Here is a 72,089-nt window from a genome sequence, read left to right as displayed (position 1 = left end):
TTGCAACCTGGTGAGCGCACATACACATGGGTGTCTGACAATCTGTCAGATGCTATGACAGCTGAGGACACTGACAATCTGCAGAGTGTGAGAGGCCAGGCCCATGCTGAGCCCCAAACTGATGATGTGTCTTTGGAGTCATCCTTAAGGCAGCAAGTGCTAAAATGTTCAATATGAAGTGTGTGACGATCTGTCGGAGATCCCAGAAGGTATGCACACCCTGGCTTAGACAGCAGCAGAGTCCATCCGGGCCATGAGTACTTCACCCTCTGTCTTGTCTATATGGGTGGCCTCTGCCATTGAGAAATCGGTGACTCTCATGGAGAGCCAGGTCCAGCAGAACCAGACACTGAACGCCAGAAATATATTCAGACCTGCAAGCCCTCACCTTGTCCATGAGTTCTATCCAGCAGTGATCAAATGAGAGGGATGAGACACCAGAGTCACCACTAGCTTCTCCTCCATCCCAGGTCAGCAGTGAGGCACCAGAGTTTTTTTCAAGGGAGGAAAAGCTGTTGTCTTCTGCATCTGGGGGGGGGTGGTGTGGTTGCTCTCAGCGCATTCCTGCTGTGGACAGCGGCTCCTCAGTTCCTCTGCTAGTGGCCCGCAGCAGCTCGACTAGACATGATGACAGAGGAGGGACCTGCACCAATGCAGGAGCAGGAGACCCTCAGCACATGTGAGCCTGTCAGGCTTCAGCCAGAGGCTATACTAAATGGTTCCAGGGTGAGGAACTTCAGTTACATAGGTAGACTGGAGAGATTGGGACAGTTTGCCTAGGAGAAGAGAAGGTTGAGAGGAGATTTGATAGAAGCATACAAAATCATGAGGGGTCTGGAGAGAGTAGAGAGGGGGAAAATACTGCTTCCATTGGTAGAAAGATCAAGAAGCATTGGAAACATGACAAAAAACTTTTCTCACGCAGTGAGTGGTTGGGATCTGGAATGCACTGCCTGAGTGTATGGTGAAGACAGGATCAATCATGGAATTTAAGAGGGGATTGGATTACTATCGGGAATGGAAGAATGTGCAGGGCCAGGGAGAGAAGGCAGGAGAGTGGCACGAGGTAAGTTACTCCTTAGGAGAGCCAGTGCAGACACAACGGACCGAGTGGCTTCCTTCTGTGCTGTAACCATTCTGTGATTCTGAGTTTTTTTCTCTTGACATTTTCATTTATTGTTAGAGGCCCTCTTAGAATACAAGGGCAGAAATTTTTGCTAAGAGGGTGGGCGCGTGTAAAATGATGCGTGATGACATCGGGCAAGCATCCCAAAGTCATCGGGCACTCTCACAATATTTCAGTGGGTGGGCGCGCGCTGGAATTGGCAGCATGCCCGCCGACAATTAAAAGGCCTATTGAGGCCATTAACAACATAATTGATTTAAATTTTTCACTGCCTGTCTAACTTTATGGTTGGTGGGCAGGCAAAAAGGCCAAGCGGCCTTTGCAATTTGTGCGAAACCTCATCCACGGGCGGGATGAGGTTTCGTTCCATCATTAAGAAAAATTAAAAAATTTCATTCTAATTTCTAACATGCCCCTACCCCTGTGACAAGAGTCACATGAGGGGACATGTTTTTTAACATTTCAAAAAACTTTATTTTTAATTTTCAAAACCCTTCATCTCCCTGAGGCAGCTCCATGTTTCAGAGGGCTTTTCCAGTCCTACACCCTTGGCTCAGGGGGATTGGGAGAGTGAGGAGATTCTGGAGATAAATTGTTTCTTGGCCCTATTTAAGTCCATGTTTTTGGATTGGTTACATCAAAATGTGGCAAATTCTTTTAAAAGTTGGTATTTGTGTGTACTTGCACTTTCGCTTTAATTGGCCCACCGCCATGAACTTGCCATCCGGCCCCAATCGTAGGCAGCAGGCGGCTTCCTGACCACTCCCGCCCACCCCCGCCAGGCCCACCCGACGAGGGAAAAATCCTGGCCCAAATGTATCATGACTCACCCTAAAGGCTGGAAAACACAGGCCGGGATTTTTCAGCCCTGCCGTGGTGGGAGTTGCCGCAGGGGATGCGGAGGGCTAACCAAAACTCCATTGACTTTTGGCGAGACCAGAAAATTCTGGCAGCGGGCAGGGGGCCAGAAAATCTCGGCCACAGTCTTAGTTCTAATATAGAATCCAGTGAAAGGGACTATAAAAATAATGCCTCAAACTAACATTTTTTTTTACGATAGCCATCAAATATATAAAGCAAAGTATTACCTTCAATCGACTGTCTAAACATCAGGACACAAAAATTTTTTTAGTTAAAGTGTCTAACTCTTCGACAGCCTGAGAAGCATTGGTTTAAGGTTTCCTTCTTAAACCCTTCTTTAATACTTCTGCTTTCTTGGAGAAAAACCACACTGAACTGAATTACATCATGTCTTGCAGCTATGGGTGCTGCCTCCTTGTTTAAAGGACTCACTTTTGATTACCCCTTATAAGGCACTATTATTAAATTATTGAGAATGGTCTTATTATGTGAACACTGTGAAGCATGTATCTGGTCGATAAATTCTTGTGATATGTTCTAATATCAATCCTAATTAATTTCATTTCTTTTTCATAAATTGATTTTAAACTTTTAACACAGGAATAGTGATTCTGAGGGAAGAATTTTCCCCCCATTGCGGGGGAAGTGCAGGAGTGGGCATGTGCGGGCGTGCCTCCGATCAGTGCCCCTGATCGGGGGCATGCCACCATTTTAAATGGGTGGGCCAATTAAGTCCCGCCCAGCGTGACATCTGCCAGGAAGCACTATGCCCTCCTTGTGGGGGTGGATTTCCCTCAGCTGGGGGTGCGTTCTATCGTGCATGCGTGAAAGAGCGCACTGATCTCCCTGAGGCTAAATGCTGCCTCAGGGAAATTGGCTCAGAATTAAAACTTTGAAGATAAATGTTGAAAAAGTTTCCCTGACATGTCCCCTCATGTGACACTGTCACATGAGTTGGGACATGTCCATCACTTTAACTCAAACCTTTATTAAATATTTAAAACCGTCATGAAACCTCATCCCGCCCATGGATGAGGTTTCATGCTTTTTCTGAAGCCCACCAGGGTTCCCGGCCTGCCCACTAACCTTAACATCCATTAATTATGTTAATGACTTTTTAAATGGCCTCAATAGGCCATTGACAGATCGGCAGATGCACAGCTGAGTCGGCTGCGGCCCTGCTGATCGGAAAATGGAGATGAGGCAGGGTGACGTTGTGAGTTCCGCCTAACATCATCCCACATCAATTTACGCGTCAGCGAGCAGGCCCCACCCCCCCACTCGCTGGCCTAAAGATCCTGCCCTAAAAGTTGTTTTTTTCTCGCTCACTAAAGGCTACATTCTTACAGTATCTGTCTTTTCATACCAGGTGTCTAATGATGTTCAATTCTGACTTTTAGAAGCCCACTAATCTATACTGAGCTAAATTTTAAGAATGCCTTCTTAATAGGAAACGATGCCAATCCCAGGCTAAACTACATAATGTCCTAATTATATATGAATTCTACCTAATATCTATTTTTTGTCTAACTATACTTGTAGTCCGTGACATCTGGAGTGAACTGGGGGCATAGAAATTAAGGACCACGGAGACCTTCACCACCACTAGCATTGGATGAACTCCAATGCCAGTGGAGGCCAGATCACCCAGCATGATGGCACAAAGATTTGAGACAGCCTCTGGGGAGAAGCGCTGTCTTCAGTGACACTGTTGCCCTGACATCTGGAGGTAGCTCATCCTCTGTTGCACGTCCTTGCAACAAGGCCCCTTAATCTCCATGCTACCATCAGCTCACTGCCCCCTCAGTGGCCTTCCACCATTTTGCCTTCCCAAGATTGCCCCTGAGGTTGCTGCTGTCTGGATCCATGGGCCTGTAACTCCCTCCCTCTCAGGGTCTCCTCCTGTCTGGACGACGCACTTCCTGAGTGGGCGATGCCCATAGCACCCAGGCACTGCCAGAATGAAGGGTCTTTCTGCCAGTTGTTTTCTTAACACTGCCTGCCCCAACCCTCAGTTTTCTCCTCACAATAAACCCCCATGCCAAGAACTAGATTACACAATGGAGGCTCGATCCCAGATTCCAGGCATGCTAACTCCCTCTCCAAGATGCAAATCATTCAGGCCACTTCACACCAGTCTTCCTGAACTGTCTATCCTACACCTGCTGAATGCCACTTAGCTGCAGCCCTTAACTACCTGCTGTGGCTCCAATGCCCTGTGGCCCCCATGCATTCTTCACAAAATTCAAATGAGCCTGCAAATTATCATTCAATTGTGTTATTTATCACAACAAGTTCTCGAATGAGAGTTTTGAAGAAGTGAATGCCACACACACTTTATTTGCTGTCTGGTGAAGGTAAAACATGGACGCGGTGTGATGATGTGAGAGGCCCATTCCAGCATCATCTCATGCGAATCTACGCAGCCTGTCCTTCCCTTCCCACCTTCAAAGCTGTCCACTGCAGAGCCATTAATTCCTGGCCTATGTTTTGGAACTTTGATATATAGTGCCATTGTTTTATTATTGCTGGGTCAATACTCTGGAATTCTCTTCATTGTAGGAGCACCATCACCACATGGACTATAATGGTTCAAGGAAACAGCCCACCACCACCTTGTCAGGTTGACTAGGAATACAACAACAACAATAACATATATTTATACAGTGCCTTTAACATAACAAAACATCCCAAGGCGCTTCAAAGGAGCATTATATAAGAAAAGTGACACTGAGCCACCTAAGGAGATATTAGGTCAGATGACCAAAACTTGGTCAAAGAAGTAGGTTTTAAGGAGTGCCTCAAGGGAAGAAAGTGAGATAGAGAGATGGAGAGGAACGGGGAGGTAATTCCAGAGCTTAGGGCCTAGGCAGCTGAAGGCACAGCCACCAATTGGGGATGCTCAAGAAGCCAGAATTAGAGGAAAGCATATATCTCGGAGGGTTGTGGGACTGGAGGAGATTACAGAGATAGGGAGGGGCGAGGCCATCTGGGATTTGAAAACAAGGATGGGAATTTTAAAATCAAGACATTGCTTAACCGGGAGCCAATGTAGGTCAGGGAGCACAGGTGTGATAGGGGAACAGAACTTGATGCAAGTTAAGACACAGGCAGCAATTTTTTGGGTGACCCCAAGTTTATGGAGGCTAGAATTTAGGAGACCAGCCAGGATTGTGTAGGAATTATCTAGAGAGAGCAAAACATGAATGAGGGTTTTGACAGCAGATGAGCAAGGCAACACTGGGTGATGTTACAGAGGTGATAATAGGCAGTCTAAGTGGTGGTGCAGATATGAGGCTGGAAGTTCATCTTGGGGTCAAATGTGAGACAAAGATTTTAAATGGACTGCCTTCATCTCAGACTGTTATCAGGTAGAGGGGTGGAGTCAGTAACTAGGGAACAGGGTTCGGAGCGAGGAATATGCAATTAATGTGATTTTGTCAGCATCTGCAACTTTCTGAAAACAATGTCATAAAAAAGGCAGAAATACACTCCTTTAAGGCTCAGTAAGCCTCTCAATAATCACTCCAGTAGAGGTATTGCACTTGTTTCAGAACTCCTGTGTTGCTATTCGTGGGAGTCTTGGTTGGAGTAACTATATATGTGAGCACAAGTTATCCATCGATTTTCTTCTTTGAAGAGCTCTAGTGACATCCAAATTTCAAAGGATAAAGACATTGTGACAACATGCAGTTATTCTGGGACCGGTGTGCAAGATCATTTGCACAGTATATAAGAACAGAAGGACTAGGAGCAGGAGTAGGCAATTCAGCCCCTCGATCATGCCTGATCTCATTTCGGCCTAAACTCCAATTTCCCACCCTCTCCCCATAACCTTTCAACCCGTTACTAATTAAAAATCTGTCTATCTCCTCCTTAAATTTATTCAGCATCCTGGCATCCACTGCACTCTGAGGTAGTGATTTCCACAGGTTCATGACCCTTTGAGAAAGGTAATTCCTCCTCATCTCTGATTTAAATCTACCACCCCTCAGCCTTAAACTATGGCCTCTTGTTCTAAAATGCCCCACAAGAGGAAACATCCACTCCACGTCTACCCTGTCTATCCCCCTTAGCATCTTATATACCTCAATTAGTTCTCCTCTCATCCTTCTAAACTCTAGCGAGTATAGGCCTAAACTGCTCAATCTCTCCTCATAAGACAAGCCTTGTATCTCTGGAATCAATCTAGTGAACCTCCTCTGAACCAACTTTAATGCAACTATATCCTTTCTCAAGTAAGGGGACCAAAACTGTGCACAGCACTCTAGTACAAAAATAAAAATACTTGGAAAAACTCAGCAGGTCTGGCAGCATCTGCGGAGAAGAACACAGTTAACGTTTCGAGTCCGTATGACTCTTCAACAGAACTAAGGAAAAATAGAAAAGAGGTGAAATATAAGCTGGTATAAGGGGGGGATGGGACAGGTAGAGCTGGATAGAGGGCCAGTGATAGGTGGAGATAGCCAAAAGATGTCATAGACAAAAGGACAAAGAGGTGTTGAAGGTGGTGATATTATCTAAGGAATGTGCTAATATGTGACATTAAGGGTAGAAAGCAGAACGAGCAAGGTACAGATAGCCCTAGTGGGGGTGGGGTGGGGGGGAAGGGATCCAAATAGGCTAAAAGGTAGGAATACATTTAAAAATAATGGAAATAAGTGGGAAAAGAAAAAAAATATATAAATTATTTGAAAAAAGGGGGATCAGAAAGGGGAGGGGATGGAGGAGAGAGTTCATGATCAAAAATTTTTGAACTCAATATTCAGTCCGGAAGGCTGTAAAATGCCTAGTCGGAAGATGAGGTGCTGTTCCACCAGTTTGCATTGAGCTTCACTGGAACAATGCAGCAGGCCAAGGATGGACCGTGGTGTGAGGACCTGTAGTCGAGGTAGCTGTGGGAGTCAGTAGGCTTGTAATGAATATTGGTGAACAGTCTATCACCAGAAATTGAGACAGAGAGGTCAAGGAAGAGAAGGGAAGTTTCAGAGTTGGACCATGTGAAAATGATGGAGGGGTGGAAATTGGAAGCAAAATTAATACATTTTTCCAGGGCCTCACTTATCACCCCACCAGCCTCCACATTCAAAGGATCATCCTACGCCATTTCCGCCAACTCCAGCATGATGCCACCACCAAACACATCTTCCCTTCACTACTCCTGGCGGCATTCCATAGGGATCGTTCCCTCTGGGACACCCTGGTCCACTCCTCCATCACCCCCTACACCTCAACCCCCTTCTACGGCACCTTCCTATGCAACCGCAGAAGGTGCAACACCTGCCCTTTTACTTCCCCTCTCCTCACCGTCCAAGGGTCCAAACACTCCATTCAAGTGAAGCAGCATTTCACTTGCACTTCTCTCAATTTAGTCTACTGCATTTGCTGCTCCCAGTGCAGTTTCCTCTACATTGGAGCGATCAAACGCAGACTGGGTGATCGCTTTGTGGAACACCTTCGGTCTGTCCGCAAGCATGACCCTGACGTCCTTGTTGCTTGCCATTTCAACACACCACCCTGCTCTCATGCTCACATGTCCACACTTGGCCTGCTGCACTGTTCCAGTGAAGCTCAAAACAAACTGGAGGAATAGCACCTTATTTTCCATCTAGGCACTTTACAGCCTTCCAGACTGAATATTGAGTTCAACAATTTTTGATCATGAACTCTCTCCTCCATCCACATCCTCTTTCCGATCCCCCTTTTTTCCAATAATTTATACAGATTTTTCTTTTCTCACCTATTTCCATTATTTTTAAATGTATTTCCATCCATTTGTTTATCTCTACCTTTTAGCCTATTTGGATCCCTTCCCCCCACCCCACCCCCACTCGGGCTATCTGTACCTTGCTTGTCCTGCTTTCTACCCTTAATGTCACCTATTAGCACATTCCTTAGATAACATCACCACCTTCAACACCTTTTTGTCCATCTCCACCTATCACTGGTCCTCTATCCAGCTCTACCTGTCCCACCCACCAGCTTATATTTCACCTCTTTTCTATTTTTCCTTAGTTCTGTTGAAGAGTCATACGGACTCAAAACATTAACTGTGTTCCTCTCCGCAGATGCTGCCAGACCTGCTGAGTTTTTCCAGGTATTTTTATTTTTGTTTTGGATTTCCAGCATCCGCAGTTTTTTGCTTTTATCACAGTACTCCAGTTGCGGTCTCACCAATGCCTTGTACAGTTGCAACAACACTTCCCTATTTTTATACTCTAATCCTTTAGCAATAAATGCCAAATTCCATTTGTCTCCCATATTACCTGCACATTAGCTTTCAGCAATTCATGCACAAGGACACCCAAGTCCCTCTGCACTGAATCATTCTGAAGTTTCTCTCCATTTAAATAATAAGTCACCTTTTTATTCTTCTGGCCAAAATGGATAACCTCACACTTATCCATGTTAAACTCCATCTGCCAAATTTTGGCCCATTCACCTAACCTGTCCACATTTATTTGTAAATTTCTTATTTCTTCATTGCAACTTACTTTCCCATCTATTTTGGTGTCATCTGCAAATTTAGCTATAATACCTTCTATCCCTGAATCCAAGTCATTAATATAGATTTTAAATAGTTGGGGCCCAAGGACCGAACCCTGTGGCACACCACTAGTTATAGCTTGCCATCCAGAAAAAGACCCATTCAGGGAGTTGAAGCTCTTTCTATTGAGGAGATTGAACATGTTGATGATAGGAGCTTTCAAACAATGTGGGTGCCATCTATTGCATCCTGGACCCTGAAAAAACTCAAAACCCTGAAAAACTAGAAGGTTCTGCTGCCTTGCTATGATTCCAAGATGGATGAATACGGAATCATACAACACCCTGCCTGATATTACAGTGATCTCTCAGGTTATCCCAAATGACCCAGTGGCATAAAATTCAAGTGAGATCATCATCTTCATAGTGAAGGTAGGTGACTGTGACTACAATCCTTGTGCAGTGAGTGACTCAATTTCCCCATTGCTAATGCAGGAAAATAGCCTAGATAGAAGATCAACCATGATCTAGTTGAATGGTGGAGCAGGCTCAAGGGGCTGAATGGCTCCTCCTGCTCCTATTTTCTATGTTCTATCTTGAAATACACTATTCCAATGTGCACTTCCTGACAAAGGTCCTCATTGAACCTGTTGTCTCTATAATCTATCGAGATATTGGTAATATTTGATAGGATGCATCTTCTCAAATGCTGCCTCACAACCCTTTCAACCACATGATCATACTTTAACTCCTCCTTCTCCTAAAATAGGAAATAAATTTATTCCCACAGTGACTGTGAGAACTCTTTTGAGTAGCCCACTATGGATGGGTGGTGAGAATCTCCCAGTTCTCAACATCAATATTCACTTCTCTAATTCTCAGCAGGAGGTGGCGTGGCATTGTTTGTTAAGGATAAAATCAGTGCAATAGTGAGCGAGGATATTGGCTCAGAAAATCTAGATGTAGAATCAGTCTGGGTGGAGCTGAGAAGCAACATGGGACAGAAAACATTAGGGGGGATGGTCTATGAGCCTCTAAACAGTAGTGATAAAGTAGCAGACGGCATTTAACAGGAAATTAGAGATGCATGTAGCAAGGGTGCTACAGTAATCATGGGCGACTGTAATTTACGTATAGACAGGGCAAACCAAATTAGTGATAATATGGTCGCAGGTGAATTCCTGGAGTGTGTACGAAATGTTCTTTTAGACCAGTATGTCGAGGAACCGAGGGAACAAGCTATCCTAGAATTGGAATTGTGCAATGAGAAGGGGTTAATTAATAATCATGTTGTATGGGGTCCTTTAGGGAACAGTGACCATAACATGATAGAATTGCTCATTAGGATGGAAAGTGAAGTAGTCCAATCAGAAACTAGGGTCCTGAATCTAAACAAGGAAACTATAAAGGTATGAAGCATGTGTTGGCTAAGATAGATTGGGGAACTTCATTAAAAGGCATGACGGTGGATAGACAATGGCTAATATTTAAGGAACGAATGTATGCATTGCAATTTTCCTTTCTGGTGCAAAAACACAACAGGAAAAGCAGCCCAACCATAGCTAACAAAAGAAATTAAGAGTAGCATTAGATCCAAAGAGAAGTCATATAAAGTTACTAGAAAAAGTAGCAAGCCTAATAATTGGGCGCAGTTTAGAATTCAGCAAAGGAGGACCAAAAAGTTTATTAAGAGGGGAAAGTATGAGAGTAAAGTTGCAAGGAACATAAAAGCGGACTGCAAAAGCATCTATAAGTACCTAAAAATAAAAAGATTAGTGAAGGCAAATGTAGGTCCCTTACTGTCCAAAACGGGAGAATTTACAATAGAGAACAAGGAAATAGCAGAGCAATTAAACAACCAGTTTAGTTTTGTCTTCATGGAGGAAGACACAAATAACTTCCCAGAAATGCAAGGGAACCAAGGGTCTGGTGAGAAGGAGAAATTGAAGGAAATTTGTGGCCAGGATTTTACAGCCCCTCCTGCCAGCAGGATATTTTGGTCCCAGTGAACTGAATTGAGATTTAAATGGCTCACCGCATCCGCTGAGGGGGGACACTCCCCACTGGGGCCATAAAATCCCAGCCAGTATTACTAAAATAATAGTGCTGGAAAAATTAATGGAACTGAAAACCAATAAATCCCCAGTGCCCATTAACCATAAATTGGTGCTAAAGGAAATGACCATGGAAATAGTGGATGTGTTAGTTGTCATCTTCCAAAATTCTGTAGATTCTGGAACAGTCCCGGAAGATTAGAGGGTGGCAAATGTAACCCCGCTATTTAAAAAAGGGGAGGGAAAAAACAGGGAATTACAGACTGGTTAGTCTAACAACAGCGGGAGAGAAAATGTTAGATTCTATTATAAAGGGTGTGATAACAGGGCACTTAGAAAATATCAACAGGATTAGACAAAGTTAACATGGATTTATGAAAAATAAATCATGTTTGCCAAACTTACTAGAGTTTTTTGAGGATGTAACTAGCAGAATAGATAAGGGAGAACCAGTAGATGTTGTGTATTTGGATTTTCAGAAAGCTTTTGATAAGTCCCTACATAAGAGGATAGTGTGTAAAATTAAAGCACATGGGATTGGAGGTAGTATATTGGCATGGACTGAGAATTGATTAGCAGACAGGAACCAGAGTGGGAATAAATGGGTCTTTTTTGGAGCGGCAGGTGGTGACTGGTGGAGTAGCGCAGGGATCAGTGCTTGAGCCCCAGCTATTCACAATGTATATCAATGATTTGGATGAGGGAACTAAATGTAATATTTCCAAGTTTGCTGACAACATGAAACTTGATGTGAATTTGAGCAGTGAGGAGGGTGTTCAAAGGCTTCAAGATGATTTAGGCGGGCTGAGTGAGTGGACAAATACATAGCAGATGCAGTATAATGTGCATAAATGTGAAGTTATCCACGTTGGTTGGAAAAACAGAATGGCAGAGTATTATTCAAATAGTGATAGATTGGGAAATGTTGATGTACAAAGGGACTTGGGAATCTATGGCCATCAAACATTGAAAGCCAGCTTGCAGGTACAGCAAGCAGTTAAGAAGGCAAGTAGTGTGTTGGCCTTCATTGTGAGAGGACTTGATTACAGGAGCAAGGATGTCTTACTGCAGTTGTACAGGACCTTGGTGAGAAAACACATGGAGTATTGTGTGCAGTTTTAACTAAGAAAGGATATAGTTGCCATAGAGGGACTGCAGCGAAGGTTCACCAGATTGATTCCTGGGTTGGCAGGATTGTTGTATGAGGAGAGATGGGCCGACCAGGCCTGTATTCACTGAAGTTTAGTAAAATGATAGGGGATCTCATGAAACATATGAAATCCTGACAGGGATGGACAGACTGGATGCAGGGATGATGTTTCCTCTGGCTGGGGTTCCAGAACAAGAGGTCACAACTCCGGCTACAGGGTAAGCCATTTAGGACTGAGATGACGAGAAATTTCTTCACTCAGAGAGTGGTGAACCTGCGGAATTCTCTATCACAGAAGGCTGTGGAGGTCAAGTAACTGAATATATTTAAGAAGCTAATAGATAGATTTCTGAACTCTAAAGGCACCCCACCAGCAGGACAGACCAACAGAGGTGGCAGCACAGTGGGACGGATTTGCCCTGGGAGTCCTGAACATCAACTCTGGACCCCATGGAGTCTTTCCTTGCCCATCAGCTCAAACATGGCAAGAAAACCTCCTGCTGATTACCACATGTCACTGATGGATCAGTGCTCCTCCATGTTGAAAATCACTTGGAGGAAGAACTGAGGGTGGCAAAAGCATAGAATTTTCTCTGGGTGAGGGATTTAATATTGATCACCAAGAGTGGCTCAGTCGCATCACTGCTGGCCGAGTCCTAAAGGATATAGATGCTGGACTGGGTCTGCGGCAGGTGGTGAGGGAAGAACATACTTTACTTCATCCTCCACAACCTGCCTGCTGCAGATGCATCTGTCCATGACAGTATCAGTGTAAGCCAAGCACAGTCATTGTGGAGATTAAGTCCCCGCCTTCACATTGAAGATAGCCTTCAGCATGCTGTGTGGCACTATTACCGTGCTAAATGGGATAGATTTCGAACAAATCTATCAACTCAATATTGGGCCATCAACTGCAGCAGAATTGTACTCGAACACAATCTGTACCTTCATGGCCTGGCATATCCTCCATTCTACCATTACCATCAAGCCAGGGGATCAACCTCGATTCAATGAAGAGTGCAGGAGGGCATACCAGGAGCAGCACTAGGCATACCTAAAAATGAGGTGTCAACATGGTGAAGCTATAAAACAGGACTATTCGCGTGCCAAATAGCAAAAGCAGCAAGTGATAGACAGAGCTAAGTGATCCCACAACCAACAAATCAGATCTAAGCTCTGCAGTCCTGTCACATCCAGTCGTGAATGGTGGTGGGCAGCTAAACAACTCAGTGGAGGAAGAGGCTCCACAAATATCCCCTTCCTCAATGAGGGGGAGCCCAACACATCAGCGCTAAAGGTATAAATTTATAAAGGTACAATCTTCAGCCAGAAGTGCCGAGTAGATGATCCATCTCGGCCTCCTCCATAGGTCCCCAGCATCACAGATGCTAGTCTTCAGCTAGTTTGATTCACTCCATGTGATAGAAAGAAACGGCTGAAGGCACTGGATGATGCAAAGGCTATAAGACCTGACAATATTCCAACAATAGTACTGAAGACTTGTATTCTAGAACTTGCTGCACCCCTAGCCAAGCTGTTTCAGTACAGCTACAACACTGGCATCTACCTGGCTATGTCAAAAATTGTCCAGGTATGTCCTGTACACAAAAAACAGGACAAATCCAACCCAGCCAATTATCACCTCATCAGTCTACTCTCCATCATCAGTAAATTAACAGCAGGGGTCATCAGCAGGGATATCAAGCGGCACTTGCTTAGCAATAACCTTCTCACTGACGCCAATTTGGGGTCCTGCCAGGGCACTCAGCTCCAGGCCTCATTACAGCCTTGGTTCAAATTTGGACAAAAGAGATGAACTCCCGAGGTGAGGTGAGAGTGACTGCCCTTGACACCAAGGCCGCATTTGACAGAGTGTGGCATCAAGGAGCCCAAGCAAAACTGGAGTCAATGGAAATCAGCAGGAAAACCCTCGACTGGTTGGAGTCATACCTAGCACAAAGGAAGATGGTTGTGATTGTTGGAGGTCAATCATCTCAGCTCCAGGACATCACTGCAGTAGTTTCTCAGTGTATTGTCCTTGGCCCAATTTTCTTAAGCTGCTTCAGCAATGGCCTTGCTCCCATCACAAGGTCAGAAGTGGGGATGTTCACTGATGATTGCACAATGTTCAGCACCATTCACAACTCCTTAGATACTGAAGCAGTCCATGTCCAAATGCAGCAAGACTTGCACAATACCCTGGTTTGGGCTGACAAGTGGCAAGTAACATTTGCGCCATACAACTGCTAGGCAATGACCATCTCCAGCAAGAGAGAATCTAACCATCGCCTCTTGACATTCAAAGGTATTACCATCACTGAATCCCACACTTTCGACATCCTAGGGGTTACTATTGACCAAAAATTGAACCGGACTAGCCATATAAATACTGTAGCAACAAGGCCAGGTCAGAGGCTAGGAATCCTGCGACGTGTAACTCACCTCCTGACTCCCCAAAGCCTGTCCATCATCTACAAGGAATGTAATGGAATACTCCCTACTTGCCTGGATGAGTGCAGCTCCCACACCATCCAGGACAAAGCAGCCCGCTTTATTGGCAACACATCCTCAAACATTCACTCCCTCCACCACTAATGCGCATTAGCAGCAGAGTGTATCATCAACAAGATGCACTGCAGAAATTCACCAAGGCTCCTTAGACAGCACTTTCCAAACCCATGACTACTACCATCTAGCAGGAGAAAGGCAGCAGGTAGATGGGAACACCGCCACCTGGAAGTTCCCCTCCAAGTCACTCACCATCCTGACTTGGAAATATATCACCGTTCCTTCAATGTCATTGGGTCAAATTCATAGAACTCCCTTCCTAACAGCACTGTAGGAGTACCTACACCATATTGACTGCAACAGTTCAAGAAGGCAGCTCACCACCACCTTCTCAAGGGCATCTAGGGATGGGCAATAAATGCTGGCCCAGCCAGCAAAGCCCACATATCATGAATGGATAAATAAACCTACTCCTGCTCCTATTTGTTATGTTCCTACGTGCCCAAGACTTCTCACTTCCTTTAATTTTAGCTGTACTTTAGATTTTTCCTTTGAGCCTATGCCTCATCCAGCACAAGGGTAAAATCAAGCAATTTGGAGCTGTAAGGCCACTGGCTCTCATTTAAATAAATTCAAATTAGATAGCTTAGGGACAAAGCAGGGAAGGGCAAATTTGACGTTTGGAAACATGGGGGGATTGATTATAGGGCAGAAAATGACAAAAACAATCCCTTCCTCAATTTGCTGGTCACGGGATAAAAACACTAATTGTGTACTGAAAATATGTTTTTTTTAATCATTCCCAGGATGTGGGTGTCACTGGTAAGGCTAGCATTTGTTACTCATTCCTATTTGCCCTTGAGAAGGTGTTGCTGAACTGCCTTCTTGAACTGCTGCAGCCCTGGTGGATTATAGTGTTTCATATCATGTTTTTGGTACAGCTGAGTGGCTTGCTAGGTCACTTCAGAGGGCAATTAAGAGTCAAATATATTGCTGTGTGTGTGTGGGGTCACAGCCAGACGGGGTAAGGATGACAGGTTACATTCCCTAAAAGGGAATAGTTCGGTTTTTACAACCAACTTGTACTATCATGGCTTTTATTCAAGATTTATTTCAATAACTGAATTTAAAATCCCCAGCTGCCATTGTGGGTTTGAATTTATGCCCTTGGATTGCTAGTCCATTTCTGTAACATAACTACAATGTTATCATACTCGTGAATTCAGAGCTGTTAACTTTTTGATAATACTTGTACTCAGTGTAACGAATAGGCTTTCACACCATAACCTCTGGATCTTAATGCTTTCAGAGTTAATTAAAAATAACTGTTTATATCAGACATGGATACTCAGTTTGCCAACAATAAGCCTTCATTCTTTCCAATGTTTATTTCAACACCAGAAGCTTCCCCAACATTCAAGTTACCTTTATTGTTCTGTAAGTTGACAAGATTTCTCTGGCATTAAAACAGTGACATACACATCCATACACATTTGGATTTTCATATATTCTTCTATCATCCCAGTTGGTTTCAGGGCACAGCTTGGGCAGAAATTTGACTTTGGAATTTAGTGTAAAATGCGTGATATCGATTTAGCTTTACATTACACATCTCTTCAGATTTCAGTTTCAAGGGAAGTCAATAGAAATTAAAATGGGAAGTGATGCCTAACAAGCGACTGAATCGATATCATTTGTTTTACCCTATCACCCAAAGTCAAAATGATTCCTTCCTGCTTGCTCCATCATGAAGAACCTGGACGAAAGGCTCTAAATACATGATGCACAATGGAGACTGAGGAAACCTTTGACAACCACTTGTCTTAACTGAGAACTGTTTGAAAAGGTTCCCTTTAACTGACAAATAAAAACAGAAAATGATGGAAATACTCAAGAGGCCCAGCAGCATCTGTGGAGAAAGAATCAGAGTTAAAATTTGAGGTCTGTGATCCTTTATCAGACTGGAACCAATTGCCAATATTCAGCTTCTTTATGAATTTGAGGCTTACCTTACCATATGGATTTTCTTTATCGAAGTTAATTACAGACAGAGGAACTCTCTTTCATCACCAAATTTTAAGAGGAGTCTCAAAGCAGTCAATTTTTCTTCTGTACAGCAGCTAGGTACTCTGCACGTCTGTTCCGCTTGAATTAGCTGTTACACCATAATTTGCATTAAACAAAACAACATATTTTCCAACATTTTTCAATCAACATTTAAGATTCTTAAATCCTTCTTGCAATTCTGTATCATTTCAATTCCCTGTCTCTTTCTTTTTAAAAATCAGTTATACTTTCCTCCATCAAAGATGTGAAACAACTTTGAATTTCAAAACATTCCCGAGACTGAATAAGCTCTATGGGCAGAATGCGCGGCAAGGGGGATAGTCGACCTGCTGGGTTAAGTGACCAAAGCCAACATTGTCCTCATTCTTCCAGAGCGCAACACATCGTTGATGCGCTTGCGGTACTGGCTTCAGGTGCGCTGCACCACGTTGCGGAAGCTCACCACCTCCATCACCTTCTCCCAGGCACGTTTTGTCTTTTGGGGAGGCCTCCTCCTTCCGCCCTGGGGAACCAGAACCTCCCGCCATGCTGCCACCTCCTCGAGGAGGGCAGCAAGGCAGTCATCGGAAAAACGAGGGGCGCATTGGCCCCCCCGCCCTACCCTACAGCCTGGCTTGCCTCGATGGCCTACCCTCCAGGCTTGCATAACCTCCACTGCCCCTCTGCAGAGCCCTCCATCCAGCCATTGTGAGCAGCCTTTCCAAGGCTGCCAGGCTTTCCTTTATACAGGCCGCTGGGTCACCATTGGACCTGGAGGACTGAGCCACCGCCACCTGCCCACTCCCGCTATGCACAGGAGTCATGAAGTATACTGGGCAGGCCTTAATTGACCCGCCTGCATAAAATGGCGGCGCCGACCAGATCGCAAGTGGTGATAGGGTCCATGCCCACCCGTGCCAGCTCCAGCTCTGCCTCACCACCATCCAGAAAATTCTACCCTATGGGTGGTTAATTTCCCCCTAAAATCTTATTGTTTAGGAGAGAAGGGGTTCTTTTAGTTAATGCATGTTTTATCAAAGGAGAACCATGAATTTCGTATCCTCTTCCAACCGACACCTACTTTTACACTTTCACAAAAAACTAACATGTCAGTGCCTATTAGTTAGAGTTCTTTAACTGGGCAGAGCAAATGCACAAGATCTTAAAGCTCTTCCTCTTAGCTATATTTCCTATTGTTCTCCTGTAATGATAGGAAATCACATCTGCTTTAAAATTTGTCAGTTATGTTAGATGTGACCACTGTGGCATCAAGTGAGGGCGATCTGCAACTAGAAATAGAGACAAGTAGCGGATGAAATTTATAAGAGGAATGTGAGGTGCTGCATTTTGGAATAATGATAGGGAGAGGCAATATAAACTAAATGCACAGTCCTAAAGAATGTGCAGGGGCAGAGAGTCTTGAGCATTGTTTGCATAGACCTTTGAAGGTGACAAGACACACTGAGAGCAGTTTTCATGTGCATTTTGGGCTTCATAAATAAAGGCATTGGGTTAAAAAAAGCAGGAAATTATGCTCAATCATTGTTAAGGTCTTATAAAACTCTGGTTAGGCTACAACCAGAGTATTGTATCTAGTTCCAATACATGTTCGGAAGGATGTGAAGATCCTTGAGAGTGTGCAGAGGAGGTTTACCAGAATGGTTCCAGGAATGAGAGAATAACAACAAGGTTAGGTTGGAAAACTGTGGTAATTCTCATTGGAGAAAAGGAGGTTGAGGGGAGATTTGTTAGAGATGTACAAGGTTATGACAGGTTTAAAAAGGGTAGGCAAAGAACCATTAGCTGATGGTACAAGGACAAGGGACACAGATTTAAGGTTTTGGGTAAGAGGTGCAAAGGGAATGTGAAGAATCTTTTAATGCAGTGAGTGGGAATGACCTGGAACTCATTGCCCACAATGGCAGCGAAAGTAGAAATGATCATTGATTTTAAAAGGAAATTGGATGGCACTTGACAGAAATAAATTTACAGGGCTATAGGAAGAGAGCATGTAAAATGGGACTGACTGAATTTCTCTACAGAGAGCAGGCATGGACTTAATAGGCCGAATGGCCTCCTACTGTGCCATAATGACTCAATGACAATTCTTAATTCTTAAAACTCCTCACGTTCACAGATTCTACTATTATTTTTGTTTTAAAATAACACAAAAACATCTCCAGCCTCAGTTCCTATTTTTTCATGTACTTCTTAATTCTCTGTTCCTCAAAATACTCTTCAAAAAAGGAACTATGTTTTCTAACCTACATCCTTAGGGTCTGGGTAAGACCTGGGAAGCCAATGGGGAAATGGTGGTGTAGTGGTGATGTCACTAGTCTAGTAATCCAGAAACCAAGTATAATATTATGAGAACATGAGTTCAAATCTCACCATAGCAGCTGATAGAATTTAAATTCACTTAATAAGTCTGGAATACAAAGCTAGTACCTGTAATGGTAACCATAACAGCTACCATTGATTGATGTAAAGCCCATCTGGTCCCTGAAGGGAATCATCCTTCCTTACCTGGTTTGAACTACATGTAATTCCAGAGCCCAGCAATATTGTCAACCCTTGACTGCTCTCAAGTGCAATTAGGAATGGGTGACAAATGCTGGCCTTTCCAGAATCAGCCAAAGCCCATGAAAGAATTAAAAACCCACATTGTGCCATAAGTATTAGAATAATCTCCTCTGCCATTCAATATGATCATGGCTGATCTTCTATCTCAACACCTTACTCCTGCGCTCTTCCCATACTCCTTGATGCATTTAGAGTCTAGAAACCTATCTATTTTCTTCTTAAATATATTCAGTGACTTGGCCTCCACAGCCTGCAGTGGTAGAGAATTCTACAGATTCACCACCCTCTGAATGAAGAGGTTTCTCCTCTTCTCAGTCCTAAATGGCCTACCCCGTTTCCTGAAACTGTGACCCCTTGTTCTAGAGCCCCCCCCACCCCCCCACCCCCAGCTAGAGGAAACACCTGTCACCTCCCTCATGCATTTCTGTGTCATCAATTGGGAGATGCCACAAAGGTCCCCAGTGAAGCCCTGGAAGGATCTGCTGGAAAAAAAAAGTGCAATGTGGCTGTAACCTTCAATGCCACTGGCATGGGATGCCCTCCGAGTTCTTGTGGCATCAGTTGTTCATGGAGATGGTGTCAATTGTGAGCTACCACATCCCTGGACAAGTGAAGTAATCTGCAGCACTGTCTTTCAATGCTTTGCATGATGAGCAATGTCCGTGATATACCTGTGGCTGGGCCATTGGTCTTTGTTGTATTTTCCCCTTTTCAGGAGCATCTTGGACTTCTTGGGCCCCGCTCCCTCTTGCTGCTCAGGCTGCTGCTCCTCCTGGACTAGTGCCAATTGATGATGGGCCCTTCTTCTCCTTCTCCTCATCCGTAAGAGAGCAATAGCAAAGGCAGGGTTGCCTGCAGCCTGAATTATCAGTGCCTCTTTGTATCTGTGAACAAATAGATTTAATAACATTATTAAGATTTCCCTTATCAGGCTTCCCTCCATCTTCAAGCCAGCCGGCCAGTGCTACGCCCTGGGCCTGTCCTCCTGTTAGATAAGGCATCCCCAGCCCACTTCCTCCAGGTGAAGGACATCCTGGAAGACCACAGGTGGGTGCTCCTCCCCTTCATTAATGACTGGGCATGCAGAAATTGAATTTTGACATAGAAACATAGAAATTAGGATCAGGAGTACCTCATTCAGCCCTTTGAGCCTGATTTATCATTCAATATGAACATGGCTGATCCTCTATCTCAATGCCATACTCCCATTCTCGCCACATGCCCCTTGACACCTTTAGAGTTCAGAAATCTATCTATTTCCTTCTTAAATATGTTCAGTTACTTGGCCTCCACAGCCTTCTGTGGTAGAGCATTCCATAGGTTCACCATCCTCTGAGTTCAGAGGTTTCTCCTCATCTCAGTTCCAATTGGCCTACCCCGTATTCTGAAGCTGTGGGCCCTTGTTCTAGACACCCCCAGCTAGAGAAAACATTGTCCCTGCATCCAGTCTGTCCATGCCTGTCAGAATTTTATACGTTTCAATGAGATCCCCTCTCATTCTCCTAAACTCCAGTGAATTCAGGCCTAGTTGGCCCAACTTCTCCTCATACGACAATCCTGCCATCCCAGGTATCAGTCAGATGAACCTTCACTGCACTCCTTCTATGGTAAGTATATCCTTTCTTAGGTAAGGAGACCAAAGCTGCCCACAATATTCCAGGTGCGGTCTCACCAAGGCCCTGCCTAGCTGCAGTAAGACATCCCTACTCCTTCAGTCAAGTCCTCTCACAATGAAGGCCAACATACTATTGCCTTCTTAACTGCTTGCTGCATCTGCATGCTTGCTTTCAATGATTGGTGTACAAGGACAACCAGGTCTTTTTGTATACCAACATTTCCCAATCTATCACCTCTTAAATAATATTCAGCCATTCTGTTTTTCCTACCAAAGTGGATAACTTCACACTTATCCACATTATACTACATCTGCCATGTATTTGTCCACTCACTGAATCTGTCTAAATCACATTGAAGCCTCTGACCGTCCTCCTCATCACTCACATTCCCATCAAGTTTTGTTTCATCAGCAAACTTGGAAATATTACTTTCGGTTCCCTCATCCAAATCATTGATATGTATTGTGAATAACTGGGCCCAAGCACTGATCCCTGCAGTACCCCACCTGCCACACTGAAAAGACTCATTTATTTATACTCTCTGTTTCCTGTCTGCTAACCAATTCTCAATCCATGCCAACAAATTACCCCCAATCCCATGTGCTTTAATTTTGGATACTAAATTCTTATGCAGGACTTTATCAAAGCTTTCTGAAAATCCAAATACACCACATCCATTGGTTCTCCCTTATCTACTTTGCTAGTTAGATCTACAAAAAACTCCAGGTTTGTCAAACATGTTTCTGTTTCATAAATCCATGTTGACTTTGTCTAATCCTGTTGATATTTTCTAAGTATCCTGTTAGCACATCCTTTATAATAGACTCTAGCATTTTCCCTGCTATTGATATTAGGCTAATAGTTCTATAATTCCCTGTTTTCTCCCTCCCCACTTTTTTAAATAGTGGGTTACATTTGCCACCCTCCAATCTGCTGGGACTGTTCCAGAATCTACAGAATTTTGGAAGGTGATAGCCAATGCATTCATTATTTCCATGGCCATCTCCTTTAGTGCCCTAGGATGTAGATTATCAGGCCCTGGGAATTTATTGGCTTTCAGTCCCATTCATTTCTCTAGCATTATTTTTTTTAACTATTATTAATTTCCTTCAATTCCTCCTTCTCACTCGACGCTTGGTTCCCTAGTATTTCTGAGAAGTTATTTGTGCCGTCCCCTTTGAAGATAAAATAAAAGTAGTTGTTTAATTGCTCTACCATTTCCTCATTCTCTATTTTAAATTCTCCTGTTTCAGACTGTAAGGGACCTACATTTATTTTCACTAATCTTTTTCTTTTTACATACTTATAGAAGCTTTTACAGACGGCTTTTATGTTCCTTTCAAGTTTACTCTCATACTCTATTTTTCCCCTCTTATTCAATCTCTTGGTCCTCCTTTGCTGAATTCTAAACTGCTCCCAATCCTCAATCTTGCTACTTTTTCTAGCAAATTTATATGGCCCCTCTTTGGATCTAATACTATCCTTAATGTCTTTTGTTAGCCATGGTTGGGCCACTTTTCCTGTTGTGTTTTTGCACCAAAAAGGAATGTACAACTTTTGCAAAGCATACATTCATTCCTTAAATATTAGCCTTGCCTGCCTATTGTGCTGTCGTGCAAAAACAGCAAAAGAACCCGGAACAAAATTTTAAAATTCATGGTTATCCAGCCAGTAGCAGACTCCGAAGATTTTCACTAAACCTTTTAGTTGGCATCAGGAAAATGTAAATAGTCCTCAGCCTTGGGTGGTAGTTGGTTAAAATAATCATTTAAAAATTAGAAGAAAATGAGGACGTAAAAATGACCATATATCTGTCCACTCTGCCTATATTGTATATGATGCAAGTTGTGTGTAAATCAGTGATGAACAAGGTGCAAATCATTCGCAATGGAATGCTCTATCACATTGCCACCTACAGGCATAAACAGTATTACAAATACGCATCATGATAAATGGCTGGCTTATGTGAGCCAAATGCATGATGGCTGCATCCCCAAAGACATGCTCTATAGCGAGCTTGCTATCTACATGAGACCAACAGATTGCTCGCATCTGTGATGCAAGGATGTCTGCAAATGAGACCTCAAGTTGATCGGGATCAGATTTGATGCATGGGAAGTCCTCGCTGCTGACTGGAGTGCCTGGAGACAGGCAGTCAGGAAGGGCATGCAAAAAGCAGAGGACAAAAGAAACAGCCAGATGACAGAAAAGAGAGTCTGCCAGAAGAAAAAAATATCAGTGGCCTGTGGCCAATGTTGTTCATCTGTGCTAGCAGCAAAGGGACTGCTACTCATGAATCGGCCTCTACAGCCACAACAGACAATGTTCAATCCAGAAGTGACATACACCCTGGGCACAGTCTGTCATCTCCCGAGATGGATGGATGATACTGACTGAATGGGTTCCAATAAGCTTCATATGAATGCAAATTTGATTAGTGTGTCAAACCCTAATAGTCTGATAAAATCAGGGAACATTTGGGACTGGATTATGAGAAGAGCTCTGAACATAGATGATTGTTAATTCTCAAATGATGAAGTTCTGAAAGTTCCTTTACAAATCCGAGACAAGATGTTTTGAAAGATTTGTGGAAATCAGCCAAGGGTCAGATAAAGTTAAGATAATGCAAAAACTTGGTTGATCAAATTCAAAAAGCTTTTGTAAAACTCTGGAAGCTGGTGGAGGATGGATAATGTCAGGGCAGGCTTTAACTCCATGATTCAAACAAATCCCTCCATGACCTCAAACCCCCCTATCTCTGTATCTTCTTCCAAAACTCTCAGACATCTCTGCAGTCCTCTAATCCTGTCCTCTTGTGCATCCCCAATTTCCTTTACTGCTCCATTGGCTCTATAAAGGATAATTTATATGACAAAAGACTTTTACTGGACAATGAGATGCTGTCAGTGTAACGTCCTGTCTGCTATTGAAGAAAAAATGTAGTTAAAGTGAGTGTTAAAGGAGTCTTACTGCTTCAGTTGGAAGGAGGTAACTTGGGCCAGTTGTGTCGCCAGAAGTCTTTGCAATCAACAAGGCCTGTCATCCACTGGTGGTTGTACATATGGTTATCTCTTGTAACATTATTGGTGCACTGCTCACATTGTGGTATTTTTATAACTAATTTTAGATCGTGGATAGTATTGGTTTTGAATTTGTTTTGAAGATACAATAAAATCTTACAGACAGGGCTTGTATGTCCTGCGGAATTTCTCATAAATCTCAAATGAAAGAATCATAAAACTGTAGATTCTAGCAAAGGAGTCTTATGTATATTTCCCTTTGCTCTTGGGCATGGTGCCAAAATGGGCTGTGGGGTAAACCCATGCCTGGCATCACTAGTTGCAACTCTTTAAGGGATGGTAGAGTTCCCTAGACATAGATTCCAGCCCTTCCCTGGTCACTGACTGAGACTAGACTATTCCCAACCTCAGTATTCCATTTGACCCTGAGCTGAATCCCTGACCCCATATCCAGTCCATTACTAATGCAGTATTATCACCCATCTTTGCCCCAGCCTCAGCTCACTGCTGCTAAAACCCTCATCATACCTTGATACCTCAACACTCAACTACTGTAATACTCTCCAGGCTGGTCTCCAACCCTTCAGCCTCTGAAAACTTGAGCTTATCCAAAGTTCAGCTGCCAGTATCCCAACATACACCAAGGTCCCATTCATCCATCACCTCTGTGCTTGCTGATCTACACTGGCTCCTAGTCTCGCATGGCCTCAATTTTAAAATTTTAATCCTTGTTTTCAAATCCCTCCATGACCTCAAACCCCCCTATCTCTGTAACTTTTTCCAAAACTCTCAGACATCTCTGCAGTCCTCTATTCCTGTCCTCTTGTGCATCCCCAATTTCCTTTACTGCTCCATTGGCTCTGCAGCTTCCGCCTCCAAGGCCCTGAGCTCTAGAATTCTCTTCAGTACCCTCTCCACCTCTCTACATTGCTTTCCTCCTTTAAGATGCTCCATAAAACTTACTTCTACCAATTTTTGATAATTGTCCCAATATATCTGAAGTGGTTCAGTGGCAAAGTTTGTCCGATAATGCTGCTGTGAAGCATGTTGAAATATTTTAAAGATGCTGTATAAATACAAGGGGCTGAATTTTGTGTTTGACGGTGGGCGGGCCTGACTGAATTGGTGGCGGGCGGGGAACTGATCCCGGCCACTGAAATGGGCTGCGCTGCCATTTTGCGCAGGTGGGCCAATTAAGGCCTACCCAGCACATTTCAGACTCTTGTGTTCAACGAGAAAATTAAAACGACGGCGAGTGTGTTCAGACAGCCGGTTCCAATGGGGACCCAACAAACTGTATAAAGAATGGCCAGGCAGCCTCCTTTAGGCTGTTGACCATGGCCAGTCAATTGGCAGCACAAGAGGTGAGGGCAGAGGAGGAGGAGGGTGGCAGGTTGCAGGGGAGGCCAGGGGGGGGGTCACTGTGCCCCTTGGTTCTCCGATGCCTGCCTTGCTGTTCTCCTGGAGGAGGTGTCAAACCATCGGGATGTGTTGTTTCCGGATGGGAGGAGGAGGGCTCCCCACATGACCAGGCAGGTGTGGCAGGAGATTGTGGAGGCTGTTAGCTCTCAAGATGCTGTGCAGCACACTGGAATGCAGTGCTGCAAGCGCTTCAATGATTTGTTGCACCCTGGAAAGGTGACTAGCATGTCAGCCTTGGCCATTTTACCCATCAGGTAGCCTTAGCCTTTGAGAGCAACCCCCCGCCACGTCTTAGTATCATTACTGCATTGGGCATTTGGCACACCCTGGGTGGGCAAACAGATAGTGACCATGCTTACATCAGCCTTAGTGGTTGGGGAGAAGATGGGTTCTCCCTGCAGCATATATTGGTGTTTGTCGCATTTGAGTAGTCTGGGGTCAACCTGCAGGGGAGGCAGCTAGACACATACTCAGAACTCCAACACATGTCTTATTGATGGTGATGAGATGGTGGAAGGGGAACCTCAAGGTGTCATGGCCAAGTGCCATCTGCTGGCCTTGGCACCGCAACTAGCTGCGCCTCCTTGCCATGGGCGCTAAGACCCGTGTGTTATTCAAAGCAATGGACGCCGAATGTGTCCAAGATGGCCATTGGGGGAGGGGGTTAGGAGCAGTCGTGCTATCGTCTGGGGACTGATCACCAGTAGTGTGGACAGGAGCTGCTGGAGGCCTCAGATGGGCCACAGTGGTTGGTGTGCGGCATACTCGTGCAGAGTATTTGAACAATCAGGCCCAATAAATGCTCTTCTCTGTTCTGCAGGTAAAAACTGAGAGCAATATCCAGGAGCATCAGCGGACTGGTGGTGGGCACACCCTGCTGCAGCACCTCACCACTTATGAGGAGCAGTCCACGGAGCTGGGGAGGAGGCAGGCAGCCAGGTCAGCAGGTGTCGGCGAGGCTGGGGTGCAGCGGCCAGGTATTTGAGGACCACAGTTCCATCTACTCTGTCTCCCCACCATCCAAAGCACTGCTGATTGCTGCAATTGTTAATGCAGCAACACTGCTCATTCTCAGACTAATACAGTCAGACGTGTGGGTCATACACAAAGGTTCCTTGGCCCCTTGAGGATGCTCATCTCTAGCACCTTCCAAAGTCACCTTATCCCATTTGTGACCACTATCCCCATAGCCTAACATGCCGTGGCATCGCTGCTGCACATCCAAATACTTATTGCATCTTAGAAGGGTTTGTACCTCCACCACCCTTTCAGCCAGTGCGTCCCACATTACTCTGTCCAAAAGGTCCTCAGCATCTCACCTGTCAACCTCATGGCACTCAACTTAAATAAATGCCAACACGTTAGTCATCCCTGCTCCAAAGGGAAATGTTGCCTTCTGTCCACCTGGTCTATGCCCTCATAATGGTATGAAGGTCAATAACGTGAGCTGTCAATCTCCTGTGCTCCATGGCAAATGTTGCAAGTGTTTGCAATGTTTCCTCATCACTCCAACTCTCCAGGCCAGCCTGCTTACAGGTCAGGAACCTCTGCACTCTCCCCACTCCAATGCCATCCCTCCCATGAAGCTCAGGTCACAACTGAACGCAGAGCTGCAGATGTGGCCTCGACAGTGTTTTCTGCACTTGCAACATGACCTCCCTTTTCCTACATTCTATTCCTCGGCTAATAAAGGCAAGTCTGGCTTCGACCTTGTTAAACACCTTATGTTCCTGTTCTGCTACCTTAATGGGTCTGCCCAGCAAGGACCCTGTTATTGTCGTGACTTCCCACAGTCCTTCCATTACTCATGTATTCCCGTATCTTGCTTGTCTTGCCAAAGTGCTTAACCGAACACTTATCCACATAACATTACATGTGGCATTCCTTAGGCCATCTGACCAGCTGGTCTGTATGCACATGTAATGTTTGGGCCTCCTCTTGATTATTTACCACGCCACCAATGTTCATCTCCTTAGGTTCTTGAAGGATGAGCGACTTATGAGGCTGGGGGGGAAAGGGATGAAAGGTGTTACTGACTGAACGCTAACTGATGCACTGTCCTTGTTGTTAATTTCAGCATCACCACCGCATGGCCGCGGCCAACAAATCCAGAGCTCCCCCTCCACACCTGAGGGCCAAGACTTGCAACTCGCGTCACATCCTTTCAGCAAGTCAGGCATCAGCGCAGCGACAAACACTTCGGAGGGGATTATAACATCGGCTAGTGTCCTGAGGCACAGTTTCACAATCGCTGGAGGAGATGGCACAGATAGAGAGTGCTGATGGCGCCAGCAGCCAGAAGACTGCAGGGGACCAGGCACATGCTGAGTCCAGCAGTGAGGATGTGCCTCTGGAGATGTCAGCCATGCAGCAGCTGCAGGACAAGTGGCAGGGTGCACGGGAGCATCTGGCAGGGTTGCATGAGGGTGTGTTTCACTTGGTCCCTGTGGTGGAGGAATCTAGGCAAAGTGTCAATGAAGGCGTGAACCTCAGGACAGAGCTTCAGGCTTCCTCCATTGAGAGATTGGTGACTCTCATGGAGAGGGGCTTCAATTGGATTGAGAATCTTCTGACTGGGTTACGCTCTGACCTGCAAGCCCTCACAGCCCTAATGGCCACAGGTAGTCATTCGCAATGTGGGAGATGTTCTGGGCAACAAGTGTTGCAACTCGGTGCTCATTCATCTGCGGTGAGTAGGGAGGTCCAATGTGACCTCATGTCAGTGCAGCAGCTGCCTGTCTTCACTGCGAGTTCCTCTCAGGGTGCTCCAAATGAGGGCAGCAGCTCCTCCGCCCCTCTGCCAGTGACTGTTGCATTTGTTGAGGCTGCGACAACTGGGGAGATGCCAGTTCTGGAACTGGCCACTCTCTCCCAGGCAGGACCAGCACAGGCTCCACGGGCCAGAGGATTTCTGCCAAGGTCGTCGAGGCCAACAGGACAGCAGAGTCAGCAGGCTGTCTCACAAGCCACTCCGAGCGATGGGGCAGCACCAAGATGTAGCACCCGCAAACATAAGCATAAGGCACATTAGGCACTCCATGGATAAGTCACTGGTGATTTTGTGTTGGCCCTAGATTAGGGAATATATCATTATGTGCATCATAGCGACGTTTGTGCTTTATTTTGGTGGCAATAAAGTCCACTTTTCTTACCATGGCTCAGGGTGTTTCCTTTGTGCTGCATTTGTATGTTTCACAGACATCTCATGAGTGTTTGAATGGACATTGATATTTCTGTACTGATCCATGTGTGTGGAGCTAGCTGAAGGCTCATCGGATTAAAGTGTCCCGGATGTCCCTGCCTCCTTGGTGTAGTAGCGGGTCGGCGTACTGCCCCTCATCATTGCCTTGTGCTTCCTCATCCTCTGAGCCACTGCTGGATTCATCATATGCAGCCTCATGCACTGCGTCAAGGTCTTCATTGTCAACTGCATCCCCCCCTTTTCAGCGCAAGAGTGTGCAGAGCGCTGCATGTTACCACTATCACAGAGACATGATCTGGGGGTTACTGGAGTGTGCACAGGCAATGGAAGTGCAGCTTGAGAAGACCAATGGCTCTCTCCACCACAGCCCTAGTGGATGCATGGCTCCTATTGTACCACTGCTCAGCTTCTGTTCTTGGACGGCGGAGAGGCATCATGAGCCACCTTCTGAGGGAATAGTCCTTGTCACCCAGCAGCCTACCATCCAGCCGAGCCAGAGCACTGAAGAGCCCCGGCACCTGGGAGTGTCTGAGGATGTAGATGTCGAGGGAGCTGCCCGAGTACCTTGCACAGACTTGTAGAATCAGCATCCTGTGATCACACACTATCTGTACGTTCATGGAGTGGAAGTCCTTCCTGTTGATGAAGGCACCGGGCTCAACTGCTGGTGCCTTGATGGCCACATGTGTGCAGTCTATTGCACCCTGGACGCGGGGGAAGCCAGCAATGGCCGAGAAGCCTCTGGCTTGCTGTGCCTGACTTGCCTGGTGGCAGCAAAAGTGGATGAAGGTCAATGCCCATCTGAACAGAGCATCTGTAACCTGCTTGACTCAAGTGTGGACAGCTGATTCGGAGACACCTCAAAGATCACTCACCGAGCCCTGGAAGGAGCCAGATGCATTGAAGTGGAGGGTAACTGTGACCTTCAGAGCCGCTGGCATGGGGTGTCCACCCACATAGTTAAGTGAGATCTCAGGGCCAATCATCTGAAAGATAGAGTTGACTGTCCCCCTTGACAGTCGGAGCCTCCTTTGGCACTGCACCTCAGTCATATTGAGGTAGCTGCTTCGTCAGCTGTATACCCTGGCAGCTGGATAGTGACGTTTTCTGAAGCCCCTTCCACTTTGGACAACCTCTTGGCCCTGCGCCCCTTGTGCCTACGCCTGGCCTCCCAAAGGTGGCTCCCCTGGAGGCTGATTGTCCAATCCTGGACTCCTCCTTATTCTATCCCTCCCTTCTTCCTCAGAGGAGCTGCCTCCAGTGGAGATGTCAGAACCCATACCCAGGCTAAATGGAGGCCTCCGGGAAGCTGCAGGCCCGATAAAGATTACTGTCTGCAGACTGGTGAGCTGAAGCTTCAAAGTACACAGAAAGCTATTGGAAATCGATCTGATCTGCTAACAATCACACAGGCAAGTTTAAAACACTTTCTGCATTAAATACTTCAGAAAATACATTAACAACCCTTCTGAGCCCACATATCCCACCCGTGGATGAGGTTTGTCAAAAAATCAGTTGCCCGCCTGCCCGTTGGGCCCATGCGCCGAGCTGAAGTTCGCACGGGCTTCTCAAAATCGGCTTCAATTGCCGAGTTAAGGGCCTTAACAAGGCCTTTAATTAATGGCGGGCGTGTGTCGCACTTCATAGCGCGCCCACCGACCTAAATATCGCGATGCCGCGTGCTGACGTCGGGACGCTCGCGCAACGTCAGCACGCGACATTTTAAGCACTGATGTGTGGGCTCCACCACCCGCTCGTCAGCCATAAATTTCTACCTAAGATGTTTTTCTTGTTGCACAAGGACTACATCCCTCCCTCACAGCTGTGGTAAACAAATAAAGGGCAGTTTCCTGATTCCCATGGTAAATGCAGGTTCTGGGAGTAAATCGCATCATGTTTGTCACATTCCTAGAAGAACCATGCTGACCACAGACATTGGGAATTATTCGCATGGAATCCATCATGTTCTGACTAATTTTAGTGTCAATTTCATAGAATCATAGAATGGTGACAGCACAGAAGGAGACCAGCTGGCCTGTCGTTTCAGTGTTGGCTCTCTGCAAGTGCGACTCAGCGAATCTCACTCCCCCTTTCCCTGTAGCCCTGCAAACTTAACTTTTTCTCTCTAGACAATTACGCAATTCACTTTTGAAAGTCTCAGTTGAATCTGCCTCCATTACACTCTCAGGCATTGCAATCCAGACCTTAAACACAAGTTGCTTAAAAAGGTTTTTTCTGAGGTCACTTCTGGTTCTTTTGCAAGTCACTTTAAATCAGTAAGATCTGGTTCTTGACTCCTCCACCAATGGGAGCAGCTTTTCCCTATCTACTCTGTCTAGACCCCTCGTGATTTAGAACACCTCTATCAAATCTCCTCTCGATCTTCTCTAAGGAGAATACTCCTGCCTTTGCCAATCTATCCATGTGATCTCTCATGCCCAGAATCATTCTCATAAATCTTTTCTGCACCCTTTCCAATGCCTTCACATCCTTCCTAAAGGGTGGTGCCCAGAATTGAACACTCTACCCCAGTTGAGGCCAAACCAGTGTTTTATAAAGGTTCACCATAACTGCCTTGTTTTTGTGTTCCATGCCTATATTTGTGAACTCCAGGATTTCATCTGCCTTATTAACTTCCTCTACCTACATTGTATTTGTGCAAACACATCCCCAGGTCCTTCTGCCCCTGCACTGCTTTTAGAATTGTATCCTTTATTTTATATTGCCTTTTCTCTTTCTTCCTACTTGTAATAAACTTGATGTGCCGGACAGGTTTCTTACTTGAAACAGATAACTTTATTACAGAGCTCTTTTAGAAGCTACGTGTTTGAACCAGGTCTATGACTACAAAACTCTGCCCCTGGATTACCCACGCTTAGGGCTCATTCTTCAGAACAATCACATGACTTCTAAAGGCAGTAGGAAAGTTTATACCTTCAATCACTTCATTTCCTTCTCCTTTAGTTTTTTTACAATTCTTATTTACAAAGAATATTTTAATCCAGAACATATACATATATACACAGGTCATGTGATTAAAAGTTAAGTCTGTGAGGTGGTTTTCTATGTCGGTTAGAGTGGCGTAGCTCTATCACTTGAGATTCTCCCACTGGATTGACATGATCAGGAACTGCAGTATCAGGTACATCCTTAGAATGTGGCAGTGCAGGATTAGGCAATTCAACAGAGACATCAGGTATGCCTATTCTAGGTCGATCTGTCACCTCAGGGATTAAAGGTTTGACATCAATTACATGCGGAATAGCTGGTTGTTGGAATGTCTGTCTACTCTTTAAATGATCCACATGTTTTCGAACAATCCGATCTTCCACTTCTACTTGGAATGACAAGGGTCCAGTTTCTGAGGCAGTTATACCAGGAACCTGACTAGAACCATTTCAAAAATTCCACACAAAAACTTTATCTCCCAAAGTAAATCTTCAAGCTTTGCTATGAATGTTGTGATTCAATTTTTGATTACTCTGATTCTTCTCTACCTTCCCCTCTAAGTTTGGAAACACCAGACTAAACTTTGTGCATAGGTGGCGTTTCATCAGTAATTCAGACAGTGTTGAACCCATAGTCGCATGAGGAGTTGTACGATAATTGAGAAGAAAATGTGAAACTCGAGTTTCTAGAGTACCTTCTGATAACCTCTTCATTCCTGATTTGAAAGCTTGTACTGTTCTTTCAGCTAACCCATTGGATGATCGATGACATGGTGCTGTTTTAATATGTTTAATCCAATTTAAATTCATGAATCACTGAAATTCTGTACTAGCAAAGACAGCACAGTTATCTGAAACAATGACTTCAGGTAGGCCATGCATACTAAATCATTGGTGCAGCTTTTCAATAGTTGAGCTCGATGTTGGTGATCTAACTTCATGCACATCCATCCACATAGAACGCGCATTGATGATCAATTAAAACATAGTACCTAAAAATAGACCTACATAATCTATATGTAGTCTAACCCAGGGTCGACCAGGCCACTCCCACAATGCAGTGGAGCTGAAATGAGCAACTTCTGTTGTTGCTGACACTGGAGACAGTGCTTGACCATGCTTTCAATATCACTGTCAATGCCTGGCCACCAGACATTGCTTCACGCAAGCATCTTCATCTTCGAAATGCCTGGATGCGCACTGTGAAGCTCTGTCAACAGTAGTTCCCTTCCTTGCAAAGGGACAACGACTCTTGGTTCCCACAACATGATTCCATAGTGACAACGTAACTCAGTTTTATGGGCATGGAATGGTCTCATTTCTTCAGACACTGGTGCATTCGGCCCTCCTTGCAATACCAGGTCTTGGACTTTTCACAAAATTGATGCCTGTTTGTTCAATTCCTTATTTGCTTCACATGTACAGGTGAACTGTCCAAGAAATTCAGTACTAGCACAACTTTTTGTGTCACTGGAGCATGTACATCTGGTAATAGAAGACGACTGAGTGCATCTGCATTTGCAATTTGCACGCCAGAATGGTAGATAAAGGTGTACTCATATGCCAATCATATCAAAGCCCAACATTGAAAGCCCTCTTGCTGAGGCTATTGGCGGAATGGCTTTATCCTCACTAAACAAACCCATTAATGGTTTAAGATCTGACACTACGGTGGAATGTCTTCCATGCTGATACTGATGGAATTTCTTCACTCCAAGTATCACTGATAAACCTTCACTGGTAGGAGAGGGTGCCTAAAAACAAAAAACTGCGGATGCTGGAAATCCAAAACAAAAACAGAATTACCTGAAAAAACTCAGCAGGTCTGGCAGCATCGGCGGAGAAGAAAAGAGTTGACGTTTCGAGTCCTCATGACCCTTCGACAGAACTAGGTGAATCCAAGGAAAGGGTGAAATATAAGCTGGTTTAAGGTATGTGTTTGGGGGGGGGGGGCGTTGGGTGGGGGTAGAGAAGTGGCGGGGGGGTGTGTTTGTAGGGACAAGCAAGCAGTGATAGAAGCAGATCATCAAAAGATGTCACAGACAACAGAACAAAAGAACACATAGGTGTTGAAGTTGGTGATATATATCTAAACGAATGTGTTAATTAAGAATGGATGGTAGGGCACTCAAGGTATAGCTCTAGTGGGGGTGGGGGGAGCATAAAAGATTTAAAAATATTTAAAAATAATAGAAATAGGTGGGAAAAAGAAAAATCTATATAATTTATTGGGAAAAAAAACAAAAGGAAGGGGGAAGAAACAGAAAGGGGGTGGGGATGGAGGAGGGCGGTCAAGACCTAAAGTTGTTGAATTCAATATTCAGTCCGGAAGGCTGTAAAGTGCCTAGTCGGAAGATGAGGTGTTATTCCTCCAGTTTGTGTTGGGCTTCACTCTTTGATTGCCCCAACTTTCTCCTCTACTGGACTCAACCCATGGGCATCCACTCATTGAACCAAGTATGTGACTTCTGGTGCTTGGAATGTACATTTCTCTTTTTTCAATCATACACCCGCTTCCAAAAATCTACTTAAATCCTCTTTTAGGTTGGCCAAATATTTGGCTTCCATTGACCCTGTGATCAGGGCATCATCTAGGTATAATATTACTTGGGGAAGTCCTTGCAATAGGCTTTCCATGGTCATTTGGAAGATTGTACAGGCAGATGATACATCAAAGGGTAGGTGTGTATATTGGTACAAGCCCTTGTGCATGTTGATAGTTACATACTCTATAGATGTGCTGTCCAGCTGTTGTTATGCATGGCTCAAGTCCAGTTTGTGTAGGATTTGCCTCCAGCTAGCTTTGTGTACAAATCTTCTATCCTCGGGTTAGGATGGTTATCTAGTTGGCTGCTTTAGTCAGGTTAATTTGAAGTCCCTGCAGATATGTATAGTTTGATCAGGTTTCATCACAGGGACAATGGGCACTGCCCATTCCAAAAATTGGACTGGCTGGATGATGTCTAGTTTCTCTAAGTGGTACAACTCTGCATCCACTTTCTCTTTTAGGGTATAAGGCACAGACCTGGCCTTAAAGAACTGGGGTGTCGCTTCCGAATCTACGTATATTTTTGCTAGTAGGCCTTGTATCTTTCCGAATCTGTCACAAAATACACTGCTGAATGTCCTTAACAGCTCAGGAATTCCTCTTGTTCTCACTTGAAATATTTCTGACCAGTTGAGATAATTTTTTGTAATCAGTTATGGCCCTGAAGGCTAGGTCCTTCACCTGTTACAATGATCACTGAATGCTGGGTTGTCTGTTGCCTATATGACACAGGTGCTGTGGCGATGCCCTTCGCCTGTATTGACTCTCCAGCATATGTCTTCATTTGAGACATGGTTTCCTCCAGATTCAGAGGCTAGGTATCCTTCTTGTGGCAGTAATGGCATTCTGCCTGCTTGGATCGGCAGGTTTCCAGAACATGGTTATCCCCACATCTGAAACAGATTAATTTCAGAGTCACTGCTGAAATGCTTCCACTAGGCCTTTTCGTTTTTTGAGCAGCAGAGACTGTCTCCTGCTTCACTGCTGTCTCCATGGTTTATGCACCACACCCGGCGGTAGGTTCCTGCCCCAACTGAAGAACGGCGCCATGTTACACGTTCTGTAAAGACTGCAAGTCTCTCGCAGCACTTTCCATGGCTAGCACTGTTTCCATGGTGCGCTTCAAATTGATGTTAACTTCAAGTAAACTGCGCTGAATGTCGTTGTCGTGAGCGCCCACAAACCAACCGGTCCAGCAACATGTCATTGAGTGCGTCTCCGAAACCACAATGCTCAGTCAACTGCTTCAACTTAATGATATAAGTTGCGATGGACCCTCCCTGGGCCGGTATTCTGGAGTTAAACTTAAACCTCTGCATTAGTACTGATGGCTTCGGCTGAAAATGTGTCTTCACAAGGTCTACCAATTCGTTAAAAGATTTAGAATTGGGCGTGTTCGAGGCCTTCAGATTATGGATGAGGTTATGTGCCTTGCTACCACAGACACTCAAAAGAATTGCTTTCTGCTTCTCCTTCACGGTTATTTCATTTGTCACAAAATAAAAACCTAGGTGCTCTATGCAGTGGCTCCAGTCTTCCATGGATGAGGAATAAGTGTCGATTCTGCTGAAGAACGGCATGACTGGTGAGTATATTTTGCTTTCTTTCCTTAAGAATTGGTGCACTCACAAGGGAAGGTGCAGCATTGGAGCTATTTTGCCCTTGTCATCAATTGTAAAACTGATGTGCCAGACAGGTATATACTTGAATCAAATTACTTTATTAAAGAGCTCTTTTAGAAGCTACATGCTTAACCCATAACACAACTAGAAAGCTCCACCCCTAAGATTACCTGCACTCAGGGCTCATTCTTCAGAACAACCACGTGACGCCTAAAGGCAGTAGGAAAAGTTATACCTTCAATCACTACACTACCAATTGTGTACCACTGCACATTCCTCTGCAATAAATTTTATCTGCCACTTGCCATTCCACAACCTGTCTATGTCCTCTTGAAATCTATCACTATCCTCTTCACAGTTCACAATACTTCCAAGTTTTATGGCATCTGCAATTTTTAAAACCAAATTTAGGTAATTTATATAGATCAAGAAAAATAGTTGACCAACCCCTAGGGAACCCCATTACATACCTACAGACCAAAAAACAGCCGATCACCACAAAACTCTGTTTTCTGTTTCTCAGTCAATTCTGTGTCTATGCCCTTTACTCCATGGGCTGCAACTTTGCTGACAAGCTGATTCTGTGGCACTCCATAAAACAATTTGTAAAGTTGCTTCCTAAGTGTAATGAAACAGGGGTAAAATCATTGATACTGTAAATGCTGAACTAACCTGAAACACTTTAATTCTGCTTCTTTCCCTACGTGCTGCCAAATATGCTGAGTATTTCCAGCATTTTCCTTTTTTCATTTCAGATTTCTAGCATCTGCAGTATTTTGCTTTAGTCTGCTCTGTGGTTTGGAAGGGCTTTGTCAAGTCAAATTGATGCAATAATACTTTATAGATCTCTGTCTTTAGCTTCTCACTGGGAAAGCTACCCCATACTGTGAATAGATCTGTTTAAAGGGCAGGAGGAAAAAAATCACTTGAAAGCAGCTCAGCACTTCAAATTCAGTTTAAACGCCTATAATTCAAGTACCTATGTTCTAGGCTCACACAATTCACCTCACCATCAGAGACAGGGGAATGCCAATCCATCTCACGACTGTGTTCACATTCTGCTCCCCTTGCATGGCAATCTCTTATGATTACTATAAGCCTAGGTTAGCTTATCCTGCAAATATCACTAATTTTAAAGAAAACAATTAGTAGGGAATCCACAGAATGCTAATTGCAGTCAATTTTAAAAGGCACCTAACAACAGCTGAAATTCAAAGAAAATTCATTGGTGGCCAAAGATGTACGGGCAGATTAAAGCACTCAGGAACAGAAGCTCTGTGGTACTCATGATATGGCTCAAAGCTCATGCAATTTTGTCCATTTCCATGATGGCAGCAGGCAACCATCGTGAAAAGCCCTGTTGAGTGATTGGCATGAGTCCAAGCTAGCCTGCATTACTTAAAGCAAGCCCACACCTCTTAAAGGTAAGTGCACTTTAGGTGGAGCAAGTACTGGAATTATTTCAGAATGACTTTGACCTGGGAAATACACAGGAATTACATAACATGGTACAGAGTGGGCTCCAAGGTCCTCCAAGTTAGCACTGGCTGCCTTGGTGCAGAAGGTTGACAGGGGGGGGGTGAGATCCTAAATTCACAGAGGAGCAGAGGCCTTCTAGACAAATTCTGAGAAGGCAAAAGGAGCAGATAGCCCTATGGGTCAAAACCAGAATTGCAGCCCCAAGGACCTGAATGCAATGCCAAAAGAAATTCAATTACTTCACACAAGGGGTCAAACGCACCTTCAAATGCATTTTTCACTAACTGCACCCATAATCTCACACACTGCTCAATGCACCACACCCCCATCCCTCATCTAACAATGGTAGCATATTGGTATGGGAATGGTGGCATAGTGATATGAAAATAGTAGCACAGTGGTAATGGGAATGATGGGATATTGGTGATATTATTGGATGAATAACCCAGAGGCTGAGACCAGTGCTCTGGAGACAAGAGCTCAAACCTAACCACAGCAGTTGGGAGAAATTAAATACAATTATTGAAAATCTGGACTAAAATGATAGTCATCAGTAATATTGATCATGGAGCTGCTCGTTTATCATAAAAAACTCATCTGGTTCACTAATGCCCTTCATAGGAGGAAATTTGCCATCTGACCTACAAATGACCCCAGATACAAAGCAATTTGGTTGACTCTTCGCTGACCTCTGAAATGGACTAGCATGCCGCTCAGTTGTATCAAACTAATAGAAAAGTGCAATAAGAATTTCAAAAACAGGATGGACCACACAGCATCAACCTAGGCACCAGAAACAACAAAGGCTCAGTCGACCCTACAAAATCCTCCCAACTTACAACTGGGAACTAGTGCCAAAATTGGGAGAGCTATCCCACAGACTAGTCTAGCAACAGCCTGACATAGTCATACTCAACCAATGTGCAAGACTCCTCCATCAACATCCCTGTGCACCAGCATATGGAGGTAGAAAAGAGGAATAAGGTGCATAAAGTTGTGAGAGGGTTGGATAGTACTGGAGAAGGAAGTAACATGTTAAATAGGAGAATACTAAGAAGGATGACAAGAAATACAAAGGAACGTTTACATTGCACGTATGTAAACACAAAAAGTGTGGTGACTAAGATGGTGAGTACAAGCCATGTTGGAATATGATGTAGTGGCACTTAATAATCAAGGGGCAGAATTTTGCCCTTGGCGGGCAGGCTCGGCGGGGGGGGCAAGGAGGGACAGTCAAGAAGGCGACTGCCACCCGCGATCAGGAATAGACTGCAATTTCATGCTGGCTTGCCAATTAAGATCCACCCAGCATGAAATGTAAGTGGCAGCGCTCAGCGCTGCCTGTGTGGGGGTTGGGGGGTGGGTGGGGAGGAGGAGGGCAAACGGGCTGAGTGCGAACATCGCGCATACGCGTGAGTGAGCACTTCATAATCTCCCTGAGACACAGAGCTGCCTCAGGGAGTTGAAACATTGTTAAAAAAAGAAAATAAAGAAAATAAAAATGTAATACTCATGTGACTCTGCTACATGAGCAGGGACATGTTATTAATTCAATTTTTAAACTTTTATTTTATTTTTATTTGCTTTTGGAAATCTCGCCCCACCCATGAAGGTTTTCAAAAAACTGCAAAGGTTGCTTGGCCTTTTTTCCTGCCCGCCAACCGTTAGGTTGGACGGGCAGCGAAAAATTTAATTTAATTGATAACTTAATAGCCTTAACAGGCTTTTTAATTGTCGGCGGATGGGCTGCAGGCTCTGGCGCATGCCCACTGACTGAAATATCATGTGACTGCACGTTGACATCGGCATGCTTTGCCTTCGTCAACGCCTGTTATTTCACACTCGAGTGGGTCGGGCGCACGCCTGCCCACTAAGGGAAAATCTCTGCCCAAGGATACAAAGTGCTCAGAAAAGATAGCAAAGGAAAGAGGGGAGGTGGGGCGGCAGTGCTCATTAGGAAAGACATTGTAGTGTTGGAAATAGAGGATCTTCTTGAGGGGGCAAGGACAGAATCCATTCAATTAAAGTTAATAAGCAAAAAGAGCATGATCACACTACTGGGAGTATTCCATAGGCCCCCAATAGAGAGAGAGAGTGATAGGCACAACAATGTGCAAGAACTCGAGTGGTATCTTTGGGTGACTTTATACACAAATATCAATTGGGATAATGTTAAAATAAATGGTAAGGAGGGGAGGGAATTTCTGAAATGTGTTCAGGAGAACTGCTTTGACCTGTCCAACAAGGAAGGAGGCATTGCTAGGAAATGAGGTAGGCTCAAATCTTGAGCCTGCCCCACTATTCAATGTAAACATGGCTGATATTGGGCTTTAAACACATTTTTCTACCCACTCCCCATGTCTCTTGATTCCCTAAAAGACTGAAAATCCATCTATCTCAACATTAAATATATTTAACGCTGGAGCAACCACAATGCTCTGGGATAAAGAATTCCAAAGCTTCACAAGCCTTTGTGTGAAGTTATTTCTCCTCATTCTCAGTGCTAAATAATCGGCCCCATATCCTGAGTCTGTGCTCCCATGGTCTAGAGTGCCTGGGCATGGGAAATAGAATCTCAGGACCTCCCCTCTCAAGCCTCTCTAGAATCTTGTATGTTTTAATGAGGTCACCTTTCATTCCTCTAAACTCCAGGGCCAATATTTTACGATCTCCCTGCCAGGTTTTTAGGTGGGGGAGGAGCGTGAAATTGCAGGGATGGGATTCCCTCCAGTTTCCTGCCAGCCCTGACCTCGCAGCGATTTTATGCTGGGGCGGCACGGTCTCAGATGGGAAGCCTGCCCTTGCCCCAATTGAGGCCCTTAAGTAGACAATTAATTTAATTAATTTCCTGCCCAGACTCAACTCTTAGGCTGGCAGGCACATTAAGGCTCTGTGGGGAAAACCTGAAAATAAACAAAGTTAGATTTCAGGCGGTAAGTATTAAGGAGCGCCTCCATCAGAAGCCACCTTCTGACTGGGGGCCGCCCTCCCCTTAAGGCCCAGTGACCTCCGGTCCGCCGCCCCCACCCCCCAGGGCTATCCCCTGAGACCCTGATCGCCCCCTCACAACCCGCCAGGCTTTCCCTACCTCCCCATCCTGGCACCCCTGACATTTACCTAGATTCTGGTTCCCAGGACTTGGTTTCAGGCATCTCTGTGCAATTCCTTTCCTGGCCACTGCAGCATTGTTGCTACAGGGACTGGAGAGCTGCTGGCCAGATTAGCAGGCAGCTCTCCAAGGCGGGACTTCCTCCAAAGTGATGAGTGGAAGTCCCACCTACTGCCAATCAATGCCCAGTTGAGTGTAAAATGGCTGTATAGCAGCCAGAGTCGACGGGGATGTGTTCCATGCTAACTCTGAAGATGGCGGGGTCCAAGACTCCGCCATCCTAAAAATTCAGGCCCAGAGAATATAAACCCAATTTACTTAGCCTGTCAATCACAGGACAACTCTTTCATCCTAGGAACCAATCTAGTGAACTTTTGTTGTACTGCCTCAAATGAAGCATACCCTTCCTGAAATCTGGAGGTCAAAACTATACACAACACCCAAAACCCTACAATTATAGCAAGACTTCCTTCTTCTTGTACTCCAATTACTTGCAGTAAAGGTAAACATGCCAATTGCCTTCCTAACTGCTTGCTAAACTTGCAATATAACTTTCTGTGTTCCTTATATGAGTATACCCAAGTCCTTCTCAAAATCAACATTAACAAGAATCATGCCTTTCAAAATATATTCTGCATTTCTATTCTTATTACCAAACTTCATAACCTTACAATTCCCCATGTTATACTCTATCTGCCACCTTATTCTCCACTCATCTAATGTGCTGATATCTCTTTCAAGCCTCTTTGAGTCCTCTCCCAAGTCACAGCTTGCATGTGAGCATTGTTGACCTCACTTTGCATTGTCAACAAACTTAGATACACTACTTTCTGTCCCTTCATCTAAGTCATTAATATAGATTGTAAGCAGCTCATTAGCATAGATTATAAATAGACTGTAAACAGGAGCACTGATTCTTGCAGAACTCCACTAATTATAGCTTTCCACATTTATCCCTACTCTTTGGATTGGGACCTGAATGTTGGAGGGTACAGGATAGTTAGGAAGACAAGAAGCTAGAAAAATGTGGAGGAGTGGCTCTGTTAGTTAATAATGGTATTAACACAATAGGGAGGGATGACCTAAGTTCAGGAAATCAGGATGTGGAAACAGTTTAGGTAGAGATGAGAAATGGTGGAGGCAAGAAGCCACTTATGGAATTGTGTACAGGCCCCCTAATAGTAACCACATGGTAAGGTGAAGCATAAAGGAAGAAATAATTGGACCTTGTCAGAAAAGCATAGCAATAATCATAGGAGATTTTAATCTACATAGAGACTGGAAAAGTCAAATGGGCAAAGGTAGCCTAGATGAGAAGTTCATAGAATATTTTCAGGATAGTTTCTTAGAACAGCATGTTGTAGAGCCAACCAGGGGACAGGCTATACTGGAGGTTGTATTGTGCAACAAGATGGGATTAATTAATGATCTCATAATGAAGGCGCACCTAGGTAGCGGCGATCATAATATGATTGAATTTTACATTCAGTTTGAGGAAGAGAGGAGTGGGCCTGAGGCCATGTTTTCAAATGTAAATAACGGCCATTATGAGGACACAAAAGCAGAGCTGTCTAAAGTGGATTGACAAATTAGGTTAAGGGATTTGTCAATAGAGATGCAGTGGCAAACATTTAAGGGGATATTTCAGAATGCATAGAATAGATACATTCCAACGTGCAAGAAAAAGTCCAAGGGGAGGACACACCATCCATTATTAACTAGAAAGCTTGAAGGTAGTAGCAAACTTAAAGAAAAAGCAGATATATATTTGCAAAGATTGATGGAAGGTCAGAAGACCGGGCAGACGAAAAGGAACAGCAAAGGATGAACACAAGGGAAAAAAATAAGAGTATGAGAGAAAGATAGTCAGAAATATAAAAAGATGGTAAGAATGTCTATAAATATTTTAAAAAGAAACAGATGAGTTAAGGGTGAGGATTGACACGTGGAATTGAGATATAGTAGCCATCACTGAGACGTGGTTGTGGGAAGAGCAGGATTAGCAGCTCAACATTCCAGAATATAGAATCTTCAGGTGAGACAGGGGAGGGGGTAAAAGAGGAAGAGGCGTTGCATTATTAGTTACTGCAGTAAGGAGATCGAATTATTGAACACAGTGGGACTGGGGGTCTGAAATGCATTTGTTTCAATGCAAGAAGTATAACAGGCAAGGCAGTTGAGCTTAGAGCTTGGATAAGTACTTGGTACTATGATGTTAGTGCTATTACAGAGACTTGGTTGAAGGATGGACAGGATTGGCAGATAAATATTCCAGGATTTAGACGTTTCAGGCAGGATATGGAGGGATATAGAAAAGGTGGGGGAGTTGCACTGCTGGTTAAGGAAAATATCACAGCTGTATGACAGGAGGACACCTTGGAGAGCTCATGCAGTGAGGCAATATGAGTAGAGCGCCGGAATAGGAAGGGCATAGTCACAATTTTGAGGGTTTATTATAGTCCTCCCAATTGCTGGCGGGAGATTGAGGAACAGTTATATAAGCAGATTTTGGAAAGATGTAAAAGCAATAGGGTTGTTGTAGTGGGTGATTTTAACTTTTCCTATATTGACTGAGAATCACTTAGTGCTAGGGGTTTGGATGGTGCAGAATTTGTAAGGTGCATCCAGGAGGGCTTCCTGAGACAATATGTAGAAAGTCCAACCAGGGAAGGGGCAATACTGAACCTGGTATTAGGGAATGAACCCGGCCAGGTAGTCAAAGTTTCAGTAGGGGAGCATTTCGGGAAAAGTGACCATAATTCAGTAAGTTTTAATGTTCTGGTGGTTAAAGATAACAGGAGTCCTCGGGTTAAGGTGCTTAATTGGAGGAAAGCTAATTATAACAATATTAGGCAGGAACTGAGGAATCCAGACTGGAGGCAGATGTTTGAGGGCAAATCAATAACTGACATGTGGGGGGCTTTCAAATATTAGTTGATAAGAATTCAGGACCGGCATGTTCCTGCTAAGATGAAGGATAAGTGTGGCAAGTTTCAGGAACCTTGAATAACGAAGGATATTGTGAGATTAGTCAAAAAGAAAAGGGAAGCATTCATAAGGGCTAGAAAGCTGGGAACAGATGAAGCCCGTGGAGAATATAAAGAAAGTAGGAAGAAACTTAAGCAAGGAGTCAGGAAGGCTAAAAGGGGTCATGAAAAGTCATTGGCAACCAGGATTAAGGAAAATCCCAAGGCCCTTTATACATATATAAAAAGCAAGAGGGTAGCCAGGGAAAGGGTAGGCCCACTCAGGGACAGAGATAGGAATCTGTGTGTAGAGTCAGAAGAAATGGGAGAGATACTAAATGAATACTTCTCATCAGTATTCACCAAAGAGAAGGACTTGGCGGTCAATTTGTCTAGGGAAGAGTTTGTAGATAGCCTGGATCATGTTGAGATCAAAAAAGAGGAGGTGTTAGGCGTCTTGAAGTATATTAAGGTGGATAAGTCCCCAGGACCTGATGGGATCTACCCCAGAGTACTGAGGGAGGCAAGGGAGGAGATTGCTGTGGCCTTGACAGAAATCTTTGTATCCTCACTGGCTACTGTTGACGTCCCAGAGGACTGGAGAATGGCCAATGTTGTTCCAATGTTTCAGAAGGGTAGCAGGGATAATTCAGGAAATTACAGGCCGGTGAGCCTTACGGCAGTGGTAGGGAAATTATTGGAGAAGATTCTTCGTGACAGGATTTACTACCATTTGGAAGCAAATGGGCGTATTAGTGAGAGGCAGCATGGTTTTGTGAAGGGGAGGTTGTGTCTCACTAACTTGACCGAGTTTTTCGAAGAAGTGACAAAGATGATCGACGGTGGAAGGGCAGTGGATGTTATCTATGTGGATTTCAGTAAGGCCTTTGACAAGGTCCCTCATAGCAGACTGGTATAGAAGGTAAAGTCGCACGGGATCAGAGGTAAGCTGGCAAGATGGATACAGAATTAGCTTGGTCATAAAAGACAGAGGGTAGCAGTGGAAGGGTGCTTTTCTGAATGGAGAGCTGTGAATAGTAGTTTTCCGCAAGGTTTGATGCTGGGACCTTTGCTGTTTGTAGTATACGTAAATGATTTGGAGCAAAATGTAACTGGGCTAATTAGTAAGTTTGCAGGTGACACTAAGATTGGAGGATTTGCAGATAGTGAAGAGGATTGTCAAAGGACACAACAGGATATAGATCGTTGGAGACTTGGCGGAAAAATGGCAGATTTAATCCGGACAAATGCGAGGTAATACATTTTGGAAGGTCTAATATAGGTAGGAATTATACAGTAAATGGCAGAACCCTTAAGTGCATCGATGGCCAGAGGGATCTGGGTGTACAGGTCCACAGGTCATTGAAAGTGGCAACGCAGGTGGATAAGGTAGTCAGGAAGGCATATGGCATGCTTGCCTTCATCAGTAGGGGAATTGAGTATAAAAGCTGGGAAGTCATGCTGCAGCTGTATAGAACCTTGGTTAGGCCACACTTGGAATATTGCGTGCAATTCTGTCACCACATTTCCAGAAGGATATGGAGGCATTGGAGAGGGTGCAGAGGAGGCTTACCAGGATGCTGCCTGGTCTGGAGGTTATTAGCTATGAGGAGAGGTTGGAAAAACTTGGATTGCTCTCACTTGAGCGACGGAGATTGAGGGGATACTTGATAGAAATTTACAAAATTATGACTGGCGTGGACAGAGAAGATATTCAGAAGCTTTTTCCAAGGGTGGAAGGGTCAATTACTAGGGGACATAGATTTAAGGTGAGAGGAGAAAACTTTAGAGGAGATGTGCGGAGCAAGTTTTTTACGCAGAGGGTAGTGAGTGTCTGGAATTCGCTGCTAGAAGAGGTGGTGGAAGCAGGTACGATAGTGGTGTTTAAGAGGCAGCTTGATAAATACATGGGAATAGAGGGATACGGACCCCGGAAGTGCAAAATATTCTAGTTTGACAGGCAATATGATCAGCGCAGGCTGGGAGGGCTGAAGGGCCTGTTTCTGTGCTGTACTTTTCTTTGTTCTTTGTTCTTTGAATGAAGCTTTGTGGGTAGAGCTTAGGAATAAAAAAGGGGCAGCCACATTGTTAGGTGTTTATTATAGACCCCCAAATAATCAGTGGGAAATTGAGGAGCAAATATGTGCACAATTTGTGGAAGTGTGTAAAAACAAAAACAATAGATTATATTAGGTGATTTCAACTTTCCCAACATTAATTGGGATAGACATAGTGTTAAGGGCTTGAATTGAGTGGATTTCTTTGAATGTGTACAGGAGAACCTTTTAGGTCAATATGTTGAGGGTCTAACAAGGGACGGTGCAATGCGGGACCTAATTCTGGGGAATGAAGCCGGACAGATGGCTGAGGTGGTGGTGGGGGATCATTTTAGTGATAGCAACCACAACATGGTACAGTTTAAGTTTGTTATGGACAAAGAAATCGACAAGTTGCAAAAAAATGTTTTGGATTTGGAGAGAGTGGATTTCAGTAAAATAAGGCAGGATCTAGCCAAGGTAGACTGGGAAGTTACTTGTGGGGAAATCTACAGAGGAACAGTGTGGGGGGGTGGGGGGTGTTCAAAAAGGGTAGGGTACAGGCTCAACATGTTCCCTCTAGAATGATAGGAAGGAGTAACAAGCCCAGAGAACCATGGATGACCAGAGATATTCAGGTTATGATGAGAAGGAAAAGAGAGGCTTTAGCAGGTACAAGGGAAGCAAATCAGCAGTGGAGTACAGACAGTGCAGGGTGGAGCTTAAGAAAGCAATTAGGAGAGCAAAGAAAGGATATAAGAAAGCTCTGGCTGGTAAAAGTAGGGAAAATCCCAAGATATTCTATAAGTATATCAATGGGAAGAGGATAACCAGGGAAAGAGTAGGGCCCATAAAGGACCAAGGGGGCAACCTATGGGTGTAGCTAGAGGACATCGCTGGAGTGTTGACTGAATACTTCACATTCGTCTTCACCCAAGAGAATGATGATGAAGATATTGAACTTGGGGACAGAGACTGCAAGGTTCTTAAGCAAATTGATATAGGGAGTGACAAGGTATTGGAGGTGTTGGCAGGCTTAAAAGTGGGCAAATCTCCAGGTCCAGATGATTTGTGTCCCAGGCTGCTGAGGGAGGCAAAAGAGGAGATCGCAGGGGCTGATGTAGTTTATATGGATTTCAGCAAAGCCTTTGACAAGGTCCCATATGGGAGACTTATAAAGAAGGCAAATGCACATGGGATACAGGGTAATTTGATAAGGTGGATTCAAAATTGGCTTACTTGTAGAAGACAGTGGGTGATGACAGAAGGATGCTTTAGTGACTGGAAGCCAGTGTCCAGTGGAGTACCACAGGGATCTGTGCTGGGTCCCCTATTATTTGTCATTGATATAAACGACATAGATGACTATGTGGGGGGTAGCATTAGTAAGTTTGCAGATGACACTAAGATTGGCCAGGTGGTTGAGTGCCTTGGACTACAGGAAGGCATTGACGGGATGATCAAATGGGCAGATAAGTGGCAGGTGGAATTTAACCCTGAAAAGTGTAAGGTGATACACTTTGGAAGGGGTAATTTGACAAGGTAGTATTCAATGAATGGCATGACACTAGGAAGTTCTGAGGAAGAAAGGCACCTTGGCGTGTGTGTCCATAGATCTCTGAAGGCAGAGGGACATGTTAGTGGTGTGGTGAAAAAGGCATATGGGACACTTGCCTTCATCAATCAAGGCATAGATTACAAAAGTAGGGAGGTCATGTTGAAGTTGTATAGAACCTTAATGAGGCCACAGTTGGAGTACTGTGTGCAGTTCTGGCCGCCACATTATAGTAAGGATGTGATTGCACTGGAGGGGGTGCAGGGGAGATTCACCAGGATATTGCCTGGGATGAAACATTTAAGTTATGAAGAGCGGTTGGTTAGACTTTGGCTGTTTTCGTTGGAGCAGAGAAGACTGAGGGATGACCTGATCGAGGTGTACAAGATTATGAGCGGCATGGACAGGGTGGATAGGGAGCAGCTGTTCCCCTTAGTTGAAGGGTCAGTCACAAGGGGACACAAGTTCAAGGTGAGGGGCAGGAGGTTTAGGGGGATGTGAGGAAAAACTTTTTAACCCAGAGGGTGGTGACGATCTGGAATGCACTGCCTGGGAGGGTGGTGGAGGCGGGTTGCCTCACATCCTTTAAAAAGTACCTGGATGAGCACTTGGCACATCATAACATTCAAGGCTATGGGCCAAGAGCTGGTAAATGGGATTAGGTAGGTAGGTCAGGTGTTTCTCACATGTTGGTGCAGACTCGATGGGCTGAAGGGCCTCTTCTGCACTGTGTGATTCTGTGATTCTGTGAGTTAACGAAGTGAGCATTGGTCCTATAGAAAGTGATTCTGGAGAATTGATAATGGAAAACAAGGAGATGGCAGATGAATTGAACAGATATTTTGCATCAGTTTTCACTATAGAGGATACAAGTAACATCCCAGAAGCAGTAATAAATGAGGAAATGGAAGGGAGAGAGGAACTCAAGAAAATTACAGTCACCAGAGAAATGTTACTGAGTAAATTGTTGGAGCTGCGGGCTGACAAGCATTGGGGTCCTGATGGACTTCATCCTCGGGTCTTAAAAGAAGTGATTAGTGAGATAGTTGATGCATTGATTTTAATTTTCGAAAACTCCCTAGATTCGGGAAAGGTCCCATTAGATTGGAAGATAGCAAATGTTACTCCACTATTCTAAAAGGGAAGGAAACAGAAAACGGCAAACTACTGGCCAGTTAGCTTAACATCTGTCATAGGGAAAATGTTAGAAGCTATTATTAAAGAAGTTCTAGCAGGGCGCTTAGATAAGTTCAAAGTAATCAGGCAGGGTCAACATGGTTTTGTGAAAGGGAAATCATGTTTAACCAACTTATTGCAGTTCTTTGAGAAAGTAACATGTGCTGTTGGTAAAGGGGAACCGGTGGATGTACTGTACTTAGATTTCCAGAAGGCATTTGGTAAAGCGTCACATCAGAGATTTTTGAGTAAAATAAAGGCTCATGGTATAGGGAGTAATATATTGGCATGGATAGAAGATTGGCTGGCTAACAGGTAATAGAGAGTAGGCATAAATTGGTCTTTTTCAGGCTGGCAAGATGTAGAGTGGTGTGCCAGAGGGATCAATATAGGGACCTCAACTGTTCACAATTTATATAAAAGGCTTGGATGAAGGGATGGATGGGATGGTTGCCAAATTTTCTGATGACTCAAATATAAGTAGGAAAGTAAATTGTGAAGGGGGCATAAGGAGACTACAAAAATATATAGATAGATTAAGTGAGTGGGCAAAGATCTGGCAAATGGAGTGTAATGTTGGAAAATGTGAAATTGCCCATTTTGACGCGAAGAATAAAAGAGAAGCATATGAACTAAATGGTGAGAAATTGCAGAGCTCTGAGATGCAAAGTGATCTAGGTATCTTAGTGCATGAATCACAACACTTTAGTGTGCAGGTACAGCAAGTAATCAGGAAAGATAAATGTTATTATTTATTGCGAGGGGAATTGATTACAAAAGTAACAAAGTTATGCTTCAGTTATACAGAGCACAAATGAGACTACCTCTGGAGTATTAGGTGCAGCATTGGTCACCTTATTTAAGGAAGGATGTAAATGCATTGGAAGCAGTTCAGTGAAGGTTTACCAGACTAATACCTGGAGTGAGCAGGTTGTCTTATGATGAAAGGTTGGACAGGCTAGACTTGTATCCGTTGGAGTTTAAGAGGCAACTTGATTGAAATATAGAAGATCCTGAGGGGTCTTGACAGTGTGGATATGGAGAGGATGTTTCCTCTTGTGGAGAATCTAGAACTAAGGGTCACTGTTTAAAAATAAGGGGCTGCCTATTTAAAATGGAAATGAGGTGAAATGTATTCTCTCAGAGGGTTGAGTCTTTGGAACTCTTTCCCTGAAAAGGCAGTGGAAGCAGATGTAGAGTGGTGAATATTTTTAAGGCAGAGGTGGATAGATTCTTGATAGGCAAGTTGGTTATCAGGGGGCAGGCAGGGTGCAGATTTGAAGTTACTATCAGATCAGTCACGACCTTATTGAATGGTAGAGCAGGCATGAGGTGCCAAATGGCCTACTCCTACTCCTTGTTCGTATCTTTGTATGTTTTGCTTCCTGTCCATTAACTAATCCTTCATCAATGAGCCTTAATCTTGCATATTAAACTGTTGTGTGGAATCTAATTGAATGAATTTTGGAATCCATGTACACTAAATCTTCTGGTTCCCTTTTATCTACTCTATTAGTTGCATCCTCAAAAATCTCTAATTAATTTATCAAATATGATTTTCTTTTCAGAAAGTCATATTGATTGTGTCTGATCAAGCTATACTTTTCTAAGTGCATTGTTAAGACTTCCTTAATAATGGATTCCAGCATTTTCCCATCAACTCATGTCACTCTAACCGACCTGTAGTTCCCTGTTTTCTCCCTCCCTTCTTTCTTGTATAGCAGTGTTACATTTGCTAACTTCCAGTCTGCTGGGACCTTTCTAGAAACTAGTGACTGGATCTTCCATTTGGCGTGCAGGGACAGGCCCTGCATGCCGACGTGTAAAATTACGTGTGGTGATGTTAGGCATGCGTCCCAACGTCACAGCGCATCATTCCTATCTTCAATATGGCGGGCACGCACTGGAGTCAGCTGTGCATCCGCTGAACTGTCAAAAGCATGTTAAGGCCATTAATCACCTAATTAAAGTCATTGTCAGGGCTGCCCGTCCAACCTTAAGTTTGGTGAGCAGGCAAAGAACCCAGGCAGCCTTCGTATTTCTCATAAAACCTCACCCACAGGCGGGATGAGGTTACATGAAGGGTTTATAAATTAAATAAAATTTTTTATTAAAATTCATAAACATGTCCCAGCTCATGTGACACTGTCACATGAGGGCATATGTCGGCATAATTTTATTTCTTTTATTTTATCTTAAACTTGTTTTGAGCTTAACTTAATCTCCCTGAGGCAGCTCCATGCCTCAGGGAGATTTCTGCGCTCTTTTGCACGCATGTGCAAAAGAGCACATGCCCCAACTCTCCCTCCTCCCCCCAGCCACACAAGTAGCACAAATGGCAGCGTGCAGCCAATCACAGGCAGTGATCGGCTGCACGCCCACCTGCGCCTGCTCCCACTCAGCCCACCCAACAGAGAGAAAATTGTCCCCTGGAGAATTTTGGAAAATGATAACCAATGCATCCACCATCTTTACAGCCAACTCTTTTAGAACCTGGGATGTAGGCCATCAGATCCTAGGGATTTGTCAGATTTCAGCCCCTTAAGTTCTCCAGCACTTTTTCTCTGCGTTATTAATTACCTTAATTTCCTCATTCTTATTGGGCCCTTGGTTATCCTCTATTTCTGGTATGTAACTTGCGCCTTCTATTGTGAACAAAATATTTATTCAATGTCCTCTGTTTTTATTTCCCTGGCTAGTTAACTCTCATTCCATTTTTCCCCCTTTTATCAATTTTTTGGTGGCCCTTTGCTGGTTTCTAAAATACTCCCAACCTTCAGACTTATTCTTTGCCACATTTTAAGCCTCTTTTAATCTGATACTATTCTGAACTTTCATAATAAGCCACGAATAATCTTTCTTGATGAGTTTTTGTCTTTTAATGGAATGCATTTTTGGTGAACATTTTGAATTGTATCTTTAAATGTTTCCTATTGCTCAATTGCCATGCCTTTTAGTCTATTTAACCAATCAACCTTAGCCTTATACCTATGTCTTTGTCTAAGTTTAAGGTTCTTTTTTGGGACTGGAGTATGTTGCTTTGAAACTTAATAAGGAATTCAATTATATTATGGTTGCTTTTCCCCAGAGGATCTTGTACTGGGAAATTACTGATTAAATCTGACCCATTGCACAATATTAAATCTAAAATGGCTTTATCCCTAGTTGATTCCACAATATATTGCCCTAGGAAACTGTCACAACAGCATTCCGCAAACTCATCTTCCAGACCACATTTGGCAATTTGATTGATCCATTCTACATGAAGATTCAAGTCCCTCACAACAATTACATTGCCTTTGTTACAATCTCCAATAATTTCTTGCTTAACATTCTGTTCAACAACATAACTACTGTTAGGAGGGGCTACAAACTGTCCCTACCAATGTTTTCTGACCCTTGCTATTTCTAACCTCTGCTCATAATGTTTCTACTTCCTGATCTTCTGAGTCAAGATCCTTTCTCACTACTGTCCTCGTGTCATCCTCTATTACCAGTGTTATTCACTCTCCTTTTCGTTCTCTGTGTCTTTTCAAATGTTATGTAGTCAGGAATATTTATTTCCCAACCTTTGTCACCTTGTAACCATGTCTTTGTAACTATGATTAGATCTAAACAATTTTTCTCTATTTATGCCATCAGTTCATCTATCTAATTGCGAATGCTTCACAATTTCAGATAAACCTTTGCTTTAACTACTATTATTTTCTTGGACCTTATTCTGATACACTATTACTGTTAAACTTTCCTTCCGTTCCTGTCTCACTATGATTGACTTTACCCAAATTGCTATACTCTTCTACTGCCTCAACTTTTCTCTTCAGATTTCTAAATCTTCTTTCACTAGAACACTGGTGAAAGTTCTGTTAGTTTAAAATGCTATCCACAGCCCTAGTTATATGGTTCACTAGTCCCAACCCAATTTAAGTGCAGCCTATCCCCACAGAACAGCTCACTCTTTCCCTTAACTTATGTCAGTGCCTCCTGAAACAAAACTCCTTCTTCCCACACCACTCTTTGATCCATGTGTTTAATTTTCTAATGGCTTGAGCCTATGCTAATTGATGCATGGCTCAGGTAACAATCCAGAGATGACTACCTTTCTATATTTTAGATTTTAATTTGGATCCTAACTCTTCAAACTCTGTCAGCAGAACATCATTCCTAGTTCTACCGATGTTGTTGGTTCATGTGTGAACCACGACAACTGATCTGGTTGTGGTCTGAACTCCATTTTGCCGTCTGCCCGCATAATCCTTGACTCCCTTGCCTATCAAAAATCTATCTAACTCTGCCTTGAATAAATTCAATGACCACCTACATCTCACAGCTGGCACCTGCATTAACCATACCAGCTATTCAACCATGATAGCCATTTACCCAAACACAGTGCACCATACTGATTGACACAGTTGCCTCTCTCCTGCAGGATAAGATGCTACACAAGCAATGGCAGCCACAGTTAACCAGCAGGGAACAGGCATGACTGCATGCCCTTACCCCCATGGAGGATAGGGTTCTCACCATAATCGAAGTAGCCATGACTAAGGCCATAGCCAATGGTGGTATTGAAGGGAACGAAGATGATAGTACACTCATATCTAACAATCCTTCTCATATCCCACTCATCACACAATCTCTTCTGATTCCTGAGCTGCACACGGTGTAAGCATGCACCTCTTACATTCCCCGCTTCCTTCACTACACTTGTGCTTTTCTCCTTTCAAATATTCAAAAAATGCCACCTGGCCAGGCAGTGAAGCAGAGGCATGAAGCAGAAGAGAAAGAAGAGACTGATAATGGTGAAAATGGTGACCCACTCTGACACTCGCAGCTACCAGCTCAGACACTGAAGCTGCGTGTACTTTAAAAGGCAGCTAGAGGCAGGATCTGCATGTGGTGAGTCACTGGCCATAAGTAACCTCCAGGTAGGGCAGGAGGGGTAGGTTAACACAGGTGCCAGCTTGTTGGAGGGCAAGGTGGTACATGAGTTCTGCTGCAGGAGAGCTTTGATGGGGTCACATACAGGAGCAGGCTGATACGCTTGGTGTATTGACAAGCCTGTTAGGAAGTCTGCAGTCACTGTCAAGGAACATGGAGGAGTCTGGTAGTGAAACTTGGCACAGAACTTGGAGCTCAAACTTTCCAGTGTGGAAGTGGTGACCAACTCCATGAGAACACTTGCGGCCCCAACGATGATGAGTTTCTGATGGCCGATGTCTCAGCTTCCATTGCAACACAAGCAGAAGCTGTGAAATTCTGGGTGCTGCAGTGGAAGCTCAGGTTGAAAACATGCAAGACAAAAACAAAAATAGCTGGAAAAACTCAGCAGGTCTGGCATCTTCTTCGGAGAGGAATACAGTTAACATTTCGAGTCCGAATGACTCTTCAACAGAACTAAGGAAAGATAGAAGAGAGGTGAAATATAAGCTGGTTTAAGTGGGGGGGGGGAACAGGTAGAGCTGGATAGAGGGCCAGTGATAGGCGGATATTACCAAAAGATGTTATAGACAAAAGGACAAAGAGGTGTTGACGGTGGTGATATTATCTAAGAAATGCAAGCATTGTTTGCTGCCATGCAAGATCTGACAGCTACCATCATGACTGCAGATAACAGTGTTCAAAAGAGCTTGCAATGCCTCACTGTTCCAGCAACCTGACCTCCAAAAAATTATTAGGGTTGTTGAGGTGCCGCCCTAGGGGACTGGCACCAGCTCCATGGACATGAACCTGCTGTCCCCTCTCAGGTTGACAGCATTCAACTTTGCACTACTGTCATTTCACCAGCATCCTTGCTGTTGTCTGCCAACCAGCCTAAGCTGCTGTCAGCCATGCCAAGGTATAACAGTTCGAAATCAAGTTAGAGTTGCTCCAGCTGTCCTGCAAGACCAGTCTCCCCCACTGTAAACTTGCAGTCATTCACCAGCCATGTTGCAACCACTAAAATAGTACTGCACAGAACCACCAGGCCAGGCAAAAGCACAAGGAAAGCAGGCACTAAGGAATACACAATGATGATTAGCTGATTTTTGAATGGAACATTGATGCTTTATTTGATAACTTTGACATGAAATATTTGATTTGTGATGGTTTTTATTTTGGCACTGTAGCCAAGAGGATGTTGTAATGGTCAGCACCAGAGGAAAGGTTAGCTGTGGGCTGTTGTTGAATGAGGAACTAGGGTTATATTTACTGGTGCTGCAGGCTAATGAGCCAATCATGAACAGCCCAGATTTGTTGGTTGTCTCTTCCTTCCTCCTCCCCTCCTCCTCCCTTCTTCTTCCACCTCCTCCTCCTCAGCTCCTCACCTAGTATACTAGTGGCAAGGACTGTGCCCTCATTATGGTGATGTAGCGCATTGCAGCAGACTGACAAATTATGACATATACTCCGGCAAGAACTGCAGGACTCTTCCAGATTGGTCCAATCAGTGGAAGGAAGCATTGTTTAAGCACCAAGTGATCCTTTCAATGACATTTTGTGTGACAATATGGATCCCATGCCCACATATGTATGGATTGTGGACCAGAGGCATGAACCCGGTGGTCAATGGATAAACCTTCTCACCCAGCAGCCACACTCTGGAATGTTGTGGTGACTCAAATACTAATGGCACAGTAGACTAGAACACAATAAAGGCATAACAAAAACAGAATTACCTGGAAAAACTCAGCAGGTCTGGCAGCATCGGCGGAGAAGAAAAGAGTTGACGTTTCGAGTCCTCATGACCCTTCGACAGAACTTGCATTCGAGTCCAAGAAAGAGTTGAAATATAAGCTGGTTTAAGGTGTGTGTGGGGGGCGGAGAGATAGAGAGACAAAGAGGTGGAGGGGGGGTGGTGTGGTTGTAGGGACAAACAAGCAGTGATAGAAGCAGATCATCAAAAGATGTCAACGACAATAGTACAATAGAACACATAGGTGTTAAAATTAAAGTTGGTGATATTATCTAAACGAATGTGCTAATTAAGAATGGATGGTAGGGCACTCAAGGTATAGCTCTTGTGGGGTTTTTTTTTATATAATGGAAGTAGGTGGGAAAAGGAAAATCTTTATAATTTATTAGAAGAAAAAAAGGGAAGGGGGAAACAGAAAGGGGGTGGGGATGGGGGAGGGAGCTTACGACCTAAAGTTGTTGGAGGAACAACACCTCATCTTCCGACTAGGGACTTTACAGCCTTCCGGACTGAATATTGAATTCAACAACTTTAGGTCGTAAGCTCCCTCCCCCATCCCCACCCCCTTTCTGTTTCCCCCTTCCCTTTTTTTTCCAGTAAATTATAAAGATTTTCCTTTTCCCACCTATTTCCATTATATAAAAAAAACCCACTAGAGCTATACCTTGAGTGCCCTACCATCCATTCTTAATTAGCACATTCGTTTAGATAATATCACCAACTTTAATTTTAACACCTATGTGTTCTATTGTACTATTGTCGTTGACATCTTTTGATGATCTGCTTCTATCACTGCTTGTTTGTCCCTACAACCACACACCCCCCCTCCACCTCTTTGTCTCTCTATCTCTCCGCCCCCCCACACACACACCTTAAACCAGCTTATATTTCAACTCTTTCTTGGACTCGAACGCAAGTTCTGTCGAAGGGTCATGAGGACTCGAAACGTCAACTCTTTTCTTCTCCGCCGATGCTGCCAGACCTGCTGAGTTTTTCCAGGTAATTCTGTTTTTGTTTTGGATTTCCAGCATCCGCAGTTTTTTTGTTTTTATCACAATAAAGGCATAATGACTGCTGCCAGGATACTGGACACTGACCCACAAGATCGGCTTTGAATGGTTACACACCACTTGCACATTCAGAGAGTGGAACCCTTTCAAGTACCACCCTGCATTTTAATGCAGCTCCCACAAAGCAATATGTATGTCATCAATTGCACACTGTACCATGGGGAACCTGCTAGTTAGGCAAAGACATGTGCACATGCCACCTGCTTCTCTCTGGAAAGAGAGAATACAGTGTATTCCCCCTTCCTGGCATTCAGAGCCTCAGTGACCTCTCTTATTCAAAAGTGCATGGCGAACAGTGAGAGGTCAGAGGTGTCATTTGCTCCAATCTGGAAGGATCCTGATGTGAAGAAGCTCATGGCCAATCATCTTTCCAAGCATTGGCAGTGTTCTCCTTGCCTTGCTGCAAAGGCTGCAGGTCTCCCTGTAACAGCTTGTAGATTTCAGTGACCAACTCCTTAGTGAAAAGTAGATTTCACACACAGTGTTCCTTGTTAAGGTTGAGGTAGGGAATTGCTCACTGAAGACCAGATGTATATGGCTTCATGCAGAGAGTCCTTCTCCCCTTCTCCTCCTCACCAAAATGGTGTTTGGCATGGTCTGCATAAAAAGTGTGCATGCACAGCAAAACATATACTAATAGCACCAAGAAAACAGGCGTATGAAACTGAATTTTCCAGTTCTACTCTTTTATTTGCTTCTAAGCCACTTGCGAGAGGGGTCAAATTTAACCAGGTGGGTAAATCAGTGGCGTGGGGATGATGGTCAGGGTGCTGGTGATGGTCGGGTAGGGGGAGGAGAGAACTCCTGCTCCACTTGCCCTTATTGCAGGGAGAGGGGGAGGACCCAGTTGTTGTGGTCCATGTATGCACCAACGACATAGGCAGGACAAAGAAGGAGGTTCTACATAGTCAGTATGAGGCCATAGGCACTAAATTAAGCAACAGAATCTCAAAGGTCAAGTATACTCGCTCTCCTCCCCGGCCTCCTCCCCCCCACCGCCCTCTCACCAGCCCCACAACCCCCTGGCCCACGTGCAAGCAGCATTGAGCATTGCAGCACGTATTTCATGTTGGGCCGGCCTTAACTGGCCCGCCAGCGTGAAATTGCAGTCGGGCCCCAATCATGGGCGGCGGTTGGCCTCACGACCGCTCCCGCTCGCCCCCACCGAGCCAGCCCGACAAGTGCAAAATTCTGTCCCTTGTTCTAGATGCTCCCGTAAGAGGAAACATCCTCTCCACATCCACCCTGTCAAGACACCTCAGGATCTTATTTCAATCAAGATGCCTTTTACTCTTCTAAACTCCAGCAGATACAAGCCTAGTCTGCCCAACCTTTCCCCATAAGATAACCCGCCCATTCCAGTCTGGTAAACCTTCTCTGAACTGCTTCCAATACATTTACATCCTTCCTTAAATAAGGTGACCAATACTGTACACAGTACTCCAAATGTGGTCTCACGAGTGCCCTGTACAACTGAAGCATAGCCTCCCTACCTTTGTATTCAATTCTCCTCACAATAAATGATAACATTCTATTGGCTTTCCTATTACTTGCTGTACTAGCATACTAGCCTTTTGTGATTTATGCACTGGGACATCCAGATCCCTTTGCATTTCAGAGCCCTGCAATCTCTCACCATTTAGTTTATATGCTTCTCTTTTATTCTTCGTGCTAAAATGGACAATTTCACATTTTCCCACATTATACTCCATTTGCAGATCTTTGCCCACTCACTTAATCTATCTATATATTTTTGCAACCGCCTTTTGTCCTCCTCACAGTTTACTTTCCCACCTGTCTTTGTGTCAACGGAAAATTTGACAACCATCCCATTTATCGGTTCATCTAAGTCATTTATATAAATTGTAAACTGTTGAGGTCCCAGCACTGATCCCTGTGGCATACCACTCATTACGTCTTGCCAACCTGAAAAAGATCCATTTATGCCTACTCTCTGCTTCCTGTTAGCCAGCCAATCTTCTATCCATGCCAATATGCTAACCCCGTACCATGAGCTTTTATTTTCCGCAATAATCTTTGATGTGGCACTTTATCAAATGCCTCCTGGAAATCTAAGTACATTACATCCACCAATTCCCCTTTATTCACAGCACATATTACTTCCTCAAAGAACTGCAGTAAGTTGGTTAAACATGATTTCTCTTTCACAAAACCACATTGACTCTGCCTGATGACTTGAGCTTATCCAAGTTCCCTGCTATAACTTCTTTAATAATAGCTTATGACATTTTGCCTATGATAGATGTTATTTCAGACTATTTGTCTCCCTCCCTCTATCTTCCAATCTAATGGGATCTTCCCCAAATCTAGGGAGTTTTTGAAAATTAAAACCAATGCATCAACTATCTCACTAGTTACTTGTTTTCAGACCTTAGGGTGAAGTCCATCAGCACCCAGGCTCTTGTCAGCCCGCAGCTCCAAAAATTTATTCAGTTCCACTTCTCTGGTGACAGTATTTTCCAGACTTCCTTCGCCACTTCCACTTCCTGGTTTATAGCTGCTTCTGGGATGTTACTTGCATCCTCTATAGTGAAAACTGATGCAAAATACCCGTTCAATTCATCTGCCATCTCCTTGTTTTCCATTGTCAATTCTCCAGACTCACTTTCTATAGGACCAACGCTCACTTTGTTAACTCATTTCTTTTTTAAATAGTTATAAAAATTCTCACTCTGTTTTTTATATTTCTGGCTAGCTTTCTCCCTCCTTATTTGTCTTTTAACCATTCTTTGCTGTTCCTTATATTCTGTCTAATCTTCTGGCCTTCCACTTATCTTTGCACAATTATATGCTCTTTCTTTAAATTTGATACTATCTTTAACCTTTCTAGTTAACCACGGATGTCTGTGTCTTGGACTTTTTCTTACACATTGGAATGTGTCTATTCTGTGCATTCTGAAATACCCCCTAAAGTATTAGCCACTACATCTCTATTGACTTAACCGTAACATAATTTGCCAATTCATTTAGCAAGCTCAGCTTTCATGCCCTCATAATTGCCCATATTTAAGTTTGAAAACATGGTCTCGGGCTCACTCCTCTCTCCCTCAAACTGAATGTAAAATTCAATCATATTGTGGTCACTGCTACCTAGGAGTGCCTTCACTCGAGATCATTAATTACCAAGTCTAGTGTAGCCTGCTCCAGAACATGTTCTAAGAAACTATCCCAAAAACATCCAATATACTCCTCATCTAGGCTATCTTTGCTCATCTGACTTTTCCAGTCTATATGTAGATTAAAATCTCCCATGATTATCACTGTGCCTTTAGGACAAGCTCCAATTATCTTCCTTTATGCTCCACCCTACCATGTAGTTACTGTTAGGGGCCCTGTACACGGCTCCCAGAAGTGACTCCTTGCCTTTCCCATTTCTCATCTTTACCTAAACCGTTTCCACATCCTGTTTTCTTAAACTTCGGTCATCCCCCTCTATTGTGCTAATACCATTATTAAAAAACAGAGCCCCCCCACCCCCAACCTTTTCCTCACTTCCTGTCCTTCCTAAATGCCCTATACCCTTTAATATTCAGGTCCCAAGCCATGTCCTCCTGCAGCCATGTCTCTGTAATAGCTATCAAATCATATTTACTTATTTCTATGTGCGCTCTCAGTTCATCTGTTTGTTTCGAATGCTGTGGGGAGAATTTTCCACATGTTGGGCCGAGCCGAGTGGGAGCAGGTGCGGACCTGATCGCTAACTGCAATTGGGTCCGCGCTGCCATTTCACCTGGGTGGGCCAATTAAGGCCTGCCCAGCATATTTCAAGCCCCCCGAGGATAGCAGGAATGGGCGTGCACAGACCGCTGAGTCCAATAGCGACCTGGCAGCCTGTTTAAATGAAGGCCTGGCAACCTTTGCAAGGCTGCTCACAATGGCCAGCAGAAGGGCTTAGCAGAAAGCTACTGCTCAACATGCAAGTCCAGAGGATAGGCCACTGGGGCAGGCCAGGCCAGCGGGTAGGCCAGTGGGGCACTGTGCCCCTTATTTATGGGATGAGTGCCTAGCTGACCTCCTGGAGGAGGTGGCTGTGCGGCAGGAGGTCCTGCTTCTGAGGGACAGGCGGTGGAGGACTCCCCACCTGACCAAACGTGCGTGGAAAGAGGTGGCGAGAGTGTGAGCTCCCATGATGTAGTGCGACACACATGGGCACAGTGCTGCAAGAGATTCAATGACCTCCTATGCTCGGGAAGGGTGAGTACCATGCTGGCAGATGTCACTTAATGCAGCCGTCACCATTTCCTCCCAACCCCCCCCCACCCCCAAGCAACTCTGAGTACAGTAACAGCATTCAATCCTTCACAGCATGTTTCCAACACTGGGTGGACCAGCAAATATTGCCCAGGGCTAGTTCAGCCTGAGAGGGTTGAGCTAGAATGGGTTCTGCACCCGCAGCATGTGTGACACTGACACCCAGGAGTATAGGATATGGGTGAAACTCAAAGATCTGCACCTAGGCAGAGTGCTGGAACTGGGAAGCATGTCAAAGTCAAGCTGCTGACATGCTGGGAGGGGAGCTTCCAGGTGGCGGGACACCAATCCATCTGCTGGTCTTTGCGCTCCATGTGCTTGTGCCTCCTTGTTTTTCAAGGTTAGACCATGTGTGCCAAATGTGATGGAGGCAGCATATGGGCAAGGTGGGAGGTCAGCCCTGGCTTCTTGGTGTGAGTGTGCAGCAGCTGCGGGGTGACAAAGCACTGGAGCCCTGCAATGTCCCACTCAGGTGGGGGTGACAGGGATGCCACGGGAAGGTATGGTTGCTGAGCACTGAGGTCACCATGTGTGTCCCAACAGCCATGGCAGTGCTGAATGCTCAGTGATTGAAGCCTGCAACATGGGTTGATCATTGATTATGGAAGGATGAGCGCATACTGATCCGGGGGACCAGCATGCACATTGACATTGTCTGCATTGTAACTAATCAAATGTCTTTGTTCTTCCTTTTAGCTTCACCAGAGCAGGGCTGGGAGGAGGAGGCAGAGGGCCACCTCTCATACCTGAGGCCCCTGAGGAAATCAACTCACCAGCGTCACACCATCTCTGCCAGGCAGGCACCAGCGCAGATACTAGCACCTTGGTGGGAATTAGATCTTTGGCTAGTGACCTGGGGCACAGCGGTGAGGGCACCTTACACTCACTTGAGGTGCGGGCAGAGACAGAGAGTGCCGAGGGTGCCAGCAGTTGGAGGACTGCTGGGGACAAGGTACGTGTGCTGTCAGTGGCTGATGATGTGCCTCTGGAGCCGTCGGTGAGGCAGCGAACACTGGAAATGCAGTAGGGTATGCAGGAGGATCTGGCGGAGATACATGAGGCCATGCATGGCATGGTGCCCGTGCTGGAGGAGTCCACGCGAGGCATCACCAATGCAATGAGCCTCATGGCTGAGAACCACGCTTCCTCCATGGAGAAAGTGGCAACTCTCATGGAGACACTTCACCAGGAGAACAATCAGGGTCTCCTGGGGTTGTCCTCGGACCTGCAAGCCCTCACAGTGGCATTGACATCAGCTGGTTAATGCCAGTGTGGGAGATGGTTTGGGCACCAAGTATCCCAGCTCAGTGCCCAACCATCTACGGTGAGCAGGGAGGTCCAAAGTGACCTCACCCCATCACAGAAGCTGGCCGTCATCTCTGTGGGCTCCTCTCAGGGTGCTTCAGATGAGGGTAGCAGCTCCTCTGCCTCTCTGCTAGTGACTGTGGCATCTGATGAGGCTGTGGCAACTGGGGAGAAGCCAGCTGAGGAACTGGCCACTCCCTCCCAGGCGGGGCCATCAAAGGCCCCCTGGGCCAGAGGTTATCTGCCAAGATTATTGTGGCCAACAGGACAGCGCAGTGAGCAGGCCAGTCCCAGATGCCACTCCCAGTGAGGGGTCAGCACCTAGATGTAGCACTCGTAAGCATAAATTTAAGGCACATTAGGCACACCACGAGTTTCTCACTGGTGCTTTTATGTTGTCCCATATCAGTTCATTTAAGACTTGGTGTGATGTAGTAATCGCAATAAATTTTGACATGTTGCCATGCCTCAGGGTGATTCCTTACTTCTTCAGGCGGACAAGAACCCATGATGTTATGAGTGAGCTGTTTGACATTGAGCTTTATTGACAAGGGCTTTAGTTAATGTGACTATCCAGGCAGCTTGAGCACTCAGGTATTGAGTGTGGAGCCTGCAGGCCTGGTTTGTGCTGAAGGTCCATCTGTGGTGGGCTAGCTGAAGGTTCACTGGATTAAAGCTTCCTGGGCGTTCCTGTCTCCCCAGAGTATACTTGGGTCAGTGTCTACCCCCTCAGCGTTCTCCTGTGCGTGCTCATCCTAGGACTCAATGCTGGACTCATCGTGTGCAGCTGGAGAAACTGTGTCTACATCTTCTTCATCCACTGCGTCCCTCCTTTCCAGCACCAGATTGTGGAGAGTGCAGCATTCAACCATTATCAGCGACACACAATCTGGGGGGTGCTGGAATGCGCTCCCTGAATGGTCCAAGCATCAGAAGCACATCTTGAGAAGACCGATGGTTCTCTCCACCACAGCCCTTGTGGAGGTGTGGCTCCTATTGTACCGCTGCTCAGCCTCTGTCCTTGGATGGCGGAGAGATGTCACGAGCCACCTTTTGAGGGGATAGCCCTTGTCACCCAGCAGCCATCCATCCAGCCGGGCTGGAGCACTGATGAGCCTCAGCACCTGGGAGTGTCTGAGGATGTAGGCATCATGGGAGTTGCCTGTGTACCTTGCACAGACTTGTAGAATCAGCATCCTGTGATCACACACTATCTGCATGTTCATGGAGTGGAAGCCCTTCCTGTTGACGAAGGCACCGGGCTCACCTGCTGGCACCTTGATGGCCACATGTGTGCAGTCTATTGCACCCTGGATGGAGGAAGCCAGCAATCACTGTGAAGCCTCTGGCTCACTCTGTCTGGCTGGCCTTGTCCCAGCAGTAGTGGATGAAGGTCAATGCAGGTCTGAACAGAGCATCTGTCACCTGCTTGACACAAGTGGGTAGCTGACTGGCAGACGCCGCAAAGATCATCCACCGAGCCCTGGAAGGAGCCAGAAGTTGAGGGCAGCTGTGATCTTTAGCACCACTGGCATGGGCTGCCCACCCATACAGTTGGCACAGATTTCAGGGCCTATCATCTGACAGATGGAGGTGACTGTCTCCCTTGAGTGACGGAGCCTCCTTCGGCACTGCACCTCAAACATATTGAGGTAGCTGCTTCACCGCCTGTATCCCCTAGCAGCAGGATAGTGGCACCTTCTGTGGCCCCTTCTGCCTTGGACTTCCTCTTGGTCCTGCGCCCCTTGTGCTTGCGCATTCTCCTCACAAAGGCGTCTCCCCTGGAGGCTGAATGTGCACTCCTGGCCTCCTCCCCCTTCTAGCCCTCTCTTCCTCCTCAGAGGAGGTGCCTCCAGTGGAGATCCCAGCTCCCATTCCCAAGCTAAGGGAAGGCTTCCTGAAACCTGCAGACCCCAAAAGTGATCTTCATTGTCGTGTCTTGGCCTGAAGGCTGTTATTCCTGTCCAAGCAGCTGTGAAGAGTTTTGAAGTATTCCTGCTCACGCAGGCAAGTATCAGTAACTTTCACAATTAAATATCTGACAGAGCACATTCGCAACCCCACTCACCCCTCTTATCCCGCCCGTGGATGACGTTTATACTAATGTCTCCTACCCAGCTGCCTGTTGCATCCGTGCGATGTCCTGAAGATCACAGAGGCCCTGAAAAATTGCAGCCAGTTGTTGCCTCAAGGGCCTTAACCATATGATTAATTAATGGCCAGTGCACATTAGAGCACATCGCGTGCCCGCCCACCTAAATATCGCAATTGCACGCGGTGATGCCGGGACGCTCGCCCGGCATCAATGTGCATCATTTTACGCGTCTACGTGCGGGGCCCGTCCCCACACGCCAACGGGAAAATTCTGGCCTATGTGCATTCAGATCCAGAGCTTTTATTTTTGTCCTTTTATTATTTTTATAACCTCTAGTCTCATCTGTTGATTTACTGTTAGATTTGTACTCTCTATCCCTTCCTGTCACGGTCTGCTTTTCATTTCCTGTAATAATGTCTTTTACTTTTGCTTTGTCTCTGCTCTTTGATATACCACATATTTGATCCCTTGCTCCCACTATTTACTTTAAAACCCTGTCTGCTTCTCCAGTTATGCGGCTCTCCAGAACACCGGATCAGCACGGGTTGAGTGTAGACGGTGTCAATGACACAGATCCCACTTTCCCCAGTACTGGTGCCAGTGCACTACGAACCGGAACCCACTTCTCCCATACCAGTCTTTGAGCCACAGAGCTGCCTCTGGGAGATGAAGATTTTGAACAGTGAAAATAAAGACTGTAAAAATTTTTATAACATGTCCCCTCGTGTGACTCTGTCACATGAACAGAGACATGTTGGAAATTAGTTTCAAAATGTTTTATTTATTTTTTAATCACTGACCGAAACCTCATCCCACCTGTGGATGAGGTTTCACAAAAAATCCAAAGGCCGCTTTAGCTTTTCGCCTGCCCGCCAACCGTAAGGTTGGATGGAAAGCAAAAAATTTAATTCAGTTGGTACTTTAATGGCCGCTATAGGCCATTAATTGTTGGCTTGTCCCGCATGTGCCCGCCGACCAAAATGTTGCGCGAGTGCACGATGACGTTGGGACACTCGCCTGACGTCATCGTGCGTCATTTTACGCTCGTTTGAGGCGGGCATGCGCCTGCCCGACAAGTGGAAAATTCTGCCCTGTTTAAAAATGTTCAAACAGTTTAAAATGTTAAAACTGTTTAAAAATAAGGGGTCGCCCTTTTAAAACGGAGATGAGGTGAAACTTTTTCACTCAGAGGCTCGTGAGTCTTTGGAACTTTCTTCCTGAAAAGGTGGTGGAAACAGAGTCTTTGAATATTTTTAAGACAGAGATGGATAGATTCTTAGTAAGCAAGGCTGTGATAGGTTATCAGGGATAAGTGGGATGCACATTTCAGGTTACTATCAGATCAGCCATGATCTTATTAAATGGTGGAACAGGCTCGAAGGGCTGAATAGCCTACTCCTGCTCCTTGTTTGTATGCTTGTATGTACAAGAAAGTATAAACACATTCAGAAACAGCTGTTAGATTATCCTCTGGCCTCAGATCCCCTTCTCACTATCTTCACCTGGTGGGAATGCAAACTTGCCACTTCTTTGGAAGTGCCACTTAAAACAGAAAAGAATCAGCTTGATGCAGAAAATCAGGGCATGAATCTGGCTAACTTTAACTGCCCACTTATCCAGGTTGTAATGAGCAAATTGGGTTAAAAGCACCTCAACAGATGACTAACACAGGGGTCAGATAATGTATGAGAGGGGTCAAAGGCAAAATCTGTTTGGTTAGAATTAAGGAAAAATAGTCAGCTTGTTTCTTTACTATATTTAGTTCTTTACACTTGTCATAAGCCTCTCTTTACTGTGTAATTTTAATTCTCTATCATTTGTAATCCAAGGACTTCTAACTTTGGATGCCCTCCTTTTCCTTCTCATTGGAATGTGGGTATTCTATATCTGAACCCTACTGTACTGGGCATATCCTACAGGTCACCAAATAGTGTGAACCAGGAAGAGGAGCAAAATTGCAAAAAAATTGCAGAAAGAAGCAAGAACGAAAGAATAGTGATAATAGGGGATTTCAACCTTGCAACATAGACTGGGAACATAATGTAAAAGACAAAGAGGTGGGGACAATTTCTGAAATATGTAGGAGAGAACTTTCTTGATCAGTGTCTTTCTAGCCCATTGAGGAAGGAAACAGTGCTCAAACCAGTTCTTGGGAATCAAGTGGACAAATGGAGTAGGTTTCAGTGGGAGAGCATTCGGGGAGGAGTCATCGTAATATCATCTGGCTTAGAATTGTTATGGAGTGGGACAAGTATCAAGTGTGGAAATATCTACGTGGAGGAGGACTAACTTCAGTGGGATCAACCCAGAGAGACAGGAATTTAAAAAACCAGCAGGGAAAATAGTAATTGAGCAAAGGGAGGTCTTCAAAGGGGAGATGGTTCAGATATAGAATACCCACATTCCAATGAGAAGGAAAAGGAGGGCATCCAAAGTTAGAAGTCCTTGGATTACAAATGATAGAGAATTAAAATTACACAGTAAAGAGAGGCTTATGACAAGTGTAAAGAACTAAATATAGTAAAGAAACAAGCTGACTATAAAAAGTACAGCAGAGATCTAAAAAAATGAATAGAGAAGGGAAGGGAATGTCTGAGATTAGATTAGCAGTGAACCAAAGAGGCAACCAAAAAATCTTTTATAAACATACAATTAACAAAAAGATAGTCCAAAAAAAGGGTAAGGCTGATTAGGGACCAAAAGGAATTTTTCTTGAACAGGCAGAGAACAGGGCTGTGATACTAAATGTACTTCTTCACGAGAGCAAAAGATTCTGCTAATGTAGCAGTGAAGGAGGAGGTGGTAGAGATATTGGATACGATACAAAAAAAGTGGAGATATTTAAATGTTTGGCAGTTCTCAAAGTAGACAAGTCCTCTGGTCCGGATAGGATGCATCCTAGGCTACTGAGGGAAGTAAAGATTGAAATTGTGGAGGTCCTGGCCACAGCTCCCATTCCTCCTTAAATATGGGGGTGATGCCAGAGGACTAGAGGATTGCAAATGTTATATCCCTCTTTAAAAATTGGTTGAGAAATATACTATGCAATTATAGGCCAATCAGATTAACATCAGCAGGGGAAAGTCTTCAAGATACAATCATCTGAGACAAAATTAATTGACATTTGTAAAAGTATGGGCTAATAAATGAAAGACAGCATGGATTAAAGGCAAATTACATTTGACTAACTTGATTTAGTTCTTTGATGAAGTAACAGAGAAGATAGGGATGTGGGTGGGGATTTGATGTGTATATGGACTTTCGAAAGGCTTGTGATAAAGTACCATATAAGAACTTAAGAGCAGGAGTAGGCCACTTAGCCCCTCAAGCCAATTCTGCCATTCAATGAGTTCATGGTTGATCTGCAACCTTACTCAATACACCTGCCTTTGCCCTCAATACCTTTGGATAACAAAACACTACCAACCTCAAAATTAAAATTTATGATTGATCAAGTGTGAATTGCCAATTGAGGAAGAAAGTTCCAAACTCCTACCACCCTTTGCATGTAGAAGTGTTTCTTAATTTTATTCCTGAAATGTCTGACTCGAATTTTTGAATGATGTCCCGCACTCCTAGGGCAGATTTTTGCCATTGACGGGCGGGCGGACCCTGCCAACTCGGTGGCAGGCAGGCAGCTGACTGCCGCCACCGAAAGGGGTCATGCCCCTATTTTCTGCGTGCGGGCCAATTAAGGCTCACCCAGCGGGTTAGCGACTGTAGAGAAGGAAAATCGTTGCAGAGGCAGGCGTGTTCAGACTGAACCAGCAATCTGTATAAAGAGTGGCCGGCAGCCTCATTGAGGCAGTGCACTATGGCCACTCACAGAGAGAGACAGGCTGCTCTCAGAGAACAGGAGCAGGAGCAGGCGCAGGAGGAGGATGGCAGGCTGCAGGATAGGCCAGGGGGGGGCCACTACGCCCCTCGTTTCTCAGGTGCCTGCCATGCTGTCCTCCTCAAAGAGGTGTCCAGCCGTCAGGATATTTTGTATCCAGAGGATGGGAGGAGAAGAGTCCCCCACGTCACCAGCCAGGTGTGGGAGGAGGTGGGTGACGCAGAAAGCATCTATGACGATATGCGGCACACAGGCACGCAGTGCAGCAAATGATTCAATGATACGCTGCGCTCTGGAAGTACCATGCCAGCCTTGGCCATTTTACCCAGCAGGTAGCCTTAGCCTTTGAGCACCCCCCTCCACCATCCCGTGTCACATCTTACTATCATTATTGCATTGGGCATTTGGTGCACGCTGGGTGGGCAAACAGATAGTGACCATGCTTACATCAGCCTTAGTGGTTGAGGAGAAGATGGGTTCTCCCCGCAGCATATGTTGGTGTTTGTCACATTTGAGTCTGGAGGAGGCAGCAAGACACATAATCAGAACTCCAACACATGTCTTATTGATGGTGATGAGATGGCGGAAGGGGTGCCTCAAGGTGTCATGGCCAATAGACATCTGCTGGCCTTGGCACCTCACCTAGTTGCGCCTCCTTGCCATGGGCGCTAAGACCCATGTGTTATTCAAATGGACGCTGAATGTGTCCAAGGTGTCCATTGGGGGAGGGAGTTGGAACCAGCCGTGCTATCTTCTGGTGACTGATCACCAGTAGCTTGGACAGGAGCTGCTGGAGGCCTCATATGGGCCACCGTGGGTGGGGTGCGGCGTGCGCATGTAGAGTACATAAGCGATCAGCCCCAATAAATCCTCTTCTCTCTTCTGCAGGCAAAAACTGAACACAATCTCAGGGAGCACCAGAGGACTGGTGGTGGGCACACCATGCTGCAGCTCCTCACCACCTACGAGGAGCAGTCCATGGAGCTGGGGAGAAGGCAGGCGGCCAGGTCAGCAGGTGTCGGCGAGTCTGGGGTGCAGCGGCCAGGAATTTGAGGGCCACAGTCCCATCCACTCTGTCTCCCCACCATCCAAAGCACTGCTGATTGCTGCAATTGTTAATGCTGCAACACTGCTCATTCACAGACTAATACAGTCAAACGTGTGGGTCATACACAAAGGTCCCTTGTCCCCTTGAGGATGCGCATCTCCAGCACCTTCCAAAGTCACCTTATGCCATTTGTGACCACTATCCCCATAGCCTAACATGCCGTGGCATCGCTGTTGCACATCCAAAGACGTTTTGCATCTTAGGAGGGTTGGTACCTCCACTGCCCTATCAGGCAGTGCGTCCAACATTACTCTGTCCAAAAGGTCCTCAGCACCTCACCTGTCAACCTCATGGCACTCAACTTAAATAAATGCCACCACATTAGTCATCCCTGCTCCAAGGGGAAATGTTGCTTTCTGTCCACCCGGTCTATGCCCCTCATAGCAGTATGAAGTCAATAATGTGAGCTGTCAATCTCCTATGCTCCACGGCAAATGTCGCAAGTGTTTGCAATGTTTCCTCATCGCTCCAACTCTCCAGGCCAGTCTGCTCACAGGTCAGGAACCTCTGCACTCTCCCCGCTCCAATGGCACATAACATTCCATGTGGCATTCCTTAGGCCATCTGACCAGCCTGTCTGCATGCGCATGTAATATTTGGGCCTCCTCTTGACTCTTTTCCACCCCACCAGTGTTCATCTCCATAGGGTCTTGAAGGGTAAGTGACTTATGAGGTTGGGGGTGGGGAAAGGGTTGAAAGGTGTTAATGACTGAACGCTAACTGATGCACTGTCCTTGTTGTTAATTTTAGCATCACCACTGCAGCCAACAAGACCAGAGCTCCCCCTCCACACCTGAGGGCCAAGACGTGCAACTTGCAACACATCCTTTCAGTCAGCCAGGCACCAGCGCAGCCACAAACACTTAGGTGAGGAATGTAATGTTGGCTAGTGGCCCGGGGCACAGTGGAGAGGGCACTTCACAATCGCTGGAGGAGATGGCAGGGACAGAGAGTGCCGATGGCGCCAGCAGCTGGAGGGCTGCAGGGGACCAGGCACATGCTGAGTCCGGCACTGATGATGTGCCTCTGGAGTTATCACTAATGCAGCTGCAGGACAGGTGGCAGGATTCATGGGAGCATCTGGCAGGGTTGCATGAGGGTGTGCTTCACTTGGTCCCTGTAGTGGGGGAAACCAGGCAGAGTGTCAATGAAGGCTTGATCCTCAGGACAGAGCTTCAGGCTTCCTCCACTGAGAGATTCTCATGGAGAATCTCATGGTGACTCTCATGGAGAGGGACTTCGATCGGATGGAGAATCTTCTGATTGGGTTACGCTCTGACCTGCAAGCCCTCACAGCGCAAATGGCCACAGGTGGTCATTCGCAATGTGGGAGATGTTCTGGGCACCAAGTGTCGCCGCACGTGCCCTGCATCTGTGGTGAGTAGGGAGGTCCAATGTGACCTCACATTGGTGCAGCAGCTGCCTGTCATCACTGTGAGCTCCTGTCATGGTACTCCGGATGAGGGCAGCAGCTCCTCCACCCCTCTGCCAGTGACCGTTGCATCCATTGAGGCTGCGACAACTGGGGAGGTGCCAGTTCTGGAACTGGCCACTCCCAGGCGGGTCCAGCACAGGCTTCACAGACAAGAGGACGCCCGCCAAGGTCATCGAGGCCAACAGGGCAGCAGGGTCAGCATGCTGTCTCACAAGTCACTCTGACCAATGGGGCGGCACCTAGACATAGCTCCCGCAAAAGAAAGCATAAGGCATGTTAGGCACTCCATGGGTATGTCACTGGTGATTTTGTGTTGGCCTTAGATTAGGGAACGAATAGCTATGTTTGTAAGAGTGACATTTCTCTTTGATGTTGGACTGAATAAAGTCCACTTTTCTGACCATGGCTGAGGGTGTTCCCTTTGTACTGCATTTGTATGTTTCACAGACATCTCATGAGTGTTTGAATGGACATTGATGTTTCTGTTCTAAGCCCTTAGTTGCAGCCGATGAGATGGAAGATGTAGTACCTAAGTGCCACGTGTGGAAGCGCCAGGCAATGCTGGTACTGCTGATCCATGTGTGTGCAGCTAGCTGAAGATTCGCTGGATTAAATTGTCCCGGGTGTCCCTGCCTCCTTGGTGTAGTAGCAGGTCAGCGTGCTACCCCTCATCATTGCCCTGTGCTTCCTCATCCTCTGAGCCACTGCTGGATTCATCATGTGCAGCCTCATCCACTGTGTCAATGTCTTCATTGTCAACTGCATCCCCCCTTTCCAGCGCAAGATTGTGCAGAGCGCAGCATGCTACCACTATCAGAGAGACACGATCTGGGGGGTACTGGAGTGCACCCCCTGTGTGGTCCAGGCAACAGAAGCACATATTGAAAAGACCGATGGCTCCCTCCACCACAGCCCTTGTGGTGCCGCGGCTCCTATTGTAGAGGTCCTCAGCTTCTGTTCTTGGACGGCGGAGAGGCGTCAGGAGCCACCTTCTGAGGGGATAGCCCTTGTCACCCAGCAGCCAACCATCCAGTCGAGCTGGAGCACTGAAGAGTCCCAGCGCCTGGGAGTGTCTGAGAATGTAGGCATCATGGGAGCTGCCTGGGTACCTTGCACAGACTTGTAGAATCAGCATCCTGTGATCACACACTATCTGCGCGTTCATGGAGCGGAAGCCCTTCCTGTTGATGAAGGCACTGGGCTCACTTGCTGGCGCCTTGATGGCCACAGGTGTGCAGTCGATGGCACCCAGGACGCGGGGGAAGCCAGCAATGGGAGCAAAGGCTCTGGCTCGCTGTGTCTGACTTACCTGGTCGCAGCGGAAGTGGATGAAGGTCAATGCCCGTCTGAACAGAGCGTCTGTAACCTGCTTGGTGTGGACAGCTGATTGGGAGACACCTCAAAGGTCACCCACCGAGCCCTGGAAGGAGACAGAGGCGTAGAAGTGGAGGGCAACTGTGGGCTTCAGAGCCTCTGGCATTGGGTGTCCGCCCACACAGTTGGGGGAGATCCCAGGGCCAATCATCTGACAGATATAGATAACTGTCTCCCTTGACAGTTGGAGCCTCCTTTGGTACTGCACCTCAGTCATATTGAGGTAGCCGCTTCGCCGCCTGTATACCCTGGCAACAGGATAGTGGCATCTTCTGCAGCCCCTTCCACCTTGGACAACCTCTTGGCCCTGCGCCTGGCCTCCCAAAGGTGGCTCCCCTGGAGGCTGATTGTCCACTCCTGGCCTCCTCCTTATTCTATCCCTCCCTTCGTCCTCAGAGGAGCTGCCTCCAGTGGAGATGTCAGAACCCATTCTCAGGCTAAATGCAGGCCTCTGGAAAGCTGCAGACCCGACAAAGATTACTGTCTGTAGACTGGTGAGCTGAAGCTTCAAAGTACACAAAAAGCTCTTGGAAATCAATGTGAACTACTAACAATCACATAGGCAAGTTTAAAACACTTTCTGCATTAAATACTTCATGAAAAACATGAACAACCCCTCTGAGTCCACATATCCCGCCAGTGCATGAGTTTTAATAAAATATCTCCTACCCACCTGCCCGTTGGGCCCGTGTGCGGAGCCGAGGTTCGCATGGGCCCCTCAAAATCCTCGTCGATTGGCAGGTTAAGGGCCTTAATGAGGCCTTTAATTGATGGCAGGCGCGAGTCCTGCTGTCGCGCGACCTAAATATCGCGATGCCACTCGCTGACGTTGGGAAGCTCGCGCGACGACAGCACGCGACATTTTAAGCCCTGATGTGCGGGCTCCACCACCAGCACGTCAGCCAGAAAATTCTGCCCCTAGGCTTCTCAACCATCAGAAATGATTTCTATTGACTCTATCTGTTCACGTTAATATCTTGAAAACTTCAATCATATCACCCCTCAATGTTTGAAATTCCAGGAATACAATCCTTGTTTGTGCAATCTCTACTCATAAGTTAATCCTTAGATTTCAGGTATCATTCTGGTGAATCTATGCTATATTCCCTCCCAAAACTATGATGCCTAAAGCTGCTCACAGTATTCCAGGTGATCTAGCCAGGGCTTTGTATAGCTGAAGCATGGCTTTGACTTGCTTATATTCTATCCGTCTGTATATAAAGGCCTTTTTGATTAATTTCTCTGCTTGCTCATGATATATTAATAATCTATGTACCTGGGCCCCTATGTCTCCTTGGACCTTCACTGTTTCTAACTTTGCTTTAGTTAGAAAGTGCCATGTTCTATCCTTTTCAGTTCCAAAGCGGATGACCTCCCATTTGCCTACATTTAAATATATTTGTCAA

Source organism: Carcharodon carcharias, chromosome 4 (assembly GCF_017639515.1).
Source record: "Carcharodon carcharias isolate sCarCar2 chromosome 4, sCarCar2.pri, whole genome shotgun sequence".
Classification (NCBI taxonomy): Eukaryota; Metazoa; Chordata; class Chondrichthyes; order Lamniformes; family Lamnidae; genus Carcharodon; species Carcharodon carcharias.
The sequence above is the reverse complement of the archived record's forward strand: the minus strand, read 5'-3'. Positions refer to the sequence as shown.